This window comes from Selaginella moellendorffii, unplaced genomic scaffold, assembly GCF_000143415.4.
Source record: "Selaginella moellendorffii unplaced genomic scaffold, v1.0 SELMOscaffold_48, whole genome shotgun sequence".
Taxonomy (NCBI): Eukaryota; Viridiplantae; Streptophyta; class Lycopodiopsida; order Selaginellales; family Selaginellaceae; genus Selaginella; species Selaginella moellendorffii.
Genome location: NW_003314309.1, coordinates 66,664 through 119,874, shown reverse-complemented (window position 1 = coordinate 119,874; position 53,211 = coordinate 66,664). Strand labels below are relative to the sequence as shown.

At 42.4% G+C, this 53,211-nt stretch overlaps 8 protein-coding genes and 1 pseudogene across 10 annotated transcripts in view; 6 read left to right on the top strand and 3 right to left on the bottom strand.

The window, feature by feature from the left end:
• Positions 1 to 2,423: 2,423 nt before the first annotated feature.
• Positions 2,424 to 4,336, top strand: LOC112350327 (putative pentatricopeptide repeat-containing protein At5g52630). Its single transcript, XM_024686301.1, has 5 exons — positions 2,424 to 2,690; positions 2,820 to 3,256; positions 3,356 to 3,494; positions 3,667 to 4,056; positions 4,181 to 4,336. Exons 1-5 carry the CDS (start codon positions 2,424 to 2,426, stop codon positions 4,334 to 4,336), a joined length of 1,389 nt encoding a protein of 462 aa, XP_024542069.1.
• On the bottom strand, positions 4,312 to 5,890 carry LOC112350367 (LRR receptor-like serine/threonine-protein kinase FLS2). The gene has a single exon (XM_024686448.1). It carries the CDS (start codon positions 5,868 to 5,870, stop codon positions 4,341 to 4,343), a length of 1,530 nt encoding a protein of 509 aa, XP_024542216.1. The 5' UTR covers positions 5,871 to 5,890; the 3' UTR covers positions 4,312 to 4,340.
• A 3,675-nt stretch (positions 5,891 to 9,565) lies between these two features.
• Positions 9,566 to 12,638, top strand: LOC112350364 (DNA mismatch repair protein MSH3-like). 3 transcript variants are annotated; one of them, XM_024686442.1, is made up of 10 exons: positions 9,566 to 10,563; positions 10,642 to 10,784; positions 10,831 to 11,002; positions 11,055 to 11,153; positions 11,218 to 11,415; positions 11,477 to 11,686; positions 11,730 to 11,861; positions 11,916 to 12,176; positions 12,228 to 12,293; positions 12,353 to 12,638. In XM_024686442.1, exons 1-10 carry the CDS (start codon positions 9,568 to 9,570, stop codon positions 12,590 to 12,592), a joined length of 2,517 nt encoding a protein of 838 aa, XP_024542210.1. In that variant the 5' UTR covers positions 9,566 to 9,567; the 3' UTR covers positions 12,593 to 12,638. The 3 variants fall into 3 exon arrangements, with proteins under 3 accessions (XP_024542210.1, XP_024542211.1, XP_024542209.1); XM_024686443.1 differs by having other exon boundaries at positions 10,623 to 10,766; positions 10,838 to 11,002; XM_024686441.1 differs by having other exon boundaries at positions 10,623 to 10,784; positions 10,838 to 11,002.
• A 5,514-nt stretch (positions 12,639 to 18,152) lies between these two features.
• Positions 18,153 to 18,977, top strand: LOC112350326 (putative pentatricopeptide repeat-containing protein At5g52630). Its single transcript, XM_024686300.1, has 3 exons — positions 18,153 to 18,283; positions 18,377 to 18,510; positions 18,607 to 18,977. The coding sequence occupies exons 1-3, from the start codon at positions 18,153 to 18,155 to the stop codon at positions 18,975 to 18,977; spliced, it is 636 nt and encodes a 211-aa protein (XP_024542068.1).
• A 308-nt stretch (positions 18,978 to 19,285) lies between these two features.
• Positions 19,286 to 22,471, bottom strand: LOC112350325 (LRR receptor-like serine/threonine-protein kinase GSO2). The gene is made up of 2 exons (XM_024686299.1): positions 21,373 to 22,471; positions 19,286 to 21,300 (listed from the first exon to the last, which is right to left on the bottom strand). The coding sequence occupies exons 1-2, from the start codon at positions 22,328 to 22,330 to the stop codon at positions 19,286 to 19,288; spliced, it is 2,973 nt and encodes a 990-aa protein (XP_024542067.1). The 5' UTR covers positions 22,331 to 22,471.
• A 13,645-nt stretch (positions 22,472 to 36,116) lies between these two features.
• Positions 36,117 to 36,922, top strand: LOC112350323 (pentatricopeptide repeat-containing protein At3g21470-like). The gene is made up of 2 exons (XM_024686298.1): positions 36,117 to 36,510; positions 36,624 to 36,922. The coding sequence occupies exons 1-2, from the start codon at positions 36,117 to 36,119 to the stop codon at positions 36,920 to 36,922; spliced, it is 693 nt and encodes a 230-aa protein (XP_024542066.1).
• Positions 36,923 to 37,599: 677 nt separating this feature from the next.
• LOC112350322 (LRR receptor-like serine/threonine-protein kinase FLS2) lies at positions 37,600 to 39,733 on the bottom strand. Its single transcript, XM_024686297.1, has 2 exons — positions 38,560 to 39,733; positions 37,600 to 38,513 (listed from the first exon to the last, which is right to left on the bottom strand). Exons 1-2 carry the CDS (start codon positions 39,731 to 39,733, stop codon positions 37,600 to 37,602), a joined length of 2,088 nt encoding a protein of 695 aa, XP_024542065.1.
• A 4,956-nt stretch (positions 39,734 to 44,689) lies between these two features.
• On the top strand, positions 44,690 to 48,312 carry LOC9647221 (annotated as a pseudogene).
• A 4,643-nt stretch (positions 48,313 to 52,955) lies between these two features.
• The window catches only part of LOC112350321 (pentatricopeptide repeat-containing protein DOT4, chloroplastic-like), a 1,236-nt gene continuing 980 nt past the window's right edge, over positions 52,956 to 53,211 (top strand). The window contains exon 1 of the mRNA XM_024686296.1: positions 52,956 to 53,186. Coding sequence (XP_024542064.1) covers positions 52,956 to 53,186 — 231 coding nt within the window. The remainder of the gene's footprint in view (positions 53,187 to 53,211) is intronic.

Below are 53,211 nucleotides of genomic sequence, written 5' to 3'. Positions count from 1 at the left end.
TGCTGTGTTGTTATTATCCCACTTATATATAGCCTAAATGCTCAATAAATTCCACTCAAACAAATGGAAGAATGCTTAACAAATATTGATCCCAAAACCTAGCATCGGTAGTTTATAACAATCACAAAGGTAAACTTAACTTTGTTGGCAGTATCAAATAATAACCATATAAGAGTTAATATGGTGAAGCACCAATGGAATTTTATACCCTCGTAATATATATATATATCAAAGAGATACCAAATATTCCGCTCAATTTAAATGTTGAAAGTTCATATATTTTGCAATCATCACTTTAAAGGTCAGAATAAGCCATTCCTAGAAATTTGGGTAAAAGTCTGTGTGCTAAAAGTTTGTACTAGAAAAGAAAGAAAGAGGAAAAGAAAATAAGAGTGAAAGAGAAAAAAAGGTAAGAGTAAAATGGATGTTTGCTACTACACTTGTTTGACTTGATTTTGCATTTTGCTCTAGACACAAATAAACACATAAAAAGTAAAAAAGGAATGACTTAAGTCCTTCAATCTCTAAGAAGGCTTTTGTTGAAGTTATGAGCAAATAAAGTTAGTATCACTTGAGTACTTTAGATTTTGAGCATATGGATATGCATTAATAATAGAAGGCTAAAGTACAAAAGAAAGGGATAGAGTTTGTGTTAACTCACCCCTTTAATTAGTTTTACATAGGGCATTCCTATTCTTGAGTCTCAAAGTTTGAATCTCAAGACTTAGGATGATGTTTTTAAATATAAAGTTGATTTTCTATGGTCCACTTTTCTTCCATGATTGAGTTGAGTTTCATCTTGAAGCTCTCACTTCTCCATGGCATTAAGCTGTTTTGTTACTGCTATGATTCCAAAGAGCTCATTCTTGAACTTGTTCTTCTATTGTAGTGCACCCTATCTCTACAGCTGGATTTCATTGCAAAGTTCTGTATTCTCCTTGGGGAGTTCCTCGTTCATGTGCTAAGTCTTTGCGCATACAGATCCCTAGAAAGCTGTACCTCGAATTCTCCTCTTGTGCTGGAGAATATGGTTTTGGATGTTTGAGAGCTTTGCATCTAGAGGCTGGTAGACAAAGGTGTTGATTGGACTCTGTCTCACATGAAAATGTTCATCTGCTTGTCGTGGAAAAGCCTTGGAAAATCTGCTGGTATCAACATCTGTAGCATTGGCTGGAAACAGTGCATTTTGTCCACAAACTGGAGAAATGTCAAGCTTAAGATCTGGTGTAAGCTCAGGCTTGCAGCATCACTCCTGCTCGGGATGCTCTCAACTGTGGTGTTTGTGGTGATGCAGCATGTTGTCGGTGTCAGCGTTGAGAGCTGGTTGTGTTAGTGTTGCTGTGTGCGGTGGAGATGCTAGAGACTGCTCCTATTGGATCATGTTCACATTACACTTTGGTTTGACGACTGTAAGTTTGGAACCTCAAGGTGGTTACATGTTCAGGATCTTGTTCCTGAGTCTTCTCCTGAATTTCCTCACCTTGAGCTTTGTGATCTTTGTTGTTGGTTGTTCCCTTGACAACTTTTGTGCTTTTGCGTGTAGATGTTGCCATGCGTCCACATCTATCACACGCTTTCCACAATTCATCAACAGGAGAGCTTCCTTAGCTTTTATAAGGAACTCTGACCGACGCTTTTGGTATTGGTTTTCCTCACTGCCAAATGCAACAGACTTGACTCCTGCCATAGGCCCAATGATTGCGATAAACTTCTGCTTGTATGACACTCTCTACAACTACTGGAATGCTAAAAGTTGGATTTCTTTTTAGTTTCCCTGAGAAATTTTTGGAAAAGACAGAGCAGCATCGCATTGGTAAACACAGTTTTGACAAGCTTAGGCCTCCTGGCGTTACATGTTTACTTTCAGGCCCGAGTAGGATGGTGACGAGCTTGATCTCCGGTGGAGTAGCAGGAATCGCTGCCTCAACAGGTAAGAGTCTTAAGAGCGTGATCGCCATAGTTCCTGTTTTCAGCGGTGTTTCCGATCGACTTAACTCGAGGGCGACCGGAGATGGACACCGGCTTACAAGCCTGGGATTGCGAGCGCGCTGAGGCACATTGTTCGCACCCAAGGCTACGCTGGGTTGTACAGGGCGATTTTTCCCGAGTACCTCAAGGTTTTTCCATCCCCGATTCATTTCCAACCGTCAGATATTCTTGAATCGACGGCCTTGGTTGAATTTCCATGTTGCTAGCAAATGTTTAGGGTTCTTGCGATGGATGAGTCTTGGCGACGGCAGCGATTCGATGCGCCGCACCAGCATTCGCTCCTTCGGCAGCGCCGCCGCGGGCGCCCGATCAGCAGGTGTCGGCGTTGAAGGTCACAAGGGATTTGCGCAAGGGCAATTTGCGCCTGGGCGATCCACGCCCAGGCGGCGGAGAGCAAGCAGCTGGGGATCCATGTTGTCAATGCGCTTGTGGACATGTACGCGAAATGCGGCAGCATGGAGGATTCCCGCCGTGTGTTCGACAGCATTCTTCACCCAAACGTGATGTCCTTGATGCTGGGCAGCGATCTTCGAGAGGATGCAAGCCAGGCGGTCGGGCTGCAAGCCAAACTCCAAGACGCGGCAAAGGCTTGTAGCAGCCTCACGGCGAAGGAAGACGAGAAAGCGAGGTCGCTCTCGAGTTCTTTGGGAAAATGGACTGCTCGCCAAAGTCTTGGACTTTCGTTGCTGCTGCCAAGGCCTGTGCGAATCTAGCAGTGAAAGAGGAGGCCACCAAAAGATGGTGAAGACGAAGAGCCTGGAAAAGGGGCTCGCTGTTCACGATGGAGCTGTGAAAAGCCACTGCTGTGGAGATATCTTCGTGGGAAGCAGCCAAGTGACATGTACTCAAAGTGTGGGAGCATGGTCGACGCGCGGATGGTTTTCGAGAGCATGCCTCGTCGTGATGTCGTGCTCTGGACGAGCTTGATACAAGGCTTTGTGGACAACGGGGAAAGCGAGCTGGCTCTCGTGTTCTTCGAAGATATGAAGCTATCTGGGTGCTGTCCAAGCTCTCGGACGTGTGTTGCTGCGCTTGCCGCCTGTGCGAGCTCGGCAATGCGAGAAGAAGCGGTGGATGTCGACGGCAAACTCGTGAAGAGAAAGAGCTTGGAAACCGGGGTGGCTATCCACGGTGAAGCTTCAAACAACAGGTGCTGTGAGGACGTGTTCGTGGGGAACACTCTGATCGATATGTACGCGAAGTGTGAGAAGCTAGAGGAAGCTCGCAAGGTCTTCGATGGCATGGTTGGCCGATGTGAGTGGAGACAGTAAGCTGGCCTTGGAGCTGTTCTTCGGCATGGCTCGGGAGAACGATCCGGACGAGAGAACGTTTGTTGCTGCGCTCATGGCCTGCGTCCACCTTTCAGCGTCCGAGCCACCTGTTCCGTGAGAAGATGGAAAGCTAGTGCGAATCCAGAGCCTAGAAAAGGGGATGGAGATTCATTCTCTCGCCGCGAAGTTTGGACGCTGCGAGCACAGATTTGTCGGGAGCAGCTTGGTGGACATGTATGCCAAGTGTGGAGATATGGTGAAAGCTCGAGCAGTTTTCAAACGCATGCCTAGCCGGGACGTTGTCGTTTGGACGAGCTCGATACAGGGATATATAGACAACGGTGAGAGTGAGCTCGGGCTGGAACTCTTGGAGTGGACTGTGCTCCAAACTCTCGGACTCTTGTAGCACTTACGGCCTAGCTGGAAGGAATCCAGGCTGAGCTTTACAGGCGTGGGCTGGAAGACGATCAAGTTGTGGGGAGTAAACTTCTACAGGAAGTGCGGAGTTATGAGTGCGGCCGAGCACTTGTTTGGATCTCTGGCAGTCCGAGATATCGTCGCCTGGAATGCACTGATCACGGGATTCGGCCAACAGGGTGACACGTCGCGCGTGTTCGAAGCCTTTCGCGAGATGCGAGAAGATGGCGTGCGAGCAAACGCAATCACATTTGTCTCGGTCATCACTGCTTGCAGCCACGGCGGCATAGTTGAACGAGGCAGGGAGTTTTTCCAGGCAATGGACCCGGACTCTGGCATTGTTTGCGGGATTCATCACTACAGCAGCTTGGTGGATCTCGTAACCGACTGGAAGAGGCCTTGAAAGTCCTCGAGAGCATGCCTTTGAGAGCGGATGCTGTGGTTTGGAGGAGGGCCTGCCGTAAGTGGAAGTGGGGAGGATTGCGTTCGAGGCACTGACGAAGATCGACGAGAATGACTCGGCTGCGTACGTTCTGATGGCGAGCATCTACCGGAGCGCGGGGCTGTGGGAGGATCATGATAAGCTCAAAACTATACAGGAGGCGGCCTTGAAAGCAGATAAGAAGAGTTCACTTCATCAAGCGGTCACACGATGGTGATGGATTACGAACTGGAAGGTAGAAAGGACGGCAGCAACATGGTGGACGAGCTAGAGATTTGATTGCCAGCATGGGAATGAGCTCTGTGGTTTGCCGCAAAGTAGGTCCAGAAGAACGCGTTGAAGAAGGCTGCCACGAAGATCGCAACGCTGACAAGTGTTATCACCTCTCTTTGGTCCTGTTCGCTACCACCTTGTCCCTCTGTTCTAAGCTTATGTGGCGGCATAGCAGTGCTCGAACAGGTGTTGGTCAGTGGCAAGCCACAGAGCTGATTCCCAGCGAAGAGAGCCGCGTCCATGGACGAGAGTTGCGGGCTGTCAGGTATCCGTCCCACCAGGCTGTTGTTGGAGACGTCGAAGATGGTGAGAAACGAGAGGTCCGCCACGGACGATGGTATGGAGCCATTGAGACGATTCCCCGCGAGCCACACCTTGGAGAGATTCCTTGCCTTCCCCAGGGACTCGGGAATGGGACCTGTTAGCTGGTTGTGTCTCAGGTCCAGCACCTGGAGCTTGTAGAGGTCGCCAATGGCGGCTGGAATGCTTCCAGTCAGCTGGTTGAAGGAGAAGTCTATGAAGGTCGGGAAGGCGAAGCCGTTGTAGACGAGTCCTCCGGTTTGAATCATCATATGCCGTTTGCTCTTGTTGTAAAGCTGGACGTTGGCAAACAGTCGGCCAATGCTTTCCGGCATCTCCCCAGAGAACCTGTTAACCGAGAAGTCCATGGCTCGTAAGTTCGTGAGCCTGGGAAGCCAGTCCGGTATGGAGCCACTGAATCTGTTGTTTTCGAGGATGAGGAACTGCAGAGCCGACATGTTTTGCAACATGGCCGGGATTGAACCGACAAGATCGTTGCTGGAAAGCTCCAGAATGAGCAGGCGGCTCAAATCCCCGAAGCTCTCAGGGAGATTTCCAGAGAACTTGTTCTTTCCCAGCCAGAGAACGACGAGCACGGTGCAGTTGGAGAGTCCGGAAGGGAGCTCCCCGCCGATGTCGTTGCTGCTGAGAACTAGCTGCTGGAGATGTGAGAGCTTCGAGAGCTCGCCTGGGATTGTTCCAGTCAAGTAATTGCTGTCGAGGCGTATCCCTCTGATGTTCGAACAGTTTCCAAGCTCCGGAGGTATGGCACCACTAAAACGATTCCCCGTGAGAACCAGCAGCTGGAGATGCGAGAGCTTCGAGAGCTCGCCTGGGATGGTGCCACTAAAACGATTCCCCGTGAGAACCAGGATCTTCAAGTTCCTCAAGCCTCCCAGCGTAGCCGGGATCGTTCCGCTAAACCAGTTTAGCCCGAGGTTCAAAACCTCGATGCTTGCAAAGTCGCCATCTTCCAGCTCCAGTGGCCCGGAGAGAGAGTTGTATGCAGCGCGTAAATCCGAGAGCTTGCGTAGCCTTCTCAAGCTCGGTGGCAAACCACCCTGGAGCGAATTGTTGGAGATACCCATGTACCTGAGCTCCAAGTTCTTGCTCCAAATATCGGGTAGATCTCCTCTAAACCTGTGATACGATATGTCCAGGCGCGTCAAGTTCGTCATCTCCCCGAAAGTTTCTGGAATGGAGCCGCTGAGTCCGTTGTGCGAGAGTTCCAGTGCCACCAATGGAAAAGCTCCCAGTTAAGTTGTTGATGGACAGGTTGAGCGATCGCAGCGTCAAGCTAAAGTTTGGGAGTCCGGCCACTGTGAAGAAGTTCCCACTGAGGTCCAGGCTTTCCAAACTCTCGAGGCTGGAGAGATTTCCGGGGAACTCTTGCAGGGAATTGGAGCTCAAGTTGAGGAGGTTGAGCTGCGTATTTTTGCAAAGGACTTCCAGCGAGGAGAGGCCGTTTTGCGAGAGGTCCAGGCGAGCCAGCGATGGAAGCTCGGCCCAGGTGGCAGGAAAAACTCCCGAGAGATTAAACCTGGACAGAGCGAGGCCCTCCACTTGGTTGTCCGAGCTCCACTCCACTCCCCGCCATGCTCTTGGATTGGCAGTCTCGTTCCACACTTTGATGCCAAGCCTGTCACGGAGAGATGCCAAGCTCCCAGATGCTGAAAACAATCTTGGCATTCTTGATCCTCAGGCACTTCTCTCGCAAAGCCACACCTAGAGTTTGCACATAATCCTCTTCGCAGTGGGGATGGAGCTGTGACTCCGGATCATCCTCCAGCTCGGGATCCCCTTGAGTAGTCCCAGCGCTCACATACTTGGCCTGGAAACAAATTTTAAGTTGTAATTTGTGATAGCTTTATAGTTACTCAAATTTAAGTTGGAGATTATAGTTGTCCCTTACAACTAAAATATAAATCATAATTTGTAGTAACATATTCTTTAAAGCTAGATAAGCTCATATATGTTGCTAATTAGAGTTGCAATTTACAAATTTTAAACTATGACTAAAATGTAAGTTCTTAAGGTTTGTAGTTCCAAAAGTTTTAGTCATAAATTTCAACAATATTTACATTAACTAAATTACTAATAGCAGTATAATGTACCCATATAATTTCCTAATAAAAGAACTTTGTTTTCTTCCTCAGATCTGTATTAAGTTTTTTGTTTAGGATTTAAGAATGAGAGTTGCATGTTAGTGTTTAAGGTGTAGAAGTAATTATATTTACCTTATACAAATTATCATAAATCATATTCGTCTTTATGGTAAACATCCTTTAGCACCACATGATGCATGGTTTTCAATGGAAGATATTCAAGGGATTAGATTATGCAGATCTACTACTTTAGTATAACAATTTTTTGAAATTGATAAAAGCCCTATAGTTCCAGATGATTGTTATATTAATTTGAGTGGTGGTAATGGTAGTGGCAATGATGATTTTGAGAATGATAATATATTTAATTATTTTTAAAATTGCTTACATGGAAATGAAGACAATTTATTACCTATTTATAAAGGGGCAAGTGCTTCTATTTTGTTGGCTTGTTTAAGGATTCTATATCTGAAAGTTATTATCGGAATATCAAGCCAAGCAATAGATCATTTTGTAAGGTAATTAATTTTTATTTATTATTTAGTATTGAATTTTTAATTATTTGGATAAAGGCTCTTTAAAAAAATGTTGCCTACAAATAAAAGTTTTCAAATAATTATAAGGAAGTGGTAAATATCGCTTAACATAATGGACTTACCTATAAAAAGATTGATTCATGCATCAATGATTTCATGTTATTTCATAAGGAGAATAAGGACCTTCAATTTTGTCAAATTTCTATTCCTAGCAAGCACAAAGATTTTAGCAATTATATACCTGAGACAATAATGCACTATTTCTCTATTATACCTTGATTTCAATAATAATTTCAATGTAGAGAAATAGCACAATATATAACTTATCATTTTATCATCAATCCACTAATGGAATAATGAGAATGCCTGCAAATGGTTCAACTTAAAAAAAATCGAAGATGATTACCCAAATTTTGCAGTAAATCCAAGAAATATACATCTTACTATGGTTGCAAATGATCTTTCTCTAACAAAATTAATAGCAAAAATATAGGAAATTGTTGCAGTTAATAATAATATACCACCAACTCTAGCAATTAAGCCTTCATTTATATTTCTTATTATGATTATACCAGGTATTAGTTTATAAACTAAAATGAAATATTTACATTTATAATTTTTCTAGGTCCAAAAATTTAATATTTATTAGTTATTATTTTAGGAAGAGTTGAAACAATTAAGGGATGGAGTGCCATTAAAAAATAATTCTAAGCTAAAGGGTCAATAGTTTTTAAAGCTTAGAGAAGCAATATGATAGTTTATTCATTTATAATTTTGTTCAAGACTTCAAAATAATGGGAAAATACTTTTACCTAGACTGTGGACTTGGATTTATTGGAGTATAGTCATGAAATTTATAAAAATGCATATATAATGGTCATTGGTGTTTCTTACCTATGGATCATTTATTGGCTTACATGGAAATGAAGGCAATTTATTACTTATTTATAAAGGGGCAAGTGTTTCTATTTTGTTGGCTTGTTTAAGGATTCTAGATGTGCAAGTTATTACTGGAATATTAAGAAAAGAAACAGATCATTTTGAAAGGTAATTAATTTTTATTAATTTATTATTTAAATTTATTAATAATTTTATTTTATCTCTATTATACCTTGACTTCAATAATAATTTCAATGTAGAGAAATAACACAATATTTAGCTTATCATTTTATCATCAATCCATTAATGGAATAATGAGAATGTCTGCAGATGGTTCATCTTAAAAAAATTTGTAGTAAATCCAAGAGATATACATCTTGCTATGGCTACAAATGATCTTTCTCCAATAAAATTAATGGCAAAAATATATTCATGTTAGGCAATTGTTGCAGTTAATAATAATATACCACCAACTTTAGCAATTAAGCCTTCATTTATATTTCTTATTATGATTAAACCAGGTATTAGTTTAAAATAAAATGAAATATTTCTATTTATAATTTTTCTAGGCCTAAAACTTCCTAGTACCTAATATTTATTGGTCATTATTTTTGGAAGAGTTGAAACAATTATAGGATGAAGTGCCATGGAAAGATAATTCTAAGCCAAAAGGTCAACAGGTTTTAAAGTTTAGAGAAGCAATGTGATAGTTTATTCATGATTTTCCTGGATTATGATTTTGTTCAGGACTTCAAATTAATGGGAAAATACTTTTACCTAGACTGTGGATCTAGATTCTTGGAATATAGTCACAAAGTTTATAAAAATGCATATATATTAGTCATTGGTGTTTTTTACCTATGGATCATCTATTTAGGTCTACTAATAGAATGTAAGATTTTAGTTATTATTTCTAAAACACAAATTAAATTCTAATTTTAATTAGTTTATTTAATGGCCATAATTATATTTGACCAATACTAGGATAGATGACTCCAAAACAATAGGCAACATATTATTATTTGGTTAGACAAGAAGATCAAATATCATTATCTAATGATAAAAAATGATTATATTCACATTTTATCAACTTCCATTTTTTATAAGTTGCCAGTAGCATTTTTAAAGGATTATATGCATATATTTAAGAATGTTTTTGAAACTATATATAAAACTATTACTAGTAAAAATGATGAATTAAGTACTAAAAAATATTTAATTATGTGCAGAATAAAGGAAAATATGTGGCTGTGACGTAATGGAAAAATTGATCATGGAATTTGGACATTAACAATTTATCAAAATAAATTATTTATTGATAATATAGAAGAATCTTAGGGTTTATAAGTTTTTGAATGGGAAAGAGAAAGAAGGACGAGGGCGCTGCCGCCGCCAAGGGCCAGGCGATCATCCCCAGCTTCTTCAAGCGAGGTGAGACCGATGCATCGCGGGCTCCCACACTTGTGTGGCCATCGCCGTATCATCTCAGGCGATCAGCCGAGAATGCGGCCAGCGCGAGTAAGAAACGGTGCTTGAATTTAGATGTAGACGCCGGGTCGGGCGATGGGAAGGATGCCGATTGCGGAGTATCGGGGGAAGCGATTAAAGACAGGCGTAGAAAGTTTGTAGATGTTCTTCTTGGAGAGGGGGACAGGGATGGCGGTGGTGGAAATCCCTCCTTTTATGGAAAGCCGCCGTCAAGGAAGGAGAAGCTTACTCCTCTGGAGCAGCAGATTGTGGAGCTCAAGAAGAAATTCCCAGACGTCCTTCTCATGGTCGAGGTGGGATACAAGTTTCGATTTTTCGGAGAGGATGCGGAGAAAGCAGCCAATGTTTTGGGAATCGTTGCTTACTACAGCCACAACTTTCTCACTGCCAGCGTTCCAACGTTCCGGCTGCACGTACATGTGAGAAGGCTTGTGGAAGCTGGCTACAAAGTTGGCGTTGTCAAGCAGACCGAGACAGCGGCTATCAAAGCTCACGGGACGAACAAGGCTGGCCCGTTCTCGAGAGATCTCTCGGCGCTATATACCAAGGCCACGCTCGAGGCGGGCGAGTTTCTTGGGGGAGAAGAGAGCGGGGAAAGGGATGGACCTATTCGTCTGAGCAGCTATATCATGTGTGTTGTGGAGGAGGCAATCACCGAGCGCAAGGCCAACGCTGGAAAGGATGAAGTGAGGGGAAGTTTTGATGCTAGATTTGGGGTGGTGGCCGTGGAAACCTCGACCGGAGACGTGATGTATGGTCACTTCATGGACACTGTCACCAGGACGGAACTGGAATCACGGTTGCTTGCGTGTGCTCCCGCAGAACTTCTTTTATCTGCGTCCTTGTCCGCTTCTACAAAGAAGGTAAGCTGTTTTCTTTTCTCTGATCGGGTTGTATATGAATGATGGTGATTTTTCTATAGTTGTTGATGGACTATGCAGGCGCAGCGGATGTTCGAGTCGAGAAGACGCCTGAGAACTCGTTTGAAAATGGCGGTCCTGTTGCTGCTCTTGCGGACTTCTACGGGAGCTTGGCGCCTTCTAAGAAAGGCTGTCTGGACGAGAAGGTTGATGGAGGGCTGGAGGTGATTTTCTAGTTGTCTTGATTACACTATCGGATGAGAATTGAAGTTTGCAGGCGTTGATGACGATGCCAGAAATCGTGGTTGCTGCGTTTGCGCATATATTTGCTTATCTGAAGCAGTTTCATCTGGAAAATGTATTGCGCTTAGGAGCTCTTTTCCGACCATTTGCCGGGCAGCAAGAGATGACGCTCTCGCCCAATACCATCCGCCAGCTTGAGGTAACCACTGAATGCGATGTTTACTTGCCAGTAACAAGTTTTTTCTTTCTAGATTCTACATAACCAAACTGATGGTACTGAAAACGGATCTTTATTCTGGCTTATGAACCACACAAAAACTGCTTTTGGCGCGAGGCTGCTTAAGTATTGGGTAAGGAGTTTGGTCTCAGTCACAATTTTGGATTTTTCGTTTTTTCATTCATGTCTATTTTCAGGTGACCCATCCGTTAAGAGACCGCATGCTCATTTCTCAACGTTTAGACGCCGTTGCGGAAATTGCCGAATCCATTGGAGATAAAGGCAGAGGTACAACAGTTGCAACTTTAGCTTCAACGTTGTTGCTGCTGGGAAAATCGCCTGATCTTGAGCGTGGTATCACAAGAATTTATCACAAAACAGCAACAACGTATGAGGTACCTTTGCTTTTCTGTAATCCTGTATGTTATTCTTTTCTGACCGTAATGTTTGCTGCAGTTCATTAACGTGATTAATGCGATTATGAAAGCAGCGTCCCAGTTTCAACGGGTTCGCGACGCCAGGTCTGCGCTCCTCAGCAGGCTAATCTCCGCAGTGACTTCAACTTCAGTGATAGATCACGCAAACAAGCTTGTGACGAGTTTGAATGCAGAGGCAGCAGCTGCCGGGGATAAGATTAACTTGTTTGTTGCCGGCCAGTTTCCCGAGGTTTTGTTATCGTTTCCCAGACTTCGTTTAAGTCGTGTTTCAGGTAGACGAATGCAAAGAGACCATAAAAAGTATTGAGGAGGATCTCGAAAGTTTTCTTCCCAGTTATCGGAAACTGTTGAAGTGTTCAAATCTGGAATACTTGAGCGTCTCGGGAACGTCGTTTTTGGTCCAGGTACCTTCTTTTTCTCAATTCAGTTATTTGATTGCTAAAAGCTTGTAGTTTCAGGTTCCATGTGCGCAGCGTGTACCTGCAGATTGGGTTAAAATAAACAGTACGAAAAAGGCAAACCGCTTTCATCCTCCGGAGGTCTTGGAAGCATCGGAAAGAATGGCACTTGCAAAGGAGCAATTAAATATATCTTGCGCCAAAGCATGGGACATGTTCCTGACTGACTTTACCTCCTATCACATGGAGTTCCGGGCTGCAGTACAGGCACTAGCAGCTCTCGACTGTCTTTATTCCCTTGCTGTTGTCTCGTGCAATCAGGTCTGTCTCCTTGTGTTTTTCAACGCTTATCTGAATGAAAATGTGCTTCAGGGGTATGTTCGACCGGAGTTCGTGGATGAAGCGTGCCTTTTGAAGATAGAAGGTGGTCGACATCCGGTTTGTTTCTTTTGCTCTTGTCGTTTAATATTTTTACTGAGATTTCTTTCCGTGAGCAGGTCCTAGATTCGACTCTGCAAGATGCATTTGTACCAAATGACACAGTTGTTTCTGGTGAGGGTGAACGATCGCAAATAATCACTGGTCCAAACATGGGTGGTAAAAGTTGCTACATCCGTCAAGTTGCTCTAATCACAATCATGTCCCAGTATCTTTATTTCTTTTCACTCCGTATGTTTTGTTATCGTGCAGATAGGATCGTATGTTCCAGCCGCGACAGCCAAACTGCATGTATTTGATGCCGTGTTTACGAGAATGGGGGCGATGGACAGAATCCAGAGGGGCTCCAGTACGTTTTTCGAGGAGCTGAGCGAAGCTTCAACTATTCTCCACAAGGCAACTTCTCGCTCGCTGGTAGTCATCGACGAGCTGGGAAGAGGAACCAGCACGCACGACGGCATCCCCATCGCGTATGCGACGCTCCATCACCTTCTCCAAGAGGTTCAATGCTTCACGCTCGTCGTTACTCACTACTTGAACGTCACGGAGGTGGTGAAGCTCTTTCCCAGCCAGGTTCAAGCATACCATATGTCATATCTTGTGGAGAGCCTGGAAGGAGACCTTGACAAAAGCTTAGTGCAAGAAGTGGCACAAAAGGTGATGTTCCTCTACAAGCTCCAGCTCAGTGCTATGGGGGGTTCCATATATATAGTAGGGATAATGGGTAGATTGGGCATGTTGGCTAAATTGAGGTATAATTTAGCTCTTGTTTGCGTGTTTGTCCTTGTTCTGGGTTTAAGCCCAAGTTCTATATGATATTAGTTGGTGAAGTACCTATATCTTTGTATTATGCCATTAGTATGTTGAAATAACACTATATGTTAGTCCTAGCATTGGGATATTAAATGCTCTAGGATTGTTCCAAGTCACTATAATACGTTGGCTCCTTGGGTTCATACTTAAAAGTTTGGCACCATTCTTTTGTTCAATGGCCCAAGGCTTTGAAACTCGAGTTCCACACCACTGTCCTTTGGATGACACATGGCATATAGAGGGTTTAGGTTCCACTTCATTTTTATAAAAGGTAAAAACTATATGCACTACAATTGCTTGTTTTTTAAGTAATACCATTTGGTAACCTCAAATGCAACAAAAAAGAACAACTCAAGAAACAGTCCATATTGTTAGTTGGTTAAAGGAATTGCATTACATGTTGATTGATATTTGGCAAGTTCAGTTTGCTTTGGCTATGCTCAACCCAAGGGGTAGGGTGTCAAAAAAGTAGGGTTCTTTGGAGAGCTGTGGCTCCCAACTTCCGTTCATGAGGGCGTGAATTTGCAAGAAAGTGTAATGGATTCTTAACAACCAAAGAAAATAATTTGAGAGACAGTTCATAAGGTTCAAATATAAAAAGAAAAGGCCTATAAATAAAAGTGTACCCTTTTTTCCAATCGATTAAGAGTTTTGGGATAAATGTCCTTAGGTTTGAATAGTACTGGGTTGGGTGACTTCCTAAGAAGTCTAAATTCAGGAGCTTACAGCTTCTTAATTTTTCCCCTTAAAAAAATTAAGGATATTTAATTTTTCAAAAGGAATTAAAATATTCTATTTAAGCTTATTATTTCTTAAGTGGTGAAAAACTTTTCAAGTGGATAAAATATCAATGGTTTCTTCTCTATCACTTGTATTTTCACTTTTATCCATTCTCTATTTAACTTTTTTTTCTGTCCTATTTAAAAGTAAATTTAATATATTTCTAAAATTTACTAGTTATATTATGGTATTTTTACCTACTCCCAATGAATTATATTGATTAGATATGTATATTAAGTTATAAGATTTTCACTAAGAAAAAGTATAAAGACTGATAACTTCAGTGAGTTATTTATTACTCTCTTGATCTAATATTGAGAAAGATGCCATAAAAAGGGTTTATTTTCTAGCCTCATTTATAGTTTAAGTAGCACTCTTAGTGCATATAGAAATATGCATCTTAATTAACCAAAAAACCATAGTTTATATACAAAAGTGAGTGGTTTGAAAATTATACTACTATTTATATACAATATCATAGCTATACACTTAGACCTCATATTATCTTATTCTTTTAGAAGGATGAAAGGTAGTTAAAGTTTTCAAGTTGACAGGCTAGGATCTAGAGGAACATCAGGAGGAGACACTGGTAGATTTGTAGATGGTGTCTGATCCCTTTATACAAAAGATTTAAGTTATTGCATATATATAGGATTAGTTTGTTAAATGTTTTGCCAAACTTTATAAACGTGTAGTTTAACTTACTGAATAAGGAGCCTCTTAGACAAACCATATATTGTAACATTAGGAAAATGGATTAACACCAAATCATCCACTTTATACTCCATTGGTGAACGATGATGGAAGTTGTTGTGCTGGTATTATCCCACTTATACACAGCCTAAGTGCTTAATAAACTCCACTCGAATGAGTGGAAAAATGCTCATCAACTGTTAATCCCAAAACTTAGTATTGGCAGCTTATAGCAATCACGAAGGTAAACTCAACTCCATTAGTAATATCGAATAATGACCATATAAAAGTTTATAAGGTGAAGCACTAATGGAATTTTATACCCTGTGATATACATATACCAAAGAAACAGCAAATACCCATCCCAATCTAAATGCTGAAAGTTCATATGTTTTGCAATCATTCTTTTAAATGTCAAAACAAGCCATTCCTAGAAACTTGGGTAAAAGTCTATATGTTAAAAACTTGTACTAGAAAAGAAAGAAAGAGGAAAAGAAAATAAGAATGAAAGAGAAAAGAAGGTAAGAGTAGAGTGGATGCTTACTACTACACTTGTTTGACTTGATTTTGCATTTTGCTTTAGCTAGACACAAATAAACATATAAAAAGTAAAAAAGGAATGACTTGAGTCCTTCAATCCCTATGAAGGCTTTTGTTGAAGTCATAAGCAAAGATAAACTTGGTATCGCTTGAGTACTCTAGATTTTGAGCAAATAGACATGCATTAATGATGGAAAGCTAGAGTACAAAAAAAAGGGATAAAGTTTGAGTGTTAACTCACCTCCTTAATTAGTTCTACATGGGGCAACTGCCACTCATTCCTGTTCTTGAGTCTTAAGATTTAAATTTCAAGACTTAGGATGATGTTTCTAAATATAAAGTTGATTTTCAATGCTCCACTTTCTCCCACAACTGAGTTGAGTTTCATTTTGAAGCTCTCACTTCTCCATGGCATTGGGCTGTTTTATTGCTGCTATGACTCCAGAGAGCTCATTCTTGAACTTGTTCTTCTGTTGTAATGCACCCTATCCCTACAGCTGCTTCACCTTGAGCTGTCAGATCTCATTGCGAAGCTCTGCATTCTCCTTGGGGAGAAGCTCTGCATTCTCCTTGGGGAGTTCCTTATTCATGTGCTAAGTCTTTGTGCATACAAATTCCTAGAAAGTTGTACCTCAAATGCTCCTCTTGAGCTGGAGAATATGGTTCTGGATCTTCGTGAGCTTCACATCTAGGGGCTGGTAGACAAAGGTGTTGATTGGACTCTGTCTCGCATGAAAATGCTCATCTGCTTGTCGTGGAAAAGCCTTGCAAAATCTGCTGGTATTGGCATCTATAGTGTTGACTGGAGACACTGCATTTTGTCCACAAACTGGAAAAATGCCAAGCTTAAGATCCAGTGTAAGCTCAGGCTTGCAGCGTCACTCTTGCTCGGGATGCTCTCAACTGTGGTGTTTGCAATGATGTGGCATGTTGTCGGTGTCGGCATTGAGAGCTGGTTGTGTTGGTGTTGCTGTGTGCGGTGGAGATGCTGGAGACTGCTCCTGCTGGGTCATGTTCACGTTACACTGGTTTGACAACTGTCAGTTTGGAACCTGCAAGGTGGTTACATGTTTAGGATCTTGTTCTGGAGTCTTCTCCTGAATTTCCTCACCTTGAGCTTTGTGATCTTTGTTGTTAGTTGTTCCCTTTACAGCTTTTGTGCTCTTGCATGTAGATGTTGCTGTGCGTCCGCATCTATCACACGCTTTCCACAATCCATCAACAGGAGAGCTTTCTTAGCCTTTATAAGGAACTCTGACCGATGCTTTTGGTATTGGTTTTCCTCCCTGCCAAATGCCACAGACTTAGGCCCAACAATTGCGATAAACTTCTGCTTGTATGACACTCTCTACAACTACTGGAACGCTCAAAGTTGGATTTTTTTTTAGTTTTGGAGTGTGAGGAATTTTTGGAAAAGCTTTATAAGCACAGAGCAGCATCGCATTGGTAAACACCGTTTTGACAAGCTTAGGCTTCCTGGCGTTACATGTTTACTTTCAGGCCCGAGTAGGATGGTGACAAGCTTGATCTCCGGTGGAGTAGCAGGAATCGCTGCCTCAACAGGTAAGAGTCTTAAGAGCGTGATCGCCATAGTTCCTGTTTTCAGCGGTGTTTCCGATCGACTTAACTCGAGGGCGACCGGAGATGGACACCGGCTTACAAGCCTGGGATTGCGAGCGCGCTGAGGCACATTGTTCGCACCCAAGGCTACGCTGGGTTGTACAGGGCGATTTTTCCTGAGTACCTCAAGGTTTTTCCATCCCCGATTCATTTCCAACCGTCAGATATTCTTGAATCGACGGCCTTGGTTGAATTTCCATGTTGCTAGCAAATGTTTAGGGTTCTTGCGATGGATGAGTCTTGGCGACGGCAGCGATTCGATGCGCCGCACCAGCATTCGCTCCTTCGGCAGCGCCGCCGCGGGCGCCCGATCAGCAGGTGTCGGCGTTGAAGGTCACAACGGATTTGCGCAAGGGCAATTTGCGCCTGGGCGATCCACGCCCAGGCGGCGGAGAGCAAGCAGCTGGGGATCCATGTTGTCAATGCGCTTGTGGACATGTACGCGAAATGCGGCAGCATGGAGGATTCCCGCCGTGTGTTCGACAGCATTCTTCACCCAAACGTGATGTCCTTGATGCTGGGCTACGTCTGGGCGATGTGGCTCTGGATCTCTTCGAGAGGATGCAAGCCAGGCGGTCGGGCTGCAAGCCAAACTCCAGGACGCGGCAAAGGCTTGTAGCAGCCTCGCGGCGAAGGAAGACGCTGTTTTGGTCGATGGGAAGCTCGTCAAGGAGGCTAGTCTCGAGACCGGCAGAGGCATCCATTCTCAAGCCAAGCAGATGGGACCGTCTTGCAGCGAAGACGTTTTCCTCTCGAGCTAAGTGCGGCATCATGCTCGATGCTCGATCGGTCTTCGACGAGATGCCACAGTGAGACGTGGTCTCCTGGAACGCGTTGATACTGGGCTACGTAGAGAATGGAGAAAGCGAGGTCGCTCTCGAGTTCTTTGGGAAGATGGGCTGCTCGCCAAACTCTCGGACTTTCGTTGCTGCTGCCAAGGGCTGTGCGAATCTAGCAGTGAAAGAGGAGGCCACCAAAAGATGGTGAAGACGAAGAGCCTGGAGAAGGAGCTCGCTGTTCACGATGGAGCTGTGAAAAGCCACTGCTGTGGAGATATCTTCCTGGGGAGCAGCCAAGTGACAGGTACTCAAAGTGTGGGAGCATGGTCGACGCGCGGATGGTTTTCGAGAGCATGCCTCGTCGTGATGTCGTGCTCTGGACGAGCTTGATACAAGGCTTTGTGGACAACGGGGAAAGCGAGCTGGCTCTCGTGTTCTTCGAAGATATGAAGCTATCTGGGTGCTGTCCAAGCTCTCGGACGTGTGTTGCTGCGCTTGCCGCCTGTGCGAGCTCGGCAATGCGAGAAGAAGCGGTGGATGTCGACGGCAACTCGTGAAGAGAAAGAGCTTGGAAACCGGGGTGGCTATCCACGGTGAAGCTTCAAACAACTAGAGGAAGCTCGCAAGGTCTTCGATGGCATGGCTGGCCGATGTAAGTGGAGACAGCAAGCTGGCCTTGGAGCTGTTCTTCGGCATGGCTCGGGAGGACGATCCGGACGAGAGAACGTTTGTTGCTGCGCTTTCAGCGTCCGAGCCACCTGTTCCGTGAGAAGATGGAAAGCTAGTGCGAATCCAGAGCCTAGAAAAGGGGATGGAGATTCATTCTCTCGCCGCGAAGTTTGGACGCTGCGAGCACAGATTTGTCGGGAGCAGCTTGGTGGACATGTATGCCAAGTGTGGAGATATGGTGAAAGCTCGAGCAGTTTTCAAACGCATGCCTAGCCGGGACGTTGTCGTTTGGACGAGCTTGATACAGGGATATATAGACAACGGTGAGAGTGAGCTCCGGCTGGAACTCTTGCAGTGGACTGTGCTCCAAACTCTCGGACTCTTGTAGCGGGACTTACGGCCTAGGCTGATCTTTACAGGCGTGGGCTGGAAGACGATCAAGTTGTGGGGAGTAAACTTCTACAGGAAGTGCGGAGTTATGAGTGCGGCCGAGCACTTGTTTGGATCTCTGGCAGTCCGAGATATCGTCGCCTGGAATGCACTGATCACGGGATTCGGCCAACAGGGTGACATGTCGCGCGTGTTCGAAGCCTTTCGCGAGATGCGAGAAGATGGCGTGCGAGCAAACGCAATCACATTTGTCTCGGTCATCACTGCTTGCAGCCACGGCGGCCTAGTTGAACGAGGCAGGGAGTTTTTCCAGGCAATGGACCCGGACTCTGGCATTGTTTGCGGGATTCATCACTACAGCAGCTTGGTGGATCTCTTAACCGACTGGAAGAGGCCGTGAAAGTCCTCGAGAGCATGCCTTTGAGAGCGGATGCTGGGGTTTGGAGGAGCGTCCTCGGGGCCTGCCGTAAGTGGAAGTGGGGAGGATTGCGTTCGAGGCACTGACGAAGAATCGACGAGAATGACTCGGCTGCGTACGTTCTGATGGCGAGCATCTACCGGAGGGTGGGGCTGTGGGAGGATCATGATAAGCTCAAGACTATACAGGAGGCGGCCTTGAAAGCGGATAAGAAGAGTTCACTTCATCAAGCGGTCGTGATGGATTACAAACTGGAAGGTAGAAAGGACGGCAGCAACATGGTGGACGAGCTAGAGATTTGATTGCCAGCATCCACAGAGCTGGGAATGAGCTCTGTGGTTTGCCGCAAAGTAGGTCCAGAAGAACGCGTTGAAGAAGGCTGCCACGAAGATCGCAACACTGACAAGTGTTATCACCTCTGTTTGGTCCTGTTCGCTACCACCTTGTCCCTCTGTTCTAAGCTTATGTGGCAGCATAGCAGTGCTCGAACAGGTGTTGGTCAGTGGCAAGCCACAGAGCTGATTCCCAGCGAAGAGAGCCGCGTCCATGGACGAGAGTTGCGGGCTGTCAGGTATCCGTCCCACCAGGCTGTTGTTGGAGACGTCAAAGAAGGTGAGAAACGAGAGGTCCGCCACGGACGATGGTATGGAGCCATTGAGACGATTGCTCGCAAGCGCCACGTCGGAGAGATTCCTTGCCTTCCCCAGGGACTCGGGAATGGGACCTGTTAGCTGGTTGTGGCTCAGGTCCAGCACCTGGAGCTTGTAGAGGTCGCCAATGGCAGCTGGAATGCTTCCAGTCAGCTGGTTGAAGGAGAAGTTTATGTAGGTCGGGAAGGCGAAGCTGTTGTAGACGAGTCCTTGCCCGGTTTGAATCATCACAGACCGTTTGTTCTTGTTGTAAAGCTGGACGTTGGCAAACAGTCGGCCAATGCTTTCCGGCATCTCCCCAGAGAACCTGTTAACCGAGAAGTCCATGGCTCGTAAGTTCGTGAGCCTGGGAAGCCAGTCCGGTATGGAGCCGCTGAAGCTGTTGTTTGAGAGGAAGAGGAACTGCAGAGCCGACATGTTTTGCAACATGGCCGGGATTGAACCGACAAGATCGTTGCTGTAAAGCGACAGAAGGAACAGGCGGCTCAAATTCCCGAAGCTGTCAGGGAGATTTCCAGAGAACTTGTTCTGGTCCAGCCAGAGACTAACGAGCTCGGTGCAGTTGGAGAGTCCGGAAGGGAGCTCCCCGCCCATGTCGTTCCTGTTGAGAACCAGCATCTGGAGATGCGAGAGCTTCGAGAGCTCGCCTGGGATTGTTCCAGTCAAGTAATTGCTGTCGAGCCATATCTCTCTGATGTTCGACCAGTTTCCAAGCTCTGGAGGTATGGCGCCACTAAAACGATTCCCCGTGAGAACCAGCAGCTGGAGATGCGAGAGCTTCGAGAGCTCGCCTGGGATTGTTCCAGTCAAGTTATTGCTGCCGAGCCATATCTCTCTGATGTTCGACCAGTTTCCAAGCTCCGGAGGTATGGCGCCACTAAAACGATTCCCCGTGAGAACCAGCAGCTGGAGATGCGAGAGCTTCGAGAGCTCGCCTGGAATGGCGCCACTAAAACGATTCCCCCTGAGAACCAGCTTCTGGAGATGCGAGAGCTTCGAGAGCTCGCCTGGGATTGTTCCAGTCAAGTTATTGCTGTCGAGCCATATCTCTCTGATGTTCGACCAGTTTCCAAGCTCTGGAGGTATGGCGCCACTAAAACGATTCCCCGTGAGAACCAGCAGCTGGAGATGCGAGAGCTTCGAGAGCTCGCCTGGGATTGTTCCAGTCAAGTTATTGCTGTCGAGCCATATCTCTCTGATGTTCGACCAGTTTCCAAGCTCTGGAGGTATGGCGCCACTAAAACGATTCCCCGTGAGAACCAGCAGCTGGAGATGCGAGAGCTTCGAGAGCTCGCCTGGGATTGTTCCAGTCAAGTTATTGCTGCCGAGCCATATCTCTCTGATGTTCGACCAGTTTCCAAGCTCCGGAGGTATGGCGCCACTAAAACGATTCCCCGTGAGAACCAGCAGCTGGAGATGCGAGAGCTTCGAGAGCTCGCCTGGAATGGCGCCACTAAAACGATTCCCCCTGAGAACCAGCTTCTGGAGATGCGAGAGCTTCGAGAGCTCGCCTGGGATTGTTCCAGTCAAGTTATTGCTGTCGAGCCATATCTCTCTGATGTTCGACCAGTTTCCAAGCTCTGGAGGTATGGCGCCACTAAAACGATTCCCCGTGAGAACCAGCAGCTGGAGATGCGAGAGCTTCGAGAGCTCGCCTGGAATGGCGCCACTAAAACGATTCCCCATGAGAACCAGCTTCTGGAGATGCGAGAGCTTCGAGAGCTCGCCTGGGATTGTTCCAGTCAAGTTATTGCTGTAGAGCCATATCTCTCTGATGTTCCTCAAGCCTCCCAGCGTAGCCGGGATCGTTCTGCTAAACCAGTTTACCCCGAGGTTCAAAACCTCGATGCTTGCAAAGTCGCCATCTTCCAGCTCCAGTGGCCCGGAGAGAGAGTTGTATGCAGCGTGTAATTCCGAGAGCTTGCGTAGCCTTCTCAAGCTCGGTGGCAAACCACCCTGGAGCGAATTTTCGGAGATACGCATGTACCTGAGCTCCAAGTTCTTGCTCCAAATATCGGGTAGATCTCCTCTAAACCTGTTATACGATATGTCCAGGCGCGTCAAGTTCGTCATCTCCCCGAAAGTTTCTGGAATGGAGCCGCTGAGGCCGTTGTGCGAGAGTTCCAGTGCCTCCAGTCCCAGGTTACCACCAATGGAAAAGCTCCCAGTTAAGTTGTTGATGGACAGGTTGAGCGATCGCAGCGTCAAGCTAAACTTTGGGAGTCTGGCCACTGTTAAGAAGTTCCCACTGAGGTCCAGGCTTTCCAAACTCTCGAGGCTGGAGAGATTTCCGGGGAACTCTTGCAGGGAATTGGAGCTCAAGTTGAGGAGGTTGAGCTGCGTATTTTTGCAAGGGACTTCCAGCGAGGAGAGGCCGTTTTGCGAGAGGTCCAGGCGAGCCAGCGATGGAAGCTCGGCCCAGGTGGCAGGAAAAACTCCCGAGAGATTATACCTGGACAGAGCGAGGCCCTCCACTTGGTTGTCCGAGCTCCACTCCACTCCCCGCCATGCTCTTGGATTGGCAGTCTCGTTCCACACTTTGATGCCAAGCCTGTCACGGAGAGAGAGAAGAACCTGTGTGTCGTTCACGATTGCGGATGGATTTGTGGGGCACTGTGACCGGGATCTTGTGAGAAAGACGATTAGAAACAAAGGCAGCAGCAAATCCGCGAGAGACATGGCCATGGATCAGAACATCAAAGAGTGAACGCTATCATGAAAGCTGAGGTTCTTCTTTTTTTTTGTAAGAGTTTACACGCACATTTGCTAATCAATTCTTGGCACACTTGACTTCGAGTCAATTGAGGTAGTCAATAAAGTGGGGGACTTGGGATTTACCATTGTAAAAATACTTTATTGACTTTATTGACTAGCAAAGGGTCTTGATAAAAGCCTTGCTAGTCAATAAAGTGGGGGACTTGGGATTTGCCATTGGTATACTGGGCTATCAACTATATTACATAACATAGATTTTTGCACAATTTTTTTTTGTGGTGATTTTTTGGCCACAGTGGATAGAATGTGGATTTCGACACAAGACTTAGACTTGACTTCTGCCAGTCCGTAAAAGCATTATAATGATATGTTTTTCCAACAAAATTCTTGTGTTTGTTGGAAATTTAAGTTGTAATCAACTCAACTTAAATGTTAGTAGCAAATTGGCTTTAGTTACAAATTTTCAGTTGTAATTTGTGATAGCTTTATAGTTACTCAAATTTAAGTTGGAAATTATAGTTGTCCTTTACAACTAAAATAATTTGTAGTAACATATTCTTTAAAGCATTTGCCTTATACAAATTATCATAAATCATATTTGTCTTTATGGTAAACATTCTTTAGCACCACATGATACATGGTATTCAAAGGATTAGATTATGCAGATTTACTACTTTAGTACAGCAATTGTTTTAAATTGATAAAAGCTCTATAATTCCATATGATTGTTATATTAATTTGAGTGATGGTAATGGTAGTGGCAATGATGATATTGAGGATGATAATGTATTTAATTATTTTTAAGATTGTTTACATGGAAATGAAGACAATTTATTACCTATTTATAAAGGGGGAAGTGCTTCTATTTTGTTGGCGTGTTTAAGGTGCAAGTTATTACTGAAATATTAAGAAAAGAAACAGATCATTTTGTAAGGTAATTAATATTTATTAATTTATTATTTAAATTTATTATTAATTTTTATTTTATCTCTATTATACCTTGACTTCAATAATAATTTCAATGTAGAGAAATAAAAAAATATATAGCTTATCATTTTATCATTGATCCATTAATGGAATAATGAGAATGTTTGCAGATGGTTCAACTTAAAAAAAATTTGAAGATGATTACCCAAATTTTGCAGTAGATCCAAGAGATATACATCTTACTATGGCTACAGATGATCTTTCTCCAATAAAATTAATGGCATAAATATATTCATGATAGGCAATTGTTGCAATTAATAATAATATACCACCAACTCTAGCAATTAAGCCTTCATTTATATTTCTTATTATGATTATACCAGGTATCAGTTTAAAAAATAGAATGAAATATTTATATTTATAATTTTTATAGGCCCAAAACTTCCTAGTACCTAGTATTTATTGGTCATTATTTTTGGAAGAATTGAAACAATTATAGAATGAACTGCCATGGAAAGATAATTCTAAGCCAAAGGGTCAACAGGTTTTTAAGTTTAAAGAAGCAGTGTGATAGTTTATTCATGATTTTCTTGGATTATGATTTTGTTCAGGACTTCAAACTAATGGGAAAATACTTTTACCTAGACTATGGATCTGGATTCTTGGAATATAGTCACAAAGTTTATAAAAATGCATATATAGTTATGGATCATCTATTTAGGTCTACTAATAGAATGTAAGATTTTAGTTCTTATTTCTAAAATATAAGTTAAATTCTAATTTTAAATAGTTTATTTAATGGCCATAATTATATTTGACCAATACTAGGATAGATGACTCCAAAAAAATAGGCAACATATTATTATTTGGTTAGACAAGAAGATCAAATATCATTATCTAATGATAAAAAATGGTTATATTTACATTTTATCAACATCCATTTTTTATAAGTTGCCAGTAGCCATTTTAAAGGATTATATGCATATATTTAAGAATTTTTTTGAAACTATATATAAAACTAGTACTAGTAGAAATGATGAATTAACTACTAAAAAAAATTTAGTTGTGTGCCGAATAAAGGAAAATATGTGGCTGTTACGTGATGGAAATATTGATCATGGAATTCAGACATTAACAAGTCATCAAAGTAAATTATTTATTCATAATATAGAGGCTTTTAAAGTGCTTAAAACAATAAATTGCATAGATTTAGCAGTATGATTAGGAGATTTTGATTAGAAGTTAGCGTCAGAGCTCTAAAATAATTTTATGATTTAAGTTTTCAGAGAGATATGGTAACCAAAAATAAGAAGGATTTAAATAAAACAAGAAATATTGCAAATACACTCTAATCTAAAAGGAGAAAAAGAAAACCAAGAAGTCTTTTTTAAAATAAACATTTAATTAATTCTTAATTAGATATGTGAGGGCCAAGTGTACATCTACAATGCCGTATACTAATATTAGCGGAATGGGATTTTGGTAGCTGTCGGATTGGTTTCAATCCGGACCACTCGCTCCTGTATATAAGCTAGGGTTTTTGGGCTAATTGATATGCACATTTTTGTATTCCCTTTCCATATTCCATGCACTCACATTAGTGGAGATGAGGGGCACCTTTGATTGTCCCTGGGGAGTGCTTGGATTTGGGAGTTCGGTTTAGATCTAGCTTTTTCCATTTCCTTTCTTTTGTTCTTTCCTTTCAGAATTTTGGTTTAAATCTAGCTTTTTGCATTGTCTAGATCTACCATTTCTTTCCAGCTTTTTGTCATTTATCTTCTTTTGCTCTTTCTTTTTCATTCATCTTCATGGCCGATCCACAATCTCCTCCTTTGACTCTAGAGCAGCAGTTGGTTCAATTGCTTGATGCTATGCGCTTGCAATTGAAGAACCAAACTCAGTTGATGGCGGCGTTCACGGCACATGGTACAACTCCTCCTGCTCTTGGTGCCAATCCTCGCGTTCGGCCGGAGTTCTTTCGTGGGAGTCCTGGGGATGATGTGTACCATTGGTTCGATCACTTCACAGTGATTGTCACTTATCATTCTTGGGATGATGCTCGACGTTTGCGTGAGTTCCCCACATGTCTCCAAGGGACGGCATTGCAGTGGTACAATGGATTGAGCGCAGCCACTCGTGGCGATTGGAGTGTTCTTCTGGACGTCTTCAAATGCGCCTTCAGACACGCTGATGATTGTGATGATGCCTTCCAACAATTGCATCGTCTTCGCCAAGGGCCATCTGAGTCGGTGATGCAATTTGGCGTTCGTTTCCGAAGTCTTTTGCTTCGTGCGGAGCCAAATATGTCAGAGCGGATCAAGCTAGGAATGTTGTAACCAGCACTTCGTCAAGATCTTGTCGGACTTGTGCATGCACTTGCTCCTGCCACCCTTGACGATGCTTTTCACTTGGCACAATGTTATGAGATGTCGCCTCTTCCACTTCTTGCTACACGTCCTTCAGCCCCACTTCCTATGAGTGATGGTCCTGTTCCCATGGAAGTTGATGCTGCTGCTACTCGAGTCCAAGGACAAGGGCGAGGACGTGGTCGTGGCCGTGATGTTCGTTGCTGGGCGTGTGATGAAGTTGGTCATACTTATCGGTGTTGTCGGCGCTTTCCGAATTGGCGACCTCCATTTCCTGGGTGGAGACCTTGGCGTCAGCAACGTCCCGTTAGTGTTGCTGCGGTGGAAGGTTTGGATACCAAGGTGCATTCGGGAAATGAGGAGTCGTGCGAGTAATGGAGGGACCTTGCGCGAATAAGTTAGTGACCCCTCCATCTTTCTTTCGGGAGTATCATCAAGGGGTTCACTCGGCACCGGTTCATCCAGTGTTTACTTTCCAAGCTTGTTTTTATAACAAGAGGTCTCCTATTCTTCTCTCCGTGTTGGTTGATACAAGTTCGAGTTTATCTTCTATTGCTCGACCTGTTGCCACACGTTGTCATCTACACTTGCGTCGTGCGGCGGATCCAATTTTCATTCTTTATGGCAATAGCCGTACACATGCATATGCATGAGATGAGGCGGACCTGGTTGTGCGTATGGGCGATCTCAAGCTTGAGTTGCAGTCGTTGCGGGTGGTGCCGAGTCAAGCTTTTGACCTCATTCTTGGTATGGATTGGTTGCAGCGCAATCATGCCAAGTGTGACTTTGAGGCTTCTCCCCCTTGTTTCATACTTCCTTATGTTTCATCCATTCCTCTCACTTCTGTACCTCTTTGTCCCTCTACTTCTACCTCTGCTTCCATTACTTTTGTTCCCCCACTGTTTCCTCTTGTGTTTCCATCTTGTTCTGCTCTTCCCTTTCCTGATCCCTCCAATGATCTTTGTGTTGCAGTGGTTGACCGGCTCATGAAGGAGTATTCTGATCTCTTTGAATTTGACCTATCATCTGGGGCCAAGATTGCCACACGCCATCCCATTCCAACCGGGGATGCTTGTCCAATCAAGGTTCCTGTTCGTCGTCGGTCACCCAAGGAGATCAAGATTTTACGTGCAAACGTCAAGGAGATGTTGGAGAAGGGTGTTATTCGGAAGTCGCGGAGTTCTTTGGGCATGTGAACCTCATCTTGTGACGAAGCCTGATGGTAGTATTCGTTTCTGCATCGACTATCGTCCGTTAAATGAAGTGACGATCCCGGACGTGTACCCTCTTCCTCACACTGCTGATCTCTTGGATCGTCTGGGGCGAAGTCGTTGGTTCACCAAGCTAGATCTTGCTTCTGGGTATTGGCAAGTATCGATGGCCGAAGAAGATATTCCTAAGACTGCTTTTTGTACACCATTTGGTCTATACGAGTTCTTGGTGATGCCGTTTGGCTTGAACAATGCTCCAGCAACTTTTCAGCAGATGATGGACGAGGTTCTTTGCGATATGCCGGAGGAGACGGCTGACTTAATTGATGATGTCTTGATCCACTCGGAGGGGACGTGGGAGGAGCACGTTCGTGATGTTTGTAAAGTGTTGGATCGGCTGCGCGACGTTGGTTTAAAGCTGAAGCGGTCAAAGTGCGTGTTTGGGTCCAAGGACACAACTTATCTTGGGTACCGTATTTCTCGTGAGGGTTTGCAAGTTGATCCTGACAAACTTGTAGCCATTCTAAAGTTCCCTACTCTGAAGTGTGTGAATGATGTGCAGCGCTCTTTGGGTAAGGTGTAGTATCTCGGTCGTTTTGTGGATCATCTTTCCGATCACACTACACCATTGCGAGCGTTGCTGAAGTCATCAACGTCATCTTTCATCTGGTCTCCGGATTGTGAGTGGGCATTCGTGAATCTCAAAGAGCTATTGACGACTCCTCCGGTTTTGGCATATCCTGACTACACTCGGCCTTTTATTTTGCGCGTGGATGCTTCTGACATTGGTCTTGGAGGTGTGTTGATGCAAGAGAGCTCGAGTCTGTCTGGTTAGCGCCATCCTATTGCATACATAAGCCGTACATTACAACCAGCGGAGATGAACTACTCCACGACAGAGAAGGAGTGTTTAGCAGCAGTCTGGGGTTTCGAGAAACTTCATGCATATCTACATGGTTCTTGGACATTACTTGAAGGTGACCATGCTACTGTTACTTCATTATTGAAGCGGAAGAACCTGGTTAGTCGTATGGCTCAATGGGCTTTGAAGCTTCAGATATATGATTTCGATGTTGTTCATCGCCCAGGGAGTTCTATGGCTGATGTTGATGCCCTTTCTCGAGCTCCTCTTCCTTCTCCACTCACTTCTCATGTTTCTGACGAACCTGTTATTCCAGCATCTATGGATTTTCTAGATGAGGATTCTGTGCCGTTGGCGGTTGCTGTCCTTAACGTTTAGTGTCCACAGGGCGCAGAGCAAGATCTACCTTCTCTTGATGAGGTTCGCGAGGCTCAAAAGATTGAGCCGTGGATTCGAAGGCTTCGAGATGGGTTTGAGAATCCTGCATCACTTGCTAATGACTTGCCTTTCCGGCATTTACATTCTCAATATCGCCTTGAAGATGGCCTTCTTTATTTTGTGGGGACAGATCCTGATAGTCATTTACGGCTGGTGGTGCCTTCGGTGTTTATTCCGTGGTTTCTCCATGCCTACCATGATTCTCCTGTTCTAGGTGGTTATATGGGACACCATCATGTCACCGAGAAGCTGCACAGATCTTTCTATTGGCTAGAGATGCGACGTGATATTATCTGGTATGTGCGTAGCTGCGTTTGGTGCCAAGCTCGTAATACTCCCCCTTGTGCTGCAGAAGGACGGTTGGAGTCAATTGCAGTTTCTCGTCCATTTGAGTTGGTGGCGTTTGATCTTATAGGACCTTTTCCACGATTGACTGCTGGCAATGAATATGTTATTATTGCTTCTGACTACTTGACTCGTTGGGTGGAAGTTGGTGCTCTTGCTAGTGCCTCTGCAACTGCTGTTGGATACTTCCTCCTCAATCGAGTGGTATTCCAGCATTCTTGTCCAGAGCGGATTCTTTCGGATAATGGTCCTGCATTTATGGCTGAGGTATTTCATGTTTTAACATCTCGGTTGGGGATACGCCACATATTTTACGAGTGCTTATCATCCACAATCGGACGGTCTGGTGGAATGGCTCGTTCGGACATTCAAAGGGATGATTGCGAAGAATGTGAACTTTCAGCATTCGGATTGGGATGGTTATTTGCCGTCTCTTCGGTATGCCTATGTCACAGGGGTGCAGAGTTCTGTTGGTGCTTCACCATATAAACTTCTATATGGTCATGATCCAATATTACCAACAGAGTTGGGTTTACCTTCGCGATTGCCATAAGCTCCTAATGCTAGGTCATGGGATCAATATTTGACAAGCATTCTTCCACTTGTCTGAGCAGAGTCTACTGAACACTTAGGCCGCGTACAAGTGGGACAACAACGGCGCTACAATTCCCATTATCGTCCACCTGCAGAGTACAAAGTGGATGATTTGGTGTTAGTCCGTTTTCCCCATCTTACGGTACGTGGTTTATCTAAAGGGCTCCTTGCGCAATGGAAAGGACCATATCGGGTGTTGCGGCAAGTTGGACCACAAGTTTATGAGGTTCGGCATGACGTTCAGCAGGTCAATCCTCCGGAGATTGTGCATGTGCAGCGGTTAAAACGCTTCATACAAAGGGATCAGGAGCAATTAATACCGTCTATAGATTCACCGATGCCTCCTCCTGACATTCCTCCAGATCCCGGCCCATCTACAAGAGAACCTTGACGGCCTTCCATTATTCCGAGAGGAGGGGATGATGTGAGGGCCACGTGTATGGCTACGATGCCGTATACTAATATTAGCGTAGTGGGATTTTGGTAGCCGTCGGATTGGTTTCAATCCGGACCACTCGCTCCTGTATATAAACTAGGGTTTTTGGGCTAATTGATATGCACATTTCTGTATTCCTTTTTCATATTCCATGCACTCACAGATATTATTCAAGATTATATGGTAAATAATTTTATTTATAAAAGAACTTTGTTATTTAAAGAGTTAACTGATCCAAATCCTATTATAAATATTTCAAATTTTTGTAATAAGATGTTTCAAGCTATTGTTATAAAAAGTTAAATAACAAATCATAATTTCTTCCCATTTATATAATGAACAGTCACTAATATATTTATTTGAACCAACATCAAGGAAAAAACCAAATCTTAATCAAGTAAAATCCAATATATGCATAGCTTGATATAGCTAAATTCAAAAAATTTAAAATAAATGTAATTAAACGAATTTTGTTAATAAAACATTGTATGGGGTTTATAGAAAAAATGTTTACTATTAATTTTTTGGGATAAAAATAACTTTATATCTATGCAAGAATAGTGTTATTTCTAATTTAATTCACTGTCTAAATTGAAGATTATTTTATCTTTTAAACTAAAATGTCAGTAATAGTCAAAAAATATAAGTAAAACTATTTTTTATATAATCTAATGCTTTTAATTTAGTAGATATTGTTTAAATTCCTAAAAATCTAAATCAGATCATCTAAACTTGATTAATTCATATGTTTATATTGCTAGTTATTTATTTTTCTAAAGTAAAACATTAAACGTAAATATTATTATAATATAGTATTTAAGACATTTATAAATTACTTTAAAAAATTTCAGTTTAAAATTTTTTTATAAAAGTTTTAAATAAAATCAGACTAACAAAAATTTGTATTAAACTTTTATTATATAACAGTTAGTTGCTAAATGTTGATAGGATATATATAATCATTTTCATTCAAAATAGAACAATAAATATGTTATAAATTTTGGAGTTAGGATGAAATTGTTTCCAATAAATATACTTTGTTGGATTTAAATAAGATGAAGTTAAAGGTAAACATTCTGTCACTAATGTTTTTTTGACTTGGTCCTATAAAGTTTTAACATCAAACATTAATAATTGTGAAGCTTGTTACAATTTTCCATAATTAAAATTTATCAATAAATTCTTTCATTTTAATAAAAATTTATTATATGATTGAGGATTTTTAGCAATATCAAGTAGTATAGTGTAAAAGTTTGCATAGAAAATGTTGAGTGCTGGTAAATTTAATCGAAGATAAAATAAAACTAAATTAAGCTTTCTAGTAAATTGTATTGTTATTTTTTTAGGTTGGTTAATGTTGTCTAATAAAACATCCGGTTTGTTTTTTTTGCTCTTGTCATTTAATGTTTTTACTGAGGTTTCTTTCCGTGAGCAGGTCCTAGATTTGACTCTGCAAGATGCATTTGTACCAAATGACACAGTTCTTTCTAGTGAGGGTGAATGATCGCAAATAATCACTGGTCCAAACATGGGTGGTAAAAGTTGCTACATCCGTCAAGTTGCTCTAATCACAATTATGTCCTAGGTTCGTAACTATCTTTATTTCTTTTCACTCCATATGTTTTGTTATCATGTAAATTAGTATTGGGATGTTAGATATTCTAGGACTATTTCAAATCACTCCGTGCTCCTGTCCCTTCGTTCCTTGAGTTGTACATTCAAGAGTTGCTCCATGCTCTTACCTAAGAGTTTTGCACCGTTCTTTTATTCAATGGCCCAAGACCCTGAAACTCAGGTTCCACACCATTGTACTTTAGATATGAGGTATATGACACGTGGCACATAAAGGGTTTAGGTTCCGCTTCATGATTATCGTATAGTAAATCACTAAGGTAAAAACCACATGCACTACAAATTGCCCCTAGAAATATACTTGCTTGTTTTTTAAGTGATACCATTTGGCAACCTTAAATGCTTTTGTTAGCAACTAAACAGAACGACTCAAAAGATAGTCCATAAAGTTCAAATATAGAAAGAAAAGGCTTATGAATAAAAGTGCATTGTTTTTTTCAATCAGTTAATGGCTTTAGGATATTTAGGGCTAAATGTCATTGGGTTTGAATAGTACTAGGCTGGGTGACCTCTCCCGGGAAGTTTAAATTCAAGAGGTTACATTTGGTATCAAAAAAGTCTTAGGTTTGACACTGTTAGTTGGTTAGGTGAATTGTACTACATGTTAATTGATATTTGGCAGGTTCAATTTGCTCCGACTAGGCTCGACTCGAGGGGTAGAGTATCAAAAGAGCAAGGCTTTCTGGAAAGCTGTGGCTCCTAGCTTCCATTCATGAGGGCATGAATTTGCAGGGAAATGTGGTGGATTCTTAGCAACTAAAAAGAATAACTTGAAAGACAGTTCATAAGGTTCAAATATAAAAGGAAAGGGCTCATGAATAAAAATGTATCTTTTTTTTTAATCGGTTAAGAGTTTTAGGATATTTTGGGTTAAACATCCTTGGGTTTGAATAATAATAGGTTGGGTGACCTCCTCAGAAGTCAAAATTCAGAAGCTTACAGCTTCTTAATTTCTCCCCTTAAAAAAATTGAGGATATTTATATTTTTAAAGGAATTAAAATACTATATAATTAATATTCTATTTAAGCTTATTATTTCTTAACTGGTGAAGAACTTTTCAAGTGGATAAAATATCAATGGTTTCTTCTCTATCACTTATATTTTCACTTTTATCCATTCTCTATTTAACTTTGTTTTCTGTCCTATTTAAAAGTAAATTTATTATATTTCTAAAATTTACTAGTTATATTATACCTACTCTCAATGAATTATATTGATTAGATATGTATATTAAGTATATAGTATTAATAAAATAATTAAGTTATAAGATTTTCACTAAGAAAAAGTATAAAGACTGATAACTTCATTGAGTTATTTATTACTCTCCTGAGCTAATATTGAGAAAGATGCCATTAAAAGGGTTTATTTCCTAGCCTCACTTATAGTTTAAGTAGCACTCTTAGTGCATATAGAAATATGCATCTTAATTAACCCAAAAATCATAATTTATATACAGAAGTGAGTGGTCTGAAAATTATACTAATATTTATATACAACATCATAGTTATACATTCTTTTAGAAGGATGAAAGGTAGTTAAGGTTTTTAGGTTAACAAGCTAGGATTTAGAGGAATATCAGGAGGAGGCACTAGTAGATTTATAAATGGTGCCTGACCCCTTTATACAAAGTGTTTAAGTTATTGCATATGTATAATTTCTGGAGGATTAGTTTGTTGAATGTTTTGCCAAACTTTATAAATATGCAATTTAACTTACCACAACACTTAATATAGTCCCTTCCACTAAATAAAGAGCCTTTTAGACAAACCATATATTGTAACATTGGGAAAATGGATTAACACCAAATCATCCACTTTGTACTCCACTAGTGGACAATGATGGAAGTTGTTGTATTATTATTATCCCACTTATACACAGCCTAAGTGCTCAATAAACTCCACTCAAATGAGTGAAAAAATGTTCATCAAATATTGATCCCAAGATTTAGTATTGGCAGTTTATGGCAATCACAAAGGTAAACTCAAATCCATTAGCAATATTGAATAATGACCATATATAAGTTTATAAAGTGAAGCACCAATGGAACTTTATACCTCATGATATACATATACTAAGGAAACGGTAAATATCCATCCCAATCTAAATGTTGAAAGTTCATGTATTTTGCAATTATCCCTTTAAAGGTCAGAACAAGCCATTCTTAGAAACTTGGGTAAAAATTTGTATGCTAAAAGCTTGTACTAGAAAAGAAAGAAAAAGGAAAGAAAATAAAAGTGAAAGAGAAAAGAAGGTGAGAGTAGAGTGGATGCTTATTACTACACTTGTTTGACTTAATTTTGCATTTGGCTTCAGCTAGACACAAATAAACATATAAAAAGTAAAAAAGGAATGACGTGAGTCCTTCAATCCTTAGGAAGGCTTTTGTTGAAATCATGAGCAAAGATAAGCTTTGCATCACTTGAATACTTTAGATTTTGAGCAAATGGACGTGCATTAGTAATGGAAAGCTAGAGTACAAAAGAAAGGGATAGAGTTTGAGTCTTAACTCACCCCTTTAATTAGTTCTACATGGGGCAATTGCCACTCATTCCTGTTCTTGAGTCTCAAAGTTTAAATTTCAAGACTTAAGATGATGTTTCTAAATATAAAGATGATTTTCTATGCTTCATTTTTCTCCCATAACTGAATTGAGTTTCATCTTGAAGCTCTCACTTCTCCATGGCATTGAGCTATTTTATTGTTGCTATGACTCTAGAGAGCTCATTCTTGAACTTGTTCTTCTATTGTAGTGCACCCTATCCCTACAGCTGCTTCACCTTGAGCTGTTGGATCTCATTGCAAAGCTTTGCATTCTCCTTGGGGAGTTCCTTGTTCATGCACTAAGTCTTTGTGCATACAGATCCCTAGAAAGTTGTACCTCAAATGCTCCTCTTGAGCTGGAGAATATGGTTCTGGATCTTCGTGAGCTTCACATCTAGGGGCTGGTAGACAATGGTGTTGATTGGACTCTGTCTCACATGAAAATGCTCATCTGCTTGTTGTGGAAAAGCCTTGCAAAATCTGCTGGTATCGGCATCTATGGTGTTGACTGGAGACACTGCATTTTGTCCACAGACTGGAGAAATGCCAAGTTTAAGATCCAGTGTAAGCTCAGGCTTGCAGTGTCACTCCTGCTCGGGATGCTCTCAACTGTGGTGTTTGCGGTGATGCGGCATGTTGTTGGTGTCGGCATTGAGAGCTAGTTGTGTTGGTGTTGCTGTGTGCGATGGAGATGCTGGAGATTGCTCCTGCTGGGTCATGTTCACGTTACACTCTGGTTTGACAATTGTCAGTCTGGAACCTGCAAGGTGGTTACATGTTCAGGATTTTGTTTTTGACTCTTCTCCTGAATTTCCTCACCTTGAGCTTTGTGATCTTTGTTGTTGGTTGTTCCCTAGACAACATTTTTTGCTCTTGCATGTAGATGTTGCTGTGTGTCCGCATCTATCACATGCTTTCCACAATCCATCAACAGGAGAGCTTTCTTAGCCTTTATAAGGAACTCTGACCGACACTTTTGGTATTGGTTTTCCTCCCTGCCAAATGCCACAGACTTGACTCCTGCCATAGGCCCAACGATTGCGATAAACTTCTGCTTGTATGACACTCTCTACAACTACTGGAAGGCTCAAAGTTGGATTATTTTTAGTTTCAGAGTGTGAGAAATTTTTGGAAAAGCTTTACAGGCACAGAGCACCATCGCATTGGTAAACACAGTTTTGACAAGCTTAGGCCTCCTGGCGTTGCATGTTTACTTTCAGGCCCGAGTAGGATGGTGACGAGCTTGATCTCCGGTGGAGTAGCACGAATCGCTGCCTCAACAGGTAAGAGTCTTAAGAGCGATTACGCTTGATCCTGTTTTCAGCGGTGTTTCCGATCGACTTAACTCGAGGGCGACCGGAGATGGACACCGGCTCTGAGGCACATTGTTCGCACCCAAGGCTACGCTGGCTTGTACAGGGCGATTTTTCCTGAGTACCTCAAGGTTTTTCAAGGCAAATGGTCCCCGACTCATTTCCAACCGTCAGATATTCTTGAATCGACGGCCTTGGTTGAATTTCCATGTTGCTAGCAAATTTTTAGGGTTCTTGCGATGGATGAGACTTGGCGACGGCAGCGATTCGATGCGCCGCACCGGCATTCGCTCCTTCGGCAGCGCCGCCGCGGGCGCCCGATCAGCAGGTGTCGGCGTTGAAGGTCACAAGGGATTTGCGCAAGGGCAATTTGCGCCTGGGCGATCCACGGCCAGGCGGCGGAGAACAAGCAGCTTGTTGTCAATGCGCTGGTGGACATGTACGCGAAATGCGGCAGCATGGAGGATTCCCACCGTGTGTTCGACAGCATTCTTCACCCAAACGTGATGTCCTTGATGCTGGGCTACGTCTCCAATGGCGAGAGCGATGTGGCTCTGGATCTCTTCGAGAGGATGCAAGCCAGGCGGTCGGGCTGCAAGGCTTGTAGCAGCCTTGCGGCGAAGGAAGACGCTGTTTTGGTCGATGGGAAGCTCGTCAAGGAGGCTAGTCTCGAGACCAGTAGAGGCATCCATTCTCAAGCCAAGCAGATGGGACCGTCTTGCAGCGAAGACGTTTTCCTCTCGAGCCAAGTGCGGCATCATGCTCGATGCTCGATCGGTCTTCGATGAGATGCCACAGCGAGACGTGGTCTCCTGGAACGCGTTGATACTGGGCTACGTAGAGAATGGAGAAAGCGAGGTCGCTCTCGAGTTCTTTGGGAAGATGGGCTGCTCGCCAAACTCTCGGACTTTCGTTGCTGCTGCCAAGGGCTGTGCGAATCTAGCAGTGAAAGAGGAGGCCACCAAAAGATGGTGAAGACGAAGAGCCTGGAGAAGGAGCTCGCTGTTCACGATGGAGCTGTGAAAAGCCACTGCTGTGGAGATATCTTCCTGGGGAGCAGCCAAGTGACAGGTACTCAAAGTGTGGGAGCATGGTCGACGCGCGGATGGTTTTCGAGAGCATGCCTCGTCGTGATGTCGTGCTCTGGACGAGCTTGATACAAGGCTTTGTGGACAACGGGGAAAGCGAGCTGGCTCTCGTGTTCTTCGAAGATATGAAGCTATCTGGGTGCTGTCCAAGCTCTCGGACGTGTGTTGCTGCGCTTGCCGCCTGTGCGAGCTCGGCAATGCGAGAAGAAGCGGTGGATGTCGACGGCAAACTCGTGAAGAGAAAGAGCTTGGAAACCGGGGTGGCTATCCACAGCGAAGCTTCAAACAACAGGTGCTGCGAGGACGTGTTCGTGGGGAACACTCTGATCGATAGGTACGCGAAGTGTGAGAAGCTAGAGGAAGCTCCCAAGGTCTTCGATGGCATGGCTGGCCGATGTAAGTGGAGACAGCAAGCTGGCCTTGGGAGCTGTTCTTCGGCATGGCTCGGGAGAACGATCCGGACCAGAGAACGTTTGTTGCTGCGCTCATGGCCTGCGTCCACCTTTCAGCGTCCGAGCCACCTGTTCCGCGAGAAGATGGAAAGCTAGTGCGAATCCAGAGCCTAGAAAAGGGGATGGAGATTCATTCTCTCGCCGCGAAGTTTGGACGCTGCGAGCACAGATTTGTCGGGAGCAGCTTGGTGGACATGTATGCCAAGTGTGGAGATATGGTGAAAGCTCGAGCAGTTTTCAAACGCATGCCTAGCCGGGACGTTGTCGTTTGGACGAGCTCGATACAGGGATATATAGACAACGGTGAGAGTGAGCTCGGGCTGGAACTCTTGGAGTGGAAGGAAAATCCAGGCTGAGCTTTACAGGCGTGGGCTGGAAGACGATCAAGTTGTGGGGAGTAAACTTCTACAGGAAGTGCGGAGTTATGAGTGCGGCCGAGCACTTGTTTGGATCTCTGGCAGTCCGAGATATCGTCGCCTGGAATGCACTGATCACAGGATTCGGCCAACAGTGTGACACGTCGCGCATGTTCGAAGCCTGTCGCGAGATGCGAGAAGATGGCGTACGAGCAAACGCAATCACGTTTGTCTCGGTCATCACTGCTTGCAGCCACGGCGGCCTAGTTGAACGAGGCAGGGAGTTTTTCCAGGCAATGGACCCGGACTCTGGCATTGTTTGCGGGATTCATCACTACAGCAGCTTGGTGGATCTCGTAACCGACTGGAAGAGGCCTTGAAAGTCCTCGAGAGCATGCCTTTGAGAGCGGATGCTGTGGTTTGGAGGAGCCTCCTCGGGGCCTGCCGTAAGTGGAAGTGCGTTCGAGGCACTGACGAAGATCGACGAGAATGACTCGGCTGCGTACGTTCTGATGGCGAGCATCTACCGGAGCGCGGGGCTGTGGGAGGATCATGACAAGCTCAAGACTATACAGGAGGCGGCCTTGAAAGCGGATAAGAAGAGTTCACTTCATCAAGCGGTCGTGATGGATTACAAACTGGAAGGTAGAAAGGACGGCAGCAACATGGTGGACGAGCTAGAGATTTGATTGCCAGCATCCACAGAGCTGGGAATGAGCTCTGTGGTTTGCCGCAAAGTAGGTCCAGAAGAACGCGTTGAAGAAGGCTGCCACGAAGATGGCGATGCTGACAAGTGTTGTCACGCCTCCTTGGTCCTGTTCGCTACCACCTTGTCCCTCTGTTCTAAGCTTATGTGGCGGCATAGCAGTGCTCGAACAGGTGTTGGTCAGTGGCAAGCCACAGAGCTGATTCCCAGCGAAGAGAGCCGCGTCCATGGACGAGAGTTGCGGGCTGTCAGGTATCCGTCCCACCAGGCTGTTGTTGGAGACGTCGAAGAAGCTGAGAAACGAGAGGTCCGCCACGGACGATGGTATGGAGCCATTGAGACGATTGCTTGCGAGCCCCACCCAGGAGAGATTCCTTGCCTTCCCCAGGGACTCGGGAATGAGCTGGTTGTGGCTCAGGTCCAGCACCTGGAGCTTGTAGAGGTCGCCAATGGCAGCTGGAATGCTTCCAGTCAGCTGGTTGAAGGAGAAGTTTATGTAGGTCGGGACGGCGAAGCCGTTGTAGACGAGTCCTCCCCCGGTTTGAATCATCACAGACCGTTTGTTCTTGTTGTAAAGCTGGACGTTGGCAAACAGTCGGCCAATGCTTTCCGGCATCTCCCCAGAGAACCTGTTACCCGAGAAGTCCATGGCTCGTAAGTTCGTGAGCCTGGGAAGCCAGTCCGGTATGGAGCCGCTGAAGCTGTTGTTTGAGAGGAAGAGGAACTGCAGAGACGACATGTTTTGCAATATGGCCGGGATTGAACCGACAAGATCGTTTCTGGAAAGCGACAGAAGGAGCAGGCGGCTCAAATTCCCGAAGCTGTCAGGGAGATTTCCAGAGAACTTGTTCTGCCCCAGCCAGAGAACGACGAGCTCAGTCGTTCCTGCTGAGAACCAGCTTCTGGAGATGCGAGAGCTTCGAGAGCTCGCCTGGGATTGTTCCAGTCAAGTTATTGCTGTCGAGCAAGATCTGTCTGATGTTCGAGCAGTTCCCAAGCTCCGGAGGTATGGCGCCACTAAAACGATTTCCGGTGAGAACGAGATGCTGGAGATGCGAGAGCTTCGAGAGCTCGCCTGGGATGGCGCCACTAAAACGATTCCCCATGAGAACCAGCTTCTGGAGATGCGAGAGCTTCGAGAGCTCGCCTGGAATTGTTCCAGTCAAGTTATTGCTGTCGAGCCATATCTCTCTGATGTTCCTCAAGCTTCCCAGCGTAGCCGGCATCGTTCCGTTAAACCCGTTTAGCCCGAGGTCCAAAACCTCGATGCTTGCAAAGTCGCTATCTTCCAGCTCCAGTGGCCCGGAGAGAGAGTTGTATGCAGCGTGTAATTCCGAGAGCTTGCGTAGCCTTCTCAAGCTCGGTGGCAAACCACCCTGGAGCGAATTTTCGGAGATACGCATGTACCTGAGCTCCAAGTTCTTGCTCCAAATATCGGGTAGATCTCCTCTAAACCTGTTATACGATATGTCCAGGCGCGTCAAGTTCGTCATCTCCCCGAAAGTTTCTGGAATGGAGCCGCTGAGTCCGTTGTGCGAGAGTTCCAGTGCCTCCAGTCCCAGGTTACCACCAATGGAAAAGCTCCCAGTTAAGTTGTTGATGGACAGGTTGAGCGATCGCAGCATCAAGCTAAAGTTTGGGAGTCTGGCCACTGTTAAGTTGTTCCCACTGAGGTCCAGGCTTTCCAAACTCTTGAGGCTGGAGAGATTTCCGGGGAACTCTTGCAGGGAATTGGAGCTCAAGTTGAGGAGGTTGAGCTGCGTATTTTTGCAAGGGACTTCCAGCGAGGAGAGGCCGTTTTGCGAGAGGTCCAGGCGAGCCAGCGATGGAAGCTCGGCCCAGGTGGCAGGAAAAACTCCCGAGAGATTAAACCTGGACAGAGCGAGGCCCTCCACTTGGTTGTCCGAGCTCCACTCCACTCCCCGCCATGCTCTTGGATCGGCAGTCTCGTTCCACACTTTGATGCCAAGCCTGTCACGGAGAGAGAGAAGAACCTGTGTGTCGTTCACGATTGCGGATGGATTTGTGGGGCACTGTGACCGGGATCTTGTGAGAAAGACGAGTAGAAACAAAGGCAGCAGCAAATCCGCGAGAGACATGGCCATGGATCAGAGCATCAAAGAGTGAACGCTATCATGAAAGATGAGGTTCTTCTTTTTGCAGAGTTTACACGCACATTTGATAATCAATTGAGCTAGTCAATAAAGTTGGGGACTTGGGTTTTACCATTGTAAAAATACTTTATTGACTTTATTGACTAGCAAAGGGCCTTAATGAAAGCCTTGCTAGTCAATAAAGTGGGGGACTTGGGATTTGCCATTGGTATACTGGGCTATCAACTATATTACATAACATAGATTTTTGCACAATTTTTTTTTGTGGTGATTTTTTGGCCACGGTGGATAGAATGTGGACTTCGACAGGTCAAGACTTAGACTTGACTTCTGCCAGTCCATAAAAGCATTATAAGTAGCAAATTGGCTTTAGTTACAAATTTTAAGTTGTAATTTGTGATAGCTTTATAGTTACTCAAATTTAAGTTGGAAATTATAGTTGTCCTTTACAACTAAAATATAAATCATAATTTGTAGTAACATATTCTTTAAAGCTAGATAAGCTCATATATGTTGCTAATTAGAGTTGCAATTTACAACTTTTAAACTGTGACTAAAATGTAAGTTCATAAGGTTTGTAGTTCCAAAAGTTTTAGTCATAAATTTCAATAATATTTACATCAACTAAATTACTAATAGCTGTATAATGTACCCACTTTTAACATATAATTTCCTACTTTGTTTTCTTCCTCAGATCTGTATTCAGCTTTTTGTTTAGGATTTAGGAATGAGAGTTGCATGTTAGTGTTTAAGGTGTAGAAGTAAGTATATTTACTTTATACAAATTATCATAAATCATATTTGTCTTTATGATAAACATCCTTTAGCACCACATGGATGGTTTTCAATGAAAGATATTTAAGGGATTAGATTATGCAGATCTACTACTTTAGTATAACAATTTTTTGAAATTGATAAAAGCTCTTTAGTTCCAGATCATTGTTATATTAATTTAAGTGGTGGTAATAGTAGTGGCAATGATGATATTGAGGATGATAATGTATTTAATTATTTCTAAGATTTTTTACATGGAAATGAAGACAATTTATTACCTATTCATAAAGGGGAGTGCTTCTATTTTGTTGGCTTGTTTAAGGGTTCTAGATGTGCAAGTTATTACTGGAATATTAAGAAAAGAAACAGATCATTTTGTAAGGTAATTAATATTTATTAATTTATTATTTAAATTTATTATTAATTATATTTTATCTCTATTATACCTTGACTTCAATAATAATTTCAATGTAGAGAAATAACACAATATATAGCTTATCATTTTATCATCGATCCATTAATGGAATAATGAAAATGTCTGCAGATGGTTCAACTTAAAAAAAATTTGAAGATGATTACCCAAATTTTGCAGTAAATCCAAGAGATATACATCTTACTATGGCTACAGATGATCTTTCTCCAATAAAATTAATGGCAAAAATATATTAATGATAGGCAATTGTTGCAATTAATAATAATATACCACCATCTCTAGCAATTAAGCCTTCATTTATTTTATTTTTTTATGATTATACCAGGTATTAGTCTAAAAACTAAAATGAAATATTTATATTTATAATTTTTCTAGGCCCAAAACTTCTTAGTACCTAATATTTATTGGTCATTATTTTTGGTTAAGCAGATCGACAAAGTGCCATGAAAAGATAATTGTAAGTCAGAGGGTGAACAGGTTTTTAAGTTTAGAGAAGCAGTGTGATAGTTTATTCATGGTTTTCCTCGATTATGATTTTGTTCAAGACTTCAAATTAATGGGAAAATAGTTTTACCTAGACTGTGGATTTGGATTCTTGGAATATAGTCATGAAGTTTATAAAAATGCATATGTATTGGTCACTGGTGTTTCTTACCTATGGATCATCTATTTAGGTCTACTAATAGAATGTAAGATTTTAGTTATTATTTCTAAAACATAAATTAAATTCTAATTTTAATTAGTTTATTTAATGGTGCTAATTACATTTGACCAATACTAGGATAGATGACTCCAAAACAATAGGCAACATATTATTATTTTGTTAGACAAGAAGATCAAATATCATTATCTAATGATAAAAAATGTTTATATTCACATTTTATCAACTTCCATTTTTTATAAGTTGCCAGTAGCATTTTTAAAGGATTAGATGCAAATATTTAAGAATTTTTTCTTAACTATATATAAAACAATTAGTAGTAAAAATCATAAATTAAGTACTAAAAAAGATTTAGTTGTGTGCAGAATAAAGGAAAATATGTGGCTGTGATGTGATAGAAAAATTGATAATGGAATTTGGACATTAGCAAGTTATCAAAATAAATTATTTATTGATAATATAGAAGCTTTTAAAGTGCTTAAAATGATAAATTGCATAGATTTAGCACTATGATTAAAATATTTGGATTAGAAGTTAGCTTAAGATCTCTAAAATAAATTTATAATTTAATTTTTCAGAAAGATATGGCAACCAAAAATAAAAAAGATTTAAATAAAACAAGAAATATTGCAAATACACTCTAATCTGAAAGGAAAAAAACAAAAGCTCTTACAAGTAAGAAGTCTTTTTTAAAATAAATTTATTATTTATTATTCATTGGATATTATGCAAGATTATATGGTAAATAATTTTATTTATAAAAGAACTTTGTTATTTAAAGAGTTAACTGATCCAAATCCTATTATAAATATTTCAAATTTTTGTAATAAGATGTTTCAAGCTATTGTTATAAAAAGTTAAACAACGAATCATAGTTTCTTCCCATTTATATAATGAAAAGTTACTAATATATTTATTTGAACCAACATTAAAACTTTGTATTAAACTTTTATTATATAAAAGTTCGTTGCTAAATGTTGATAGGTTATATATAATCATTTTCATTCAAAATAGATCAATAAATATGTTATAAATTTTTGAGTTAGGATAAAATTGATTCCAATAAATATACTTTGTTGGATTTAAATAAGATGAAGTTTAAGGTAAACATTCTGTCACTAATGTTTTTTTGACTTTTCCTATAAAGTTTTAACTTCCAACATTAAGAATTGTGAAGCTTATTACAATTTTCCGTAATTAAAATTTATCAATAAATTCTTTCATTTTAATAAAAATTTATTATATGATAAAGGACTTTAAACAATATTAAGTAGTATAGTGTAAAAGTTTGCATAAAAAATGTTGAGTGCCGATAAATTTAATCTAAGATAAAATAAAACTAAATTAAGCTTTCTGTTAAATTGTATTGCTATATTTTTAGGTTTGTTAATGGTGTTTAATAAAAAAGAGTGTATTACAACCTAATGGAAATAACTATGCAATCTCAATTTTGCATGCTCCTTCTTGATACAAGACTTATAACATAAATAAAAAGGTCGTAAAATAATTTAAAGCTATGCATTATATTTATCCAAATTTGAGTATCATAAAATTGCATTAAAATGATAAAAAAAACTCTAAAATTATGTATTCACTTGGCAAAAAAGAACCAGGTTCATAGTATCTATTAGTTATATCATTAGATCCATATGTTATGTAAAAGATAAACTTATTTATAATGTTTAGTGTTGCATTTAGACTAATTTGAGATATGAATATATATTTATCTTTAATAAAAAATTTCACTTGTAGATAGATAGGTCATGGATAATTTTGGCTTAGAAAAATTCTCTTGATAAAAATTAAAAATTAAAGGAATTATCTTTAAAAAAACTTAGAAATGTATTTTCAGTAGTATTGAACAATCCACATCTGACATCTCCATAATTTACATCTTTCTATATAATCTTTGTGGGTGATAAAAATGGTTGAATTAATTAAAGATTCAAATATGAAGTTGCAAATGAGCAAAGTTAAACACTTTATTCACATCAAGAATGAGATTTCCATTTGAAAATTTCTTTGTTGCTCCACTAAGGAATTCTCTTTCACAGGGAGGAAAATTAACCTTTGCATAAATGTTTAAAATGTAATTATTATTTCTATAATCTACCAATGAGTCTAAAATAAATATTGTAAAAATTTCACTCTTGCAATAACTAACAATAATAACTAAAAAATGCAACAGGAAAATAGTTAGCCAAAGAGTTTCCATCTCCCTCTCAAATTTAGTGTAGCAAGTAAGCTATAATATATGGTTCACCTACAAATAATATTATTCTAATAAAATAAAATAAGAATCTTATAATAAATATACTAATCACTGCCGCCACCAGCTTTTTCAAGAATGATTGCCGTGTCATCTTAAACGACCAGCTGAGAATGCAGCCAATCAATACCCCAACCTGGCTTCTACATCTAAAGCAAGCACACAGGTATAGAAATTTTGTAAATGTTATTGGGGACAGGATGCTTCTAATGGAAATTCCTCCTGTGATGGAAATTTGCCGTCAGGAAAGGAGAAGCTTACTCCTCTGTAGCAGCAGATTGTGGAGCTCAGGAAGAAATTTCTAGACACTCTTCTCATTGTTGAGGTGGGATACAAAGTTTCAATTTTTTAGAGAGGATGTGGCAGAATGTTGGAACTCTGGCAGTGAGAAAGCTGTGGCTATGATAAGCAAATTCTAAGAAAATTGGCTGCTTTCTCATTCCAGTTGTGTGTATGGGAAGGCTTGTGGAAGTTGGCTACAAAGTTGGCGTACCAAGACACAAGGCTGGCCCATTCTCCAGAGATTTCTTGGGCTCTATATACCAAAGCCATGCTTGAGGCTAAGGAGCTTCTGGGAGGAGAGGGAAGAGATGGACCATTTTGTCTTATCAGCTGGGTGTTAGATTTGCGGGTTATCCATAATATTGTTGGGCTTGACGATCCACTCCACCAGCCAGCTGCTAAGACAAATTGGTCCATCTCTTTCACCGCCCTCTTCTCCTCCCAGAAGCTCCTTAGCCTCAAGCATAGATTTGGGGTGGTGACTGTAATTGTTGGGCTTGAAGAAAATCTTAGGGTTTATAAGTTTTTGAATGGGAAAGAGAAAGAAGGACGAGGGCGCTGCCGCCGCCAAGGGCCAGGCGATCATCCCCAGCTTCTTCAAGCGAGGTGAGACCGATGCATCGCGGGCTCCCACACTAGTGTGGCCATCGCCGTATCATCTCAGGCGATCAGCCGAGAATGCGGCCAGCGCGAGTAAGAAACGGTGCTTGAATTTAGATGTAGACGCCGGGTCGGGCGATGGGAAGGATGCCGATTGCGGAGTATCGGGGGAAGCGATTAAAGACAGGCGTAGAAAGTTTGTAGATGTTCTTCTTGGAGAGGGGGACAGGGATGGCGGTGGTGGAAATTCCTTCTTTTATGGAAAGCCGCTGTCAGGGAAGGAGAAGCTTACTCCTCTGGAGCAGCAGATTGTGGAGCTCAAGAAGAAATTCCCAGACATCCTTCTCATGGTCGAGGTGGGATACAAGTTTCGATTTTTCGGAGAGGATGCGGCGAAAGCAGCCAATGTTTTGGGAATCGTTGCTTACTACAGCCACAACTTTCTCACTGCCAGCGTTCCAACGTTCCGGCTGCACGTACATGTGAGAAGGCTTGTGGAAGCTGGCTACAAAGTTGGCGTTGTCAAGCAGACCGAGACAGCGGCTATCAAAGCTCACGGGACGAACAAGGCTGGCCCGTTCTCGAGAGATCTCTCGGCGCTATATACCAAGGCCACGCTCGAGGCGGGCGAGTTTCTTGGGGGAGAAGAGAGCGGGGAAAGGGATGGACCTATTCGTCTTAGCAGCTATATCATGTGTGTTGTGGAGGAGGCAATCACCGAGCACAAGGGCAACGCTGGAAAGGATGAAGTGAGGGGAAGTTTTGATGCTAGATTTGGGGTGGTGGCCGTGGAAACCTCGACCGGAGACGTGATGTACGGTCACTTTATGGACACTGTCACCAGGACGGAACTGGAATCACGCTTGCTTGCGTGTGCTCCCGCAGAACTTCTTTTATCTGCGTCCTTGTCCGCTTCTACAAAGAAGGTAAGCTATTTTTTTTTCTCTGATCGGGTTGTATATGAATGATGGTGATTTTTCTATAGTTGTTGATGGACTATGCAGGCGCAGCGGATGTTCGAGCCGAGAAGACGCCTGAGAACTCGTTTGAAAATGGCGGTACTGTTGCTGCTCTTGCGGACTTCTACGGGAGCTTGGCGTCTTCTAAGAAAGGCTGTCTGGACGAGAAGGTTGATGCAGGGTTAGAGGTAATTTTCTAGTTGTCTTGATTACATTATCGGATGAGAATTGAAGTTTGCAGGCGTTGATGACGATGCCAGAAATCGTGGTTGCTGCATTTGCGCATATATTTGCTTATCTGAAGCAGTTTCATCTGGAAAATGTATTGCGCTTAGGAGCTCTTTTCCGACCATTTGCCGGGCAGCAAGAGATGACGCTCTCGCCCAATACCATCCGCCAGCTTGAGGTAATCACTGAATGCGATGTGTACTTGCCAGTAACAAGTTTTTTCTTTCTAGATTCTACATAACCAAACCGATGGTACTGAAAACGGATCTTTATTCTGGCTTATGAACCACACAAAAACTGCTTTTGGCGCGAGGCTCCTTAAGTATTGGGTAAGGAGTTTGGTCTCAGTCACAATCTTGGATTTTTCGTTTTTTCATTCATGTCTATTTTCAGGTGACCCATCCGTTAAGAGACCGCATGCTTATTTCTCAACGTTTAGACGCCGTTGCGGAAATTGCCGAATCCATTGGAGATAAAAGGCAGAGGTACAACAGTTGCAACTTTAGCTTCAACGTTGTTGCTGCTGGGAAAATTGCCTGATCTTGAGCGTGGTATCACAAGAATTTATCACAAAACAGCAACAACGTATGAGGTACCTTTGCTTTTCTGTAATCCTGTTTGTTATTCTTTTCTGACCGTAATGTTTGCTGCAGTTCATTAACGTGATTAATGCGATTATGAAAGCAGCGTCCCAGTTTCAACGGGTTCGCGACGCCAGGTCTGCGCTCCTCAGCAGGCTAATCTCCGCAGTGACTTCAACTTCAGTGATAGATCACGCAAACAAGCTTGTGACGAGTTTGAATGCAGAGGCAGCAGCTGCCGGGGATAAGATTAACTTGTTTGTTGCCGGCCAGTATCCCGAGGTTTGTTATCGTTTCCCAGACTTCGTTTAAGTCGTGTTTCAGGTAGACGAATGCAAAGAGAACATAAAAAGTATTGAGGAGGATCTCGAAAGTTTTCTTCCCAGTTATCGGAAACTGTTGAAGTGTTCAAATCTGGAATACTTGAGTGTCTCGGGAACGTCGTTTTTGGTCGAGGTACTCTCTTTTTCTCAATTCAGTTATTTGATTGCTAAAAGCTTGTAGTTTCAGGTTCCATGTGCGCAGCGTGTACCTGCAGATTGGGTTAAAATAAACAGTACGAAAAAGGCAAACCGCTATCATCCTCCGGAGGTCTTGGAAGCATCGGAAAGAATGGCACTTGCAAAGGAGCAATTAAATATATCTTGCGCCAAAGCATGGGACATGTTCCTCACTGACTTTACCTCCTATCACATGGAGTTCCGGGCTGCAGTACAGGCACTAGCAGCTCTCGACTGTCTTTATTCCCTTGCTGTTGTCTCGTGCAATCAGGTCTGTCTCCTTGTGTTTTTCAACGCTTATCTGAATGAAAAATGTGCTTCAGGGGTATGTTCGACCGGAGTTCGTGGATGAAGCGTGCCTTTTGAAGATAGAAGGTGGTCGACATCCGGTTTGTTTCTTTTGCTCTTGTGGTTTAATATTTTTACTGGAATTTCTTTCCGTGAGCAGGTCCTAGATTCGACTCTGCAAGATGCATTTGTACCAAATGACACAGTTGTTTCTGGTGAGGGTGAACGATCGCAAATAATCACTGGTCCAAAAATGGGTGGTAAAAGTTGCTACATCGGTCAAGTTGCTCTAATCACAATCATGTCCCAGGTTCGCAACTATCTTTATTTCTTTTCACTCCGTATGTTTTGTTATCGTGCAGATAGGATCGTATGTTCCAGCCGCGACAGCCAAACTGCATGTATTCGATGCCGTGTTTAGGGGCGATGGACAGAATCCAGAGGGGCTCCAGTACGTTTTTCGAGGAGCTGAGTGAAGCTTCAACTATTCTCCACAAGGCAACTTCTCGCTCGCTGGTAGTCATCGACGAGCTGGGAAGAGGAACCAGCACGCACGACGGCATCACCATCGCGTATGCGATGCTCCATCACCTTCTCCAAGAGGTTCATACTCACTACTTGAACGTCACGGAGGTGGTGAAGCTCTTTCCCAGCCAGGTTCAAGCATACCATATGTCATATCTTGTGGAGAGCCTGGAAGGAGACCTTGACAAAAGCTCCGGGCAAGAAGTGGCACAAAAGGTGACGTTCCTCTACAAGCTCTAGCTTGGTGCTATGGGGGGTTTCATATATATAATAAGGATAGTGGGTAGATTGGGCATGACTGGTTAACTTGAGGTATAATCTAACTCTTGCTTGCGTGTTTGTCCTTGTTCTGCATTTGGCTTGAGTTTAAGCTTAAGTTTCATATGATGTTAGTTGGTGGAGTATCTATATCCTTGAATTATGCCATTAGTATGTTGAAATAATATTAAACTCCATTTGGCTCTATTTTATATGTTAGTCTTAACATTGGGATATTAAATACTCTAGGACTGTTTCAAGTCACTCTGTGCTATAATACCTTCACTCCTTAGGTCCATACCTAAAAGTTTGCCACTATTCTTTTGTTTAATAGCCCAAAGCCTTGAAACTTAAGGTCCTTTGGATGACATGTGGCACATAGAGGGTTTATGTTCCACTTCATTTTTATCTTATAGTAAATCACTATAAGATAAAAGGTAAAAACCATATGCATTACAAATTGCCCCTAAAAATATACTTGCTTGTTTTTTAAGTAATACCATTTGGTAACTTAAAATGCAACAAAAAAAAATGACTCAAGAAACGGTCTATATTGTTGGTTAGTTAAGGGAATTGCACTATATGTTAATTGATATTTGGCAGGTTTAATTTGCTCCGGCTAGGTTCAACCCAAGGGGTAGGGTGTCAAAAGAGTAAGGCTCTCTAGAGAGCTATTGCTCTCAACTTCCATTCACAAGGGCATGAATTTGCAAAGAAGTGTATTGGATTCTTAATAACTAAAGAGAGAGATAATTCATAGGGTTCAAATATAAAAGGAAAGGGCCTATAAATAAGAGTGTACCCTTTTTTCCAATCGATTAAAAGTTTTGGGATATTTTGTATTAAGTGTTCTTGGGTTTGAATAGTACTAAGCTAGATGACCTTCTAGGAAGTCTAAATTCAGGAGCTTACAGCTTCTAAATTTCTCCCCTTAAAAACATTGAGGATATTTAATTTTTCAAAAGGAATTAAAATACTATATAATTAATATTCTATTTAAGCTTATTATTTCTTAAGTGGTGAAGAACTTTTTAAGTGGATAAAATATCAATGGTTTCTTCTCTATCACTTGTATTTTCACTTTTATCCATTCTCTATTTAATTTTTTTTCTGTCCTATTTAAAAGTAAATTTATTATATTTCTAAAATTTACTAGTTATATTATGGTATTTTTACCTACTCCCAATGAATTATATTGATTAGATATGTATATTAAGTTATAAGATTTTCACTAAGAAAAAATATAAAGACTGATAACTTCATTGAGTTATTTATTACTCTCTTGATCTAATATTAAGAAAAATGCCATAAAAGGGTTTATTTCCTAGCCTCACTTATAGTTTAAGTAGCACTCTTAGTGCATATAGAAATATGCATCTTAATTAGCCCAAAAACCATAGTTTATATACAGAAGTGAGTGGTTTGAAAATTATACTAATATTTATATACAATATCATAGGTATACACTTAGACCTCATATTATCTTATTCTTTTAGAAGGATGAAAGGTAGTTAAGGTTTTCAGGTTGAGAGACTAGGATCTAAAGGAACATCAGGAGGAGGCACTGGTGGATTTATAGGTAATGCTTGATCCCTTTATACAAAACATTTAAGTTATTGCATATATATAATTTCTGGAGGATTAGTTTATTGAATGTTTTGCCAAGCTTTATAAACATGCAGTTTAACTTACCAAAACACTTAATATAATCTCTTCCACTGAATAAAGAGCCCCTTACACAAACCATATATTGTAACATTAGGAAAATGGATTAACACCAAATCATCCACTTTATACTCCATTGGTGGATGATGATGGAAGTTGTTGTGTTGTTATTATCCCATTTATACATAGCCTAAATGCTCAATAAACTCCACTTGAATGAATGGAAAAATGCTCATCAAATGTTGATCCCAAGACTTAGTATTGGCAGTTTATAGCAATCACGAAGGTAAACTCAACTCCATTAGTAATATCAAATAATGACCACATAAAAGTTTATAAAGTGAAGCACCAATGGAACTTTATACCCCGTGATATACATATACCAAAGAAACAGCAAATATCCATCCCAATCTAAAAGCTAAAATTTTATATGTTTTGCAATCATTCCTTTAAATGTTAAAACAAGCCATTCCTAGAAACTTGGGTAAAAGTCTGTATGCTAAAAGCTTGTACTAGAAAAAAAAGAAAGAGGAAAAGAAAATAAGAGTGAAAGATAAAAGAAGGTAAGAGTAAAGTGGATGCTTACTACTACACTTGTTTGACTTGATTTTGCATTTTGCTTCAGTTAAACACAAATAAACATATAAAAAGTAAAAAAGGAATGACTTGAGTCCTTCAATCCCTATGAAAGCTTTTGTTGAAGTCATGAGCAAAGATAAACTTAACATCACTTGAGTACTGTAGATTTTGCACAAATAGATGTGCATTGATGATGGAAAGTTGGAGTACAAAAGAAAGGGATAGAGTTTGAGTGTTAACTCACCTCCTTAATAAGTTCTGGCAACTGCCACTCATTTCTGTTCTTGAGTCTTAAGATTTAAATTTCAAGACTTAGGATGATGTTTCTAAATATAATGTTGATTTTCTATGCTCCACTTTCTCCCATAACTGAGTTGAGTTTCATTTTGAAGCTCTCATTTCTCCATAGCATTGGGCTGTTTTATTGCTACTATGACTCCAGAGAGCTCATTCTTGAACTTGTTCTTCTGTTGTAGCGCACCCTATCCCTATAGCTGCTTCACCTTGAGTTGTCAGATCTCATTGTGAAGCTCTGCATTCTCCTCGGGGAGTTCTTTATTCATGTGCTAAGTCTTTGTGCATACAAATTCCTAGAAAGTTGTACCTTGAATGCTCCTCTTGAGCTGGAGAATATGGTTCTGGATCTTCGTGAACTTCACATCTAGGGGCTGGTAGACAAAGGTGTTGATTGGACTTTGTCTCACATGAAAATGCTCATCTGTTTGTCGTTGAAAAGCCTTGCAAAATCTGCTGGTATTGGCATCTATGGTGTTGACTGGAGACATTGCATTTTGTCCACAAACTGGAGAAATGCCAAGCTTAAGATCCAGTGTAAGCTCAGGCTTGCAGCATCACTCTTGCTCGGGATGCTCTCAACTGTGGTGTTTGCTGTGATGTGGCATGTTGTCGGTGTCGGCCTTGAGAGCTGGTTGTGTTGGTGTTGCTGTGTGCGGTAGGGATGCTGGAGACTGCTCCTGCTGGGTCATGTTCACGTTACACTGGTTTGACAACTGTCAGTTTGGAACCTGCAAGGTGGTTACATGTTCAGGTCTGGAATCTTCTCCTGAATTTCCTCACCTTGAGCTTTGTGATCTTTGTTGTTAGTTGTTCCCTTTACAGCTTTTGTGCTCTTGCGTGTAGATGTTGCTGTGCGTCCACATCTATCACACGCTTTCCACAATCCATCAACAGGAGAGCTTTCTTAGCCTTCATAAGGAACTCTGACTGACACTTTTGGTATTGGTTTTCCTCCCTGCCAAATGCCACAGACTTGACTCCTGCCATAGGCCCAACGATTGGGATAAACTTCTGCTTGTATGACACTCTCTACAACTACTGGAACGCTCAAAGTTGGATTATTTTTAGTTTCAGAGTGAGAAATTTTTGGAAAAGCTTTACAGGCACAGAGCACCATCGCATTGGTAAACACAGTTTTGACATGCTTAGGCCTCCTGGCATTGCATGGTTACTTTCAGGCCCGAGTAGGATGGTGACGAGCTTGATCTCCGGTGGAGTAGCAGGAATCGCTGCCTCAACAGGTAAGAGTCTTAAGAGCGATTACGCTTGATCGCCATAGTTCCTGTTTTCAGCGGTGTTTCCGATCGACTTAACTCCGAGGGCGAGCGGAGATGGACACCGGCTTACAAGCCTGGGATTGCGATTCTTTCCAACCGTCAGATATTCTTGAATCGACGGCCTTGATTGAATTTCCATGTTGCTAGCAAATTTTTAGGGTTCTTGCGATGGATGAGACTTGGCGATGGCAGCGATTCGATGCGCCGCACCGGCATTCGCTCCTTCGGCAGCGCCGCCGCGGGCGCCCGATCAGCAGGTGTCGGCGTTGAAGGTCACAAGGGATTTGCGCAAGGGCAATTTGCGCCTGGGCGATCCACGGCCAGGCGGCGGAGAACAAGCAGCTTGTTGTCAATGCGCTGGTGGACGAAAAACGTACGCGAAATGCGGCAGCATGGAGGACTGTTCCACAGCATTCTTCACCCAAACGTGATGTCCTTGATGCTGGGCTACGTCTCCAATGGCGAGAGTGATGTGGCTCTGGATCTCTTCGAGAGGATGCAAGCCAGGCGGTCGGGCTGCAAGCCAAACTCCAGGACGCGGCAAAGGCTTGTAGCAGCCTCGCGGCGAAGGAAGACGCTGTTTTGGTCGATGGGAAGCTCGTCAAGGAGGCTAGTCTCGAGACCGGCAGAGGCATCCATTCTCAAGCCAAGCAGATGGGACCGTCTTGCAGCGAAGACGTTTTCCTCTCGAGCTAAGTGCGGCATCATGCTCGATGCTCGATCGGTCTTCGATGAGATGTCACAGTGAGACGTGGTCTCCTGGAACGCGTTGATACTGGGCTACGTAGAGAATGGAGAAAGTGAGGTCGCTCTCGAGTTCTTTGGGAAAATGGACTGCTCGCCAAAGTCTTGGACTTTCGTTGCTGCTGCCAAGGCTTGTGCGAATCTAGCAGTGAAAGAGGAGGCCACCAAAAGATGGTGAAGACGAAGAGCCTGGAAAAGGGGCTCGCTGTTCACGATGGAGCTGTGAAAAGCCACTGCTGTGGAGATATCTTCGTGGGGAGCAGCCAAGTACCATGTACTCAAAGTGTGGGAGCATGGTCGACGCGCGGATGGTTTTCGAGAGCATGCCTCGTCGTGATGTGGTGCTCTGGACGAGCTTGATACAAGGCTTTGTGGACAACGGGGAAAGCAAGCTGGCTCTCGTGTTCTTCGAAGATATGAAGCTATCTGGGTGCTGTCCAAACTCTCAGACGTGTGTTGCTGCGCTTGCCGCCTGTGCGAGCTCGGCAATGCGAGAAGAAGCGGTGGATGTCGACGGCAAACTCGTGAAGAGAAAGAGCTTGGAAACCG

Excerpts from the sequence above, each read along its gene's own strand:
- LOC112350364 (XM_024686441.1), top strand. The coding sequence starts at position 9,568 with ATGGGAAAGAGAAAGAAGGACGAGGGCGCTGCCGCCGCCAAGGGCCAG. Across the intron at positions 11,003-11,054 it reads ATACCATCCGCCAGCTTGAG|ATTCTACATAACCAAACTGA; the intron begins GTAACCACTGAA and ends TTTTCTTTCTAG. Across the intron at positions 11,862-11,915 it reads GAACGTCGTTTTTGGTCCAG|GTTCCATGTGCGCAGCGTGT; the intron begins GTACCTTCTTTT and ends TTGTAGTTTCAG.
- LOC112350323 (XM_024686298.1), top strand. The coding sequence starts at position 36,117 with ATGGTCGACGCGCGGATGGTTTTCGAGAGCATGCCTCGTCGTGATGTC. Across the intron at positions 36,511-36,623 it reads CGATGGCATGGCTGGCCGAT|CGTCCGAGCCACCTGTTCCG; the intron begins GTAAGTGGAGAC and ends TCCACCTTTCAG.
- LOC112350325 (XM_024686299.1), bottom strand. The coding sequence starts at position 22,330 with ATGGCCATGTCTCTCGCGGATTTGCTGCTGCCTTTGTTTCTAATCGTC. Across the intron at positions 21,301-21,372 it reads CTTGACTGGAACAATCCCAG|GCGAGCTCTCGAAGCTCTCG; the intron begins GCGAGCTCTCGA and ends GCGCCATTCCAG.
- LOC112350326 (XM_024686300.1), top strand. The coding sequence starts at position 18,153 with ATGGCATGGCTGGCCGATGTAAGTGGAGACAGCAAGCTGGCCTTGGAG. Across the intron at positions 18,284-18,376 it reads GCGTCCGAGCCACCTGTTCC|ATTTGTCGGGAGCAGCTTGG; the intron begins GTGAGAAGATGG and ends CTGCGAGCACAG. Across the intron at positions 18,511-18,606 it reads ACAGGGATATATAGACAACG|GCGTGGGCTGGAAGACGATC; the intron begins GTGAGAGTGAGC and ends TGATCTTTACAG.
- LOC112350367 (XM_024686448.1), bottom strand. The coding sequence starts at position 5,870 with ATGACGAACTTGACGCGCCTGGACATATCGTATCACAGGTTTAGAGGA.
- LOC112350322 (XM_024686297.1), bottom strand. The coding sequence starts at position 39,733 with ATGGCCATGTCTCTCGCGGATTTGCTGCTGCCTTTGTTTCTACTCGTC. Across the intron at positions 38,514-38,559 it reads CTTGACTGGAACAATCCCAG|GAACGACTGAGCTCGTCGTT; the intron begins GCGAGCTCTCGA and ends GGTTCTCAGCAG.
- LOC112350327 (XM_024686301.1), top strand. The coding sequence starts at position 2,424 with ATGTACGCGAAATGCGGCAGCATGGAGGATTCCCGCCGTGTGTTCGAC. Across the intron at positions 3,257-3,355 it reads GGCCGATGTGAGTGGAGACA|CGTCCGAGCCACCTGTTCCG; the intron begins GTAAGCTGGCCT and ends TCCACCTTTCAG. Across the intron at positions 3,495-3,666 it reads GGGAGCAGCTTGGTGGACAT|CACTTACGGCCTAGCTGGAA; the intron begins GTATGCCAAGTG and ends GGACTCTTGTAG.